Source organism: Ictidomys tridecemlineatus, chromosome 1, assembly GCF_052094955.1.
Source record: "Ictidomys tridecemlineatus isolate mIctTri1 chromosome 1, mIctTri1.hap1, whole genome shotgun sequence".
NCBI classification, from domain to species: Eukaryota; Metazoa; Chordata; class Mammalia; order Rodentia; family Sciuridae; genus Ictidomys; species Ictidomys tridecemlineatus.
In genome coordinates this window covers 220,314,474-220,386,562 of record NC_135477.1, presented here as the reverse complement: position 1 = coordinate 220,386,562, position 72,089 = coordinate 220,314,474, and the positions used below count along the sequence as shown (strand labels likewise).

Sequence of the window (72,089 nt, the reverse complement as noted above, 5' to 3'; positions counted from 1 at the left end):
GATGGAGAGAAGCAGAGAGGAGTTGCCAGCAAAAACTGGTCTCCAGCATTCAAGACATACATGGAAATGTGTTCTCAAGGCTCTTTGAATTTGTTAACATGTCTAACCATTTATGATTAGAGGAGTTTTTTTGTTTTTGTCCTGGGGATTGAACCCAGGGACCTTAACCAGTGAGCCACTTCCCCAGCCCTTCTTTTATATTTTACTTAAAGACAGGGTCTCACTGAGTTGCTTGGGGCCTCACTAAGTTGATGAGCCTGGCTTTGAACTCAGGGATCCTCTGGCTTCAGCCTCCCAAGCTGCTGAGATTTGATTAGAGTTTTTGACAAAATACTTAAAAATGGACATAAGAACTGCAATATCAGAACATTCACCCAAAGTCTGTGTGCCACACGTTTGTTTATAATGTGGAAGTGATGAGCTCAATCTGTGCCACCAACGGCCTGCCTCTGACTGCCACGCTGCTTCTGCACTACCTACCTCTCAGAAAACAGACAAAAAAATGGCAATCATCAAGGAGCCATCAAATCCTAGAGGGGAATGAAGTCCCATATATAAATGGAAAAAGACCAAGATTTCTCATTAAGAAAAAACAAGGGTCTTTCTTTCTTTTTAAAGAGTCCATTTCCATGGTGAAAAGCACTTTATGCCAAATGATTGCCAATCGGTGGTACTTGGGGCAATTTTTATCTTCCGTATTTACGGACATACCTTCTACTCTGACATCATCCCTCCAAACTTCCAGAAGAAAATCTGATTCTCCCTCAATTCTACCCTCTTTTCCCAGTCTCCAAGGAAGGGTAAACAGATTCCCAGGGCAGCAACCCAGGGAGACTCTAACTTGATAAGAGAAATGGAGCAACGTATAGCAATGCATGACATTTGTGCACCCTATCCCCTTATTTATAGACCTCCTTGACATGATCATCTCAAGTTTCTGAAGAGGTATGGATTGTGTTTAATTAAAGCTTGAGTGATGGAAGTGGACAGAAAGTTATTTCGAGGCTGTTCACACATCTTCAGCCCCTCTTATCAAGCTTTCAGAGCTCTATTCTAAAAGGTTAGGGGGTGGTAGGAGGCAATTATGTCTCTTCTCCAGCAGCTGCCAGAGATTACTGCCGTCAGAGTAATTATCACCAAATAATTGTCCCCTTTCTTCCCTGCTGACGGGGCAGAATGGGAACAGAGACTCAACTGAAATAGATTTTGTACTTGCTGAATGCAAGTTGGGTAGCTCAGGTCAATGAGCATGCACCCAAGTCCTTCAGCATCATGCCTGTTGACCTTGGAGAAAAACGAAAATTCATCTGATACAAAAGGAACAAAAACCATCAAATGTCACCTGCTTGGGGAATTGCAGATTTCTGGAAGTTGAGCAACTGTAGTTAGAATCAGTGCTTATTTTAGCCTAAAACAAATTATTCTCTGCTGCAGATAATTCCAGAAGGTGGAATCAAGAGGAATGTTGCCCAGCACCCTGAACTCTGAGACAAATATCTGACTTATCTCTGATGTGGTAAACGGTGCTAATAGCTCACTTCCTCCCTGCCTTTATGACACTCACAGGGAGGCTATTAAAGTTGTCTCTGGAGCCGTCAAAAAGTCCAGATTCTCCAAGGTACTACTCAAAGTTATCATGAGAATGAAGAACATTTGGGCTGTAACTTGAGAGAACCGTTCACAAACTCAACAGTGTCGTCTTTCAGGTTACCATCTACCCAGAATGCCCTGGACTCCTGGAAAATGAAACACTCACACTAACCAATATGTAGGTCTGATTCTATGCTGGCAAGAGCAAAGCAGAATGGGTTGTCATCAGTATCTCTAAAGCCTGGTAAGAGGAAGGCAGGAAGGTAACTGTACAAGAGGCTGTGGGGGTAGGGAGGAGTCTGAGGCTACCAAGACTCCTTGCTTTTTTTTCTGAAGGAGGCCAAATGGCCGTGAGACTTCTGAATCAAAAGAGTCTTAGGGAAGAGTTTGGGATTTGGCTTCATCGTTTGCTAGTTATGGACCTTTGGCAGGTCATTCACGCCTCCTTGCCTCAGTTTCTCCCTCTGTGAATTGAGGATGAGGATATTCTGACTACCTCTCTCACAAGACTGTTGTGAAGGCCAAATGAAATTGAACATGCAAAACCTCTTGATAAATTACAAAGCATTATGCAAATGTGAGGATTATTATAATTATGGGTTATAGAAAATGAGCTACCAGAGTCCTAAAAACAATGCCATCTGCTCCATAAACAATGATCCTACCCAACAACTCTCATCTTTTAAGTCTCCAACAAATGAGCACATGAGAAAAGCAGGCTGGCTTTCCTTCAACGGCAGGGGTATGACATTTGTGTGGGCCTGGCACCAAGGGTACAGGGGGGGACTCAATGAATGTTGAAAAATGGAGTTACTAGGGGTTCCATAGTCAGATTAGGGGAATGGAAACCAAAGGGCCAGTCTGGCTGCTGTTGGTGAGAAACTGGGTTCAGAACCATACATCTTAATAGTCTCAATTAGTTAACGTGTCTTCTTATGTAACAGTGTCAAAGTCAGCAGTAAAGGTGACCTTTGCAGTGATTTGCCATGCAATACAACCTCCTCTTCCTCTACCATAAAATTTTTCATTAAAAGTCTTTACCTTTGTGTAAGTTCCAGACTGTAAATCAGAGTAGGCCATCTAAAGGCTCTGGAATCTTGAATTTTGGGATAATCACAAGCCAACTACAAAGACATAAAATGTGAATTGGAAAAAAATTCAGTGTCAGTTTCTAGAGTATGCAGAGCCCAGCACTCATCAACCTGTGAGGCACTGTTTTTTGAAGAAGGTAAATAACAAGTGGAGCTCTAGTTAAGATGATTCCATTTTTATTTTGTTTTGTTTTGTTATGATTTTTTTTTTGTTGTTGTTGTTTTGTTTTTGTTTTTATTTTTTATTTTTTGGTACCGGGAAGTGAATCCAGGGGCACTTAACCAGCGAGCCATATCCCCAGCCAAGAAGATTCCACTTTTTGACTTCAGGCAAACAAATTATTTCATCTATATTTTCCAACTCTACAAAGGCATGCACAACATTTCAATATACACTCACACATAAAATTAAATCAACAACAAACAAGCTAGAGGCCATGAGGGTTTAAAGAAATAAATTATGTTTGTTTCATTTACGCCAACACTGAAATTGACTAGGAGGAAGACTGGGGAGATGGGCTGGAGATGTTCTGCAGGAGTCTGGTTGGGGACAGTAGGAAGCTGGCCAGGAATGAACTTCCCTGCATGTAGCTGGGTAATGCATACCTGCACTTTGGAGACTGAGCTCAGAATAGACCAAACATTCTTTATAAGAAGTCTACACCATGCTGTGGCCAAGAGAGAAGTCCAGATACATGTGTGACATAATTAATCACCTGGCCTCTGCCCTGCCATCTAAATATGAACATTTTTTTATAGGATGGGCAAAGCTTTCAATGTGTAGAAATTGGGGCAGAAGGGAGTGGCTCAGGACAAACACCTGGCCCACACAGACCCCGCTCCCCCTCCTCAAATCCAGCTTTTACTTTCCCCCTCAGCCACTCTCTGTAGTACAGAGTGTTCAGAAATCAGTTTGAAGAGGGAAAAATCTCCTGAAATCAAAGACACTTATTTAGACTTGAAAAAAACGGTGATTGGGCTGGGGATGTGGCTCAAGCGGTAGCACGCTCACCTGGCATGCGTGCGGCCTGGGTTCGATCCTCAGCACCACATACATACAAAGATGTTGTGTCTGCTGAAAACTAAAAAATAAATATTAAAAAATTCTCTCTCTGTCTATCTCTCTCTCTTTAAAAAAAAAATAAAGAAAAAAAGGTGAGGGTTTTTTTTAGAGGATATAGGCAAAGAAATAACTTAGGAGAGAAAGGAAGCATGTAAATTGAACTTAAGTCAGACCTCGAATAGTTGTAATGCAAAGAACTTTCAGGAAGGCTCTCACATCCTCATCTCTGGCAGAGTCCACACAGAACACTGAATCCACACTCTGCCCCACAGAATGTGCCCACATACACAGGCCCTTCCCACCCAGCCAGGATCCAGCTTCTCCAGCCCAAACAATCCCACTTAGGACCACAGAATTCCAGCAGCTGTTAGGTATGGGTTGGCACTGTGCCTGTTTTACAGGTGACAATAGTCAAGTCCCAAATCCATGATCTCCCAGACTTTTCACCTCCTCCTGTACACAAAGTTATTGCATAATATTGGTTTGGTTTTGTGAAGAATTTGGCTTCATCTTCAAAAAAATTTTTGCAGATTCCTAAGCTATCACACCCAGGAGAGAAAAATTACCATTTTAAAAAAATATATGTGCCAACCAATGCTTTGATTATATCACCTAATCTAGAATATCTTAAAAGTTGATCCTAGGAGTGATTCTGGTAACCAAATAGAGCTTGTTCAGAAGGGGACGCCAACGTACATGCCTTCTCTCCCCCTGCTGGCTTTCATCTCCCTCTTTAACACAAGCCCCTTTCTTTGCTCTGGAAATTCTCAGACCCAGCAACTAGGACTCAGGATGCACTACGACTTTTTGTGTTGACAGGTGTATAGAAGAGAACTAGTTTTACCTAGTGTTTGTCCTGTGTTTCAGTTAAAAGAAGTATGTGTTCTCTCTCTCTCTCTCTCTCTCTCTCTCTCTGTGTGTGTGTGTGTCTATCTCACACACACACACACACACACACACACACACACACATGCACACTCACACACACTTTTAACTTTTACTAAGAAATTAATATAAAGCAGCTAAAACCAGACAAGTTCTAGATCCTGAGGTTTAAGACAGAATGCATTTCTAGTCTGCTGTGGGCAGGAGAGGCTCAACTCCTGTTCTCCACTCTCTTTGATCCTTCCCAGGTATGGCCAGACTTCCCCCTCACCAATGCAGGCTGCAGACACACAGCCTGTGCCTGTGCCTGGCGGCCAGTGCCTTCATCCTCTCCCCATTCCTGAAGACCCCTGTGACTGTAGGTGTGGAAATCCTTTCTTCCATGACATCACATTCCTCCTCTAGTCTCATTTGGCTTGTCTGACATGTTGGCTGGCTCTGGTCCTCAGTGAGCTCCTTCACCTGCTGTTCTTCGCTTGCTCATGGACTTCTTTACCTGGAGCTTTTTTATAAGGTACCAGCTCCATTTTCTGGCCAGAAGTAGAATCTCACTCCGCCTTGTTCAGAAATCCCACCCACAGAGTTCTGCTTCATTGTTTTGGCACCTCCTGGGCTCCATTTATTTGCAGAGCAGGGTTAAAAAAAAAAAAGCTGTTTATTGATCCATGTTCTCATTGATGGTTCAGTCATCATCTCTAATGTTTTTTCAGTTTTTAAGGGTCTTTGTTAGGATTCCCTGTGGCATTTTCTCAGAGGTAAGGATTGGGGTAAATCATTTATTTGGTTGTCAATCCATGGAAACATAGTGAGGGAATATGGAAGAGACAAGGGAGGAGAGTCAAAAAAATAATGTGTTAAGAGTCATGGGCACCCAGGGCCTCCTCATGTAAGAAACCCTGTTAGAGATGTGTGAAACATGCCTCAAAATGAGGGCAAGGATGCTGGGCTATTTATCCAGCCAGCCCTGTTCCTTCTTGGTCTATGTGGTCCTCACGTAGAGAGAAGCCAGAGTTTGTCCATTTGAATAGTTGCTTAGTCTAAGATAAGCCCTGGAGTGGCCAAGGGGACTTGGGTAGGGCATCAATACCATCTGCTATAAGGATGGTCATTGCTACCACTCTGAGAATCCCCCCTCTCTGTGTGTCCTTCCAGAATTTAATTTAACATGTATTGAATGACAATTATACATAGTGTAACAGACTAGATTCAGAAAATTCTTCTTCACTACAAAGAACTTTTGATATGATGTAGAACACAAACAGAAATAAAAAATCACTGTAGAATGAAGAGGAAAGAGTCATGAGTCACAGGCTTTGAGAGCTAGAAGATGAGATTAATTTTGACTAAGGAAAAAAGACTATGAGTGCAGTCTTGCAAAGCCAAAATATTTTCAACATATGCTAAATCGATAAACAACCAAATCCCACCACAAGCAGGAAAAGAAACACTTTTTTCACAGGGCCCTAAAGCTAGAAAACAGCAAGAAAATTATGGCCATTTTATCTCAATCCATAAAAGAAAATAAGTCACATATTTCAATATCACTCAATCTAGTACAACATATAAAATCAAGTCTCAAGAGCCTGCTCCATATTCAACCATGTGTCTATAGACTGCTGCCATTTGTAGAAATGAGTCATTGGCAGATTTTGTGGGGCTGTCAAACTCAACAGTGTAACCATCTCCTGTTGCCTTGTGACAAGCAGTTATTTTGCATGGCCCGGCCTTTGAAGGAGAACTCTGGAATGAAGCTGAATGAGCTCTCAGCAGTTTCCTAAGTCCAGGTGTAGAAAGTGGATGACTTCAGCAAGAAAGACAAGCACTGGGGAGAAGGAGAAGAGCAGAGGACGGATGGATGAGTCAGTCCACATTCATGGAAAGCTGGGGTTTTGTTGGGAGAATCTCAAGCTTTCATTTTGCAGTGTTTGGAAGCTTAATTCCCAGCTTCTAATTAAATGTATAAACTGTAATCACAAAGATATTTCACAATTAGTTTCTTAGATCTGGACGAGGTTCTATGAACCAATCTGAAATGGGGGAGGAAAGAAAGAAGAACGGAGGAGTCGGGGGAGGGTTGAGCATCTTGTGGGGAGGAGGAGGCTGCCAGCTGACTCCGTGCTGGGGATTCTACACCTGAGCTCCAAAATTGGAGGTCTGCAGAGGGAGAGAAGTGGAAATGGAGACGAGGGTAGAGCCTTCTCCTTCTTTTTGTCCAGGTTCTGCTTTCCTGATTCTTCTGACTGACCTGCTCCAAACCAGACTTGGATATGCATCCAGGTGTTTGGTAACACTGCAAAACAGCAACTGCACCCCAAGTCATCACTCAGGTTCCTATGTGGGCATGCCACCACCTCAGAAAGGAAGGGCGAGTAGACAGCAATGGGGAGCATGGACTTAAACCACCTTCTCTTATTCTTACTCTCTCAGCTGCCAACCGAGAACATTGGGGGGAGATATTTAATTGGGCTTCTCTCCTTTGGCCCCAGTAGTATTATTGTTCCCAAATCATCTAACCTCTCTATTGTCCAAGTGGAGATTTTGCCAAATACCAATCATATCCTAGCTAAGGGCTGAGGCCCTGGGAAGGATTATATATTTTCTGGAGGGGAGAATATGCAGAAGTCCCAACTCAAAGAGAAATATGGAGTCTTGAGCACTTCCTGCAAGGTTGCTCTCTGATCAGCTGTACCATTGACAATTACTTAAGAGTTTTTATGTATGCAAAGAAATTCATAGTCATATACTATGCATCCTTTACATATACCCATCCCGATATTCTAAATGCATCAGGATGTTGAGCATACTCAACATTCATAGAACAAATGAATCAAGATGTGCAGTATTTCTTCATTGACCACTTGTGCAGTATTTCTGATTAACCAGACAATAGACACAATTCTCCTAAACAAGAGGTAAGGCTACAAGATACCACTCGCAAAGGCAGTATCTGTACACTAGGCTGTAATTATTATTAGCCTCTCACCACAACTTTGTCCAGCACCTACCTTGAGCCAACAGGGTCTTGTCCGCTAGAAGCACTCAGACCTGGAAATGCCTGGGCCTCTGCATTCCCACCAACCAGGGGTTCAGAGCCAAAGATGGACTGAGGCAGGGAGATGAAAGCCCAGCTCCTTTGTCTCAAGCTAGTATAATTTAGTCTATAGAATAACTTAGGGATCATAGGTGTCCTAGGTTTCAAGCTACAAATGGGACTTTACCTGAAATTATACCTTTGTTAGATTTCCTCCCTTCCGGATTTCATAGAGATCATTTTTACTGAATCACTTCCATATGAATCCTCTACTTGAGGTCTGCTTCCAGGAACCCCACCTAAGACAAGTTGTTAGACCCAGTTTTACCAAACTGGCTCCCCCTATAATTTTATGCTGTAAACTCACTGTGCTCTTAGTTGCACTCAAGAAGGAAAATAATGCAAATTTCAGGTTTGAGTAGGTTGGCGCTTTGCAACACAGCCTCACCAGAAAACACCCACATTTCAAAGCAACCCCTTAAGAGGGAAGAGTAACTTCTTCAGCACTCTTTACAGAGCCTAAACTCAGAGACATTAGCCACCAACAAACATTCATTCAAATTTGTTTGCACTTTCCCTCTTTATTTTTAGAATCTATTTTGACTACCAATCTCCATTAATACCTGAGGAGATTGAATAAACATTCCATTGAAAAGCATGCATCTTAAATAGTGAATACCTATTTAAAGTTGGGAAACCTAGAGTTAAGGAAGAGTCCAGATAAGACTAAAATGAAACAGTGAAATTCGATACATGTTTCAATATGTAAAGTGGTACAAAGCTAAGTTGATTGAACTGGGTGATAGGGCAATACTCCACAGAAAACTCAACAGAGCTACATTGTGCACCCACATAAAGGACACTATGACATAGGGTCCATGGTCCTAAAACAGATGGGAAGATGGCTTGTCCTTGGAAATCTAGAAATGGGAAGGCTCTAGCTCCTGGGTGGATCACAAAAATTTGGATGCAACAGCTACTCCATGACTTTCCATTTGGAAAACACTAATGGATCATAGAGAACCCAAGAGGGACCTAGGCGTGGTGATGCATGCCTGTAATCCCAGTGACTCTGGAGGCTGAGGCAGGAGAATTGTGAGTTCAAAGCCAGCCTCAACAACTTAGTGAGGCCCTAAGCAACATAGCAAGACCCTCTCTCTGAGGACTGAGGATGTAGCTTAGTGGTTGAGTGCCCCTGGATTCAATCTTCACTACAAAAAAAAAAAAAAAGAGAAGGAAAAAAAAAAAAAAACTCAAAAGGTCCCTTGTCCCATCCCAGACAGTCAGACATTGTGTCTTCTCATTTTGCAAAAGGGGCAATGTGCAGCTTTGTGAGGAGAAAAATGATGGCAACATCTCATGGTTCTATTTACTCCTCCCAAGCTGCTTACCTCTATTAGACTTTCCATTGGCAAATGTCCAATTTACTTATTCTTACCCCCTCCCTCCTTCAGCTGAGTTAGAAATGGTGGTGGGACAAGTGTGGATGAAGACTTCAGTTCTAGGACTTGAAACCATGGGGGAAAAATTCACATATAATTTCATCTATGGGGAAGAAATTGTCAGCTGAAGAACATTGAGAAGCAAAACATCTCAGAGAAAAGATCAGGTCGGAGCCATACTGCTAGTTCAGAGCCAATGGCAGCTCACACCCACTGTGCATCCTGGGGCAAAGTTCTCCCCCTGTACATGCCTCATTTTTCTCCTTTGTCAAGTTAGGATGATGATACTGGGACCCACCTCATAGCATTGTTGTGAGGATTAAATGAGCTAATATTTGCAAAGTGCTTAGTTGATTCCCTAACTCAGAGTAAATGCTCACTAAACATAACCTGTGATTGTTTTGCAATTGCTACTGTTATTTAAATCATCATCTTTTTCATCACCATCATTATTGTTATCAGCCAGCCCTTCCCTAAGAAAGTTGACAAACTGGAAGCAATGTCTTTTTTTTTTTTTCATACTCTTTTAGTTGTAGATGGACACAATACCTTTATTCTGTTTATTTTTATAAGGTGCTGAGGATTTAACCCAGGGCCTCACCCATGTAAGATGAGCATTCTATCACTGAGACACAACCCCAGCCCCTGGAAGCAATGTCTTTATGTCTTTTTAATTCAAGATAAAGAAACATCCACCCTGGCCCAGAAGTCCCCAATATCCATGTAAATCCTTCAGATTTGTCTCTACCTGCATCTTGATCTAAAAATTTATTTATTCTGTATAATTTTTAGTCAAACATTCTTGCCTCTAGCCTGTGTAATTTCCCTAATGGCTCAGAAACTCGAGGGTCTCACAATAGGAACCTTTTACTTATTTTATTTTATTTTATTTTACTTTATTGCTATATAAATTGAATCCAGGGAGGCTTTCCCATTGAGCCACATCCCTGGTCCCACACCTTTTTTTTTTTATTTATTTTTTTTTTTTATTTTGAGACAGGATCTCGATAAGTTGCTGAGGCTGGCTTGAAACTTGTGAACCCCCTGCCTCAGCCTCTGGATAGTGAACACACCATAAGAAAAGTATGGATCAAATAAATTGATTCAGTTCTTTTTTCTTCCTCCTACACAGGCCCATTTCTATGCAGCTTTTTAGCAGTAGGTAAAACCAAGAATTATATTTTCATTGTCCTTTGCTTCCTCCTGTTATTTCATCAACCTAAAGTGTTTTTTTTTTTTTTAACTCAACTGATGTACAAGAAAAATTTGTTCCTCTTCTTTCTTTTCTGGTGGATCCTACATTCAGTAGCAAAAGTATCACTAGTGAATTCATTAATTCTTAATACTGCTCTAATGCTCAAAGTACTCTAATACTCAATAATACTAATACTGTTCTAATACTCAAGTGCTGAGACTGTATAAGCAATTAAGTAAAACATCTGGTCATGACCAACTATGTAGTTGGTCTTTCTAAGCATGAGACTGCATGTGACTTAGATGGTCACAAGCTTCTGGTCACAACACAGCTACCACCCTCATCACCACTCAAACCCAACACTCTGTAAAGCTGCCCATATCTCTTGCTTCAATGCAGCTTTCTTCTCAAGCTAAGAAAATAATATTGTCCTTGTCTGTCATTTCACCTGCAGTACCCTGAACACCCTAATTCAACCTCTTGAGTCTGTCCAAGGTTTTCAGTCTCCGTGAAGACTATCCAGACCAGTGCTGAGTAGCTACAATTTAGATAGAACATGGTAAGAACAGAACAGGCTGCTTCCGGTGTGGACCTCTGATCTCAGGATATTAGAAAGTGTTCTATCTCAGGATAGAACAGAAACATGGAGTGTGTTCCTTGTCTCTACAAACTCTCATCACCCCGGGATCGCCTTGTTTGTTTGCATTTCCTATTTCCCAGAAGACCTAGTGCTGATATGTATAGCTCTGAAAAGCCCATGAAATGGGACTGTGGCTGCCATTTTGTTTTTAGCAGGGTGTTTGTATTGTTACAGTCCCTACCTCTGAAACTTCGGGATGTAAAGAGAAGACTAGGTATGGAATCAGAGCCTTGATTTCTAATCTAGATGCACACTAGTTGTACGATGAAGAATAGGTCATATAACCTCTCCAAGCCTCAATTTCCTCACCTGAAAAATGGAGTAATAAACACCTGCCCTGCCTACCTCACTGCACTGAAGTAAATTCCAAATAAGATTCCATGTGGGAGCATGAACCCTTCAAAGCAGGATATGTACCCCATATTCTCTGATTCAGTCTCATCTCTCAGAACACAGCACAGGGCTGGTAGAGCCCTTGCCTAGCATGTGTGAGGTACTGGGTTCGATTCTCAACACCACATATAAATAAATAAATAAAGGTCCATCAACAACTAATAAAACATTTAAAACAAAACACAGCATAGTGCTAGTGTTCAATAAATAAATGAATGAATCAAAACCACTGTGACTTAAGCAAACTGAGTGAGGGCAGAGACATTTCTCTTCCATTTTTAATTCTATTATCCAGAGGTTTTAGAGCACCTTCCCAAGAGTATAAGAGCATTCCATCCTTAACACAAATGGCTACATTCCCTTCCCTATAGTTTCAGAACTGTAATGTGAGTACACAGTCACTTTTAAATTCTCTCCCATTTTCCACTCTCTAATTACATGGTGTCATGGGCCAAAAGATAGACCATGAGATCTTGAGGTTGCTACAACTTGCAAGTGACGCAAATTAGCATTAGCAAAACTGCATCCGAAACTGAGTTAGAGCTTCACCCAAAACAATCCCAGGAGAAACAGCCCACTCTAATGACAGAGTGAAAGCAGAGGCGAGTTCACAGCTTAAGGAACACATCAGGACCAACCTGCAAATGTTTTAAAAACACTAATTATTGCTACAGCAGTTCACAAGGGAGACCAAACCAACTGCACTTATCTGTAATGTTGTTTTTTTTTTTTTTTTAATAATGCTACCAACGCATTTCACACGTGCTGAAAACTCCAGGCAAAATTGGTTGCGAGACATAAGGCCATCAGGGCATTCAAAGAAATAGTTGCTGCAATTATCACTAATTAACCAGCCCTAACAGTTGGGAGCCAGTTGGAGAGGTTTACGCTTGAATGTAAATGAGGGAGGAGGGGCCTGCTGGAAAAGAAATAGTGTGGCATATTTGTTTTGTTTTGACTTCTTTCCAGACATATTTCAGTTTGCATAAATATTTGAAGGTGGGATCAGACAGGATTTACAGCACAATGGTATCAGGAATGTCTTTATAAAAACTATGATATGGCCTAAATTAGATGGCAAGAAGGGGAGGGGCAGCTGTGAAAGCAGCAGTCGGCTTCTACATGTGGTTTCATACTGCCTGTGTGACCTCCGGTTGACCTTGGGCTCTGGGATTTGAGGGTTAAAGTTGTCTTTTGGCATTGGTACCTGACCTTTTTTTCTCCAGAAGTATTTAGAGAAATAAGAGCGGGCCCCACCCTCTGCAATGGGGCAACCTGTTTCCTGCAGGAGTTTGTGACTATCCCAGTTATTCCCTGTGAAAAAATCCTTCTTCAGGAGAGAAACTCTTTCTCAGGAGGACTGTTCCTATGTCTATGTCAGCTTCGAACTTTCCATAGAGCTTATTTCAAATTATCAAGGTCTTCTGCGTGAAGGCAGAGAAAGCAAAAGCAAGCTATGAAATGCCAAAATCAATGTGTTCTCAGGGTGAGCATTAGACCAAACCAGGAATATGACAGGTTAAACCAAATGAAAAACTCTGTCCACTCTGCACATGAATTTCCTTAGCACCAACTGTTTCTTCCTAAAGGCGGACTGTGAAGAGGCAGGTGGATTATAGGAAATTTAAACACTATAAGTTTTTCTCTAATAACTACATATTCATGGAACCCCAAGGTTGATTAGGGATATACCATGAAATAAATTAGCTTATTTCTGAGTGAAGCAGGAAAGTCTGCATAGAGAGGTTTAATTGTTTATATTCAATGAAAGGAAAAGTCTGACTTGAAGTACTCAGATTTAATCTCTGTCTGAATTAAAATGGTTCTATTGTACTGAGAGTGCGAGTGATGTTAGGGAAGGTGAATCCAGGATTTTTGCCCAACCATAGAATCCCTTTATACAAGGGAGCTATACATGTAACCATGAACAGAAAAACATGCCTGGCTATTGGCAGCCATCCTCAGTGCAAGGAGAAGAGTTTATTTTCCTTTAAGAACCCACAGTTGAACAATGTTCTGGTGCCTGAGCTGTTTCATAACTTTCCATGTAATTAAGCAGTTGGCATGACCTTGCCCAGCAAGATAATAACAGGAGTTAGTAAAGGCAGGGCTTGTACACAAGAATACTCTGGACTACCCAAGCTTTCAAACGAATACAAAACTGCCTTTTCAATTCAAAGAGCTTCCCAGTGCAGTGACACCCCCCAACACACACACACACACACACACACACACACACACACACACACACACACAGCAAGTGATCATGATGCAATTTCCCGTAACTCAAGAACTGCAAAGCACAATTCAAAAATGTGGAGGGGAAGCAGGTGCTACTCATCATTTCTCAAAAGCCATCTCCACGTCCACATTAAGGGTGCATATCCCAGCCAGTTGTTTGTAAATGGCAAATCACTATAGCTTGCCAGAAGTGTGTTGGTTTTGAAAAATATATATGATTTTTTTTAAACCATGGGCAAAGAGCAAATTACATGGCCACTAAACACCAAGTGGTTTAAAATCAAGATCCACTACAATAGATGTGTACCTTTCCTGGGACAGGAAAATTTGATCCTTTCTCTCCCTTGAGTAGCCCCAAAAGTAGGCAATAGATTGGGGAGTGTGGTGAAAAGTCCCTAAATATGGCTGCATCATTGTTTTCCCTTCTTTATACGTGGGCTGCTTCTTTCACCAATATGGATAATTTAAATTCTTTGAATCTGAGCTGGCCTGAGTGCCAAACTGGAAAAGAAATATGGCAGAAATGAGGCTGCATGACCTTTAAACGTAGTTCATCAGAGACTCGCAGCTTCCCTGGGGTCTTTTGCACCACCCACTTGTGGGATGCATCCTTCTGGATCCAGCCTCCACACTGGAGGGGCCTGAACCTCAGGCAAAGCCACATGTAAGCACTCTGGTCAACAGCCCTGACTGCAGCTGCTGCTGGTCGCTGGCTCCCCATGACCAGCCAGCAGCAGCTGCCAGTCATGCGAGTCAGTCACTGTGGGTGTGCAGCCCCAAGCCACATCTGCCCACAACCGAGTGACGGATTCCAAGCAAGAATTGCCCAGCTGAGCCCCAGTTAACAGACCATGAGAAATAACGCGTGGGAACAAGGTGTGAAATTTCTTTGTTCATCTTTTTCTTCCAGAGCTTTTTGTCAATGAGGGATAATAACTCTTTGCCTGATGTTGTAATACTAGACATTTCCCCCCATTTGCCAGGTATCTTTGTTCTGCTATATGGAGATTTGTTTTTGTTTTTGTTTTGTTTTGTTTTTGATGTAGTCAGTTATTTCAGTTATTTGCTTCTAGAGATTCTGCTTTCATCTGCTATTTCATAGGCCTACTCCACAACAAATCTGTGTTCTAAATCTATACTTATCTGATCATATGTGTGTGAAACTAACAAATTTGTTATTGAGCACCTATTCTGTGGCCACTTATTCTCTGAGTTGCTAAGTATACAGTAATGAATAAGATAGAATGGAACCAGGTCTTCAGTGAGCTCAGTTTTTTCTACTGTAAAGAATGTCACCTGCGGTGATGAGCAGAATCTGAGCTGGTAGGCTGCTGCGGAAGCCCATAGTGGAGGCACCTATTAACTTCCAGGGAGGTCAAGGAAAGCTGACTATGGGAAGTGATGTATGTAAGTTATCTATGGCTCTGCATTGGAAGTTTTTTACTTGTGAATTCATTTTACATTTAAGTCTTTGACCTAAAAGGAGTTTATGTAAGTCCAAGTAGCAATTACAGTATAAGTGTTATACTAGCAAATGCAGTATAAGTGTTATTGTTTTCATATACTGGATTTCTATGTGCACTCTCATCTGCTTTAGGGTCCTTTATCCTGTTTTATAAACCTATCTCTTTTGCTTCAAAAGTGCTATCCTTATAGTTGTTATTTTAAATTTGTATTTGAGCTAAGATAAAAAATCACTTGCTTTGCTTCAGTTAATATTTTGTACCCTAAATTATTTTTCTTAACATGCACTTGTACTTTGTTCTACCTTTATAACAAAATTACAGTGTTTTTATTATAGTTATATATTTTTAAAAAAACATATTTTGCTTATTATATTTACTAAAGTTTTTAGTTTCATGTTTGTAAATGATTATTATTAAAAGATTACACACCCTAAAAATGCATCTAACTTATATAGGCCACTTAATGAATAATAATTTCACACCCCTACACCCCTTCATTGCTGTCACCCAAATGGAGGGCCTCGTGTGTCCCTTCAGATCTGTCCACTGATGTGAAGTTAGAGGCAATCCTATACAGAATTAGTACTAAGCATTCTCTTGATTTTCTTTATAATTTTACCATATATGTATTTTCCCAAAAAACATATTATTTTATTTGCCTTGTTTCAATTTTTTCCAAGTAGAATCATTCTAAATTTTTTTTTGTAACTTCCTTCTATGGTTCAACATCAAGTGTGTGTATATATAGATGGATATATAGATAGAGATAGGTGGAAATGGAGTATGCCATGTGCCCTTATTCTTACTGTGATGTAGTATTATATGTGTATTCCAAGCAGCTTTTATTCAACCCATTGTTGATGAATTTTGAATGATTTCTATATTTTTGCTAATAAGGATAATGCTTCTCTGAACATATCTTGATTCATGTGTAAAAGTCTCTCTAAAATAGACATAGAGGAGAAAAATTGCCATGTTGTGAAGTATGCATACATTCAACTTTATTAGTTAATGCCAAATTGTTTCACAGAATGATTAAGCCACTACACTCCTGCAAGTAGTCTTTAACAACTCCTATTGTTTAATATTCTTGCCAACTATCAGTATTCACTCCTTCATCTTTGTTCATCTGATAGACATGAAAAAGATACCCTTGTGGTTCTTATTAACATTGTCTTGATATCTAAGACTTAAAACATTTTTACCTTTATGGCCGTATGTTTCCTCTTCTGTTCACAGTCATTCTTCATTTTTCTATTAGATTATTCCCCTCTCTCTCTCTCTCTCTCTCTCTCTCTCTCTCTCTCTCATACTGGATATTGAATCCAGGTGGTGCTTAACCACTAAGCCATATCCCTAGCACCACCCACCCCCATTTTTAAAAAATTTTGAGACAGAGTCATACTAAGTTGCTCAGTCCTCACTAAGTTGCTGATGCTGGCCTCAAACTTGCGATCATCCTGCCTCAGCCTCCTGAGTTGTTTGGATTATGGACATGTGCTACCAGACCCTACTCTATATTTATTCTTTCTTGATGACTTGAAGGAATTCCTTTTGTATTATATATATATGTATATATATATATATATATATATATATATATATATATATATATATAGAGAGAGAGAGAGAGAGAGAGAGAGAGAGAGAGAGAGAGAGGACAAATATAGCTTCTCTCTCTTAACTAATTTTATTTTCTTTCTGCGACAGAGAATTTATCTTCTGATGAGCTAAAAGTCTTGATTTTAATGTAATCAAATATTCTATTCTTTTTTTATGGCTTTCTTTTTTCAATGTCTTACATAGGATATCTTTCCCTATCCTGAAATCATAAAGATATTCTCTACTTTTTCTAAAAGACTCAAATTTGGCCTTTCAATTTTTAAGTCACAAATCTATCTTGAATTGACTTTGTGTCAAGTGTGAAGAATAAAGCATATTCACTTCTTACTTTCCAAAGGACAGTCCCCTCCCTCTTAACTGAACAGTCCTTGCTTATCTGATTGATTTCTGTATTCATTGAAAATTACATCCTTTAGGACTCCCAAATTTATCAGAGGTATTTAGTCCCTCCCCACCTACCTTAAGCTAGTTTTCACTCCTGTCCCCTGAGAGCTTGATCCACTAACATCCAGGCAAACAGCACAGGGGATACTGCACAAAGCCACTGCCACATTTGCCTGCAAAATCACACTTTCTTCGGTTTCTGGCCTCCAGTTTTCTTCTCTTTGCCAGCTCAGTTTTGCCTTTATAAAAATATATCTCAAGCATCCACGTAAGAGATCTTGCTACACTTTCAATGAAACATATTGCCCTTAATTTTAAATCTAAGTCAAATTCATGCTTCTTCCAGTTCTCTTGACTTTGCTTATCAAGTTGGCTTGCTTTCTTGATTCTTACATCATTGTTATTAATCTCATTCTGGTCGACTGAGTTATGTTTTCAAGAAGTTTTCTAGGAAGGGCACATGAATGATTCAATTCCTGACAATATTTTAGTATTGCCCTCACATAAGAAGACAACTTGCTAAGTGACACTGGCTCCCTTCTGCACCCTAGAGATGTTATTCCAGTGTTTTGCATCAGGAAATGCTCTGGAGGAGTCTGATATTTGTCTGAACTCTTGGTCTGTTTTCATGTCTGTGGGGTGAAGTTTGTGGAGGTAGGGGAAGAAATCAAGTAATACTGACCTGTTTTATATTTCAGTTGTTGGATTGTTATAGAAATTTCTCTCTGTCTCTTTCTCTCCCAGCTCCTTTTCTTCTTTAATGTTACTTAACTGCACCTGAATGCACCTTCATATGGGTTGTTATTTACTAAATTTTCTTAGGTCACAGTAAAACATTTCAATCAGCAGGTGCAGATCTTCTTTATTTTAGGGAAGTTTTCTTATATCTTTGACTTTTTATATATTTTTTTCACTTGTATTTGAATTGTTATTTTCTATGTATTGGACCTCCATTGATTCTTCTTTATGTGGATTTGTCTGTGTGTCCTCTATTCTGTTCCATTGGTCTACAAATCTATTTTGGTGCCAGTACCATGCTGTTTTTGTTACTATTGCTCTGTAGTATAGTTTAAGGTCTGGTATAGTGATGCCACCTGCTTTACTCTTCTTGCTAAGGATTGCTTTAGCTATTCTGGGTCTTTATTTTTCCAGATGAATTTCATGATTGCATTTTCTATTTCTATGAGAACTGTCACTGGGATTTTTATTGGAATTGCATTAAATCTGGATAGTGCTTTTGGTAGTATGGTCATTTTTGACAACATTAATTCTGCCTATCTAAGAACAAGGGAGATCTTTCTATCTTCTAAGGTCTTCTTTAATTTCTTTCTTTAGTGTTCTGTAGTTTTCATTGTAGAAGTCTTTCACCTCTTTCATTGATTCCCAAGTTTTTTTTTTTTGAGGCTATTATAAATGGGGTAGTTTTCTTAGTTTACCTTTCAGATGATTCATTATTGATGTACAGAAATGCATTTGATTTATGAGTATTGATTTTATATCCTGCTGCTTTGCTGAATTCATTCTTTAAAAGAAGAAAAAGTCAATAAATGACCTAAGATTATATCTCAAAGCCCTAAAAAAATGAATCAACACCAAAAATACTAGAAGAGAGGAAATAATTGAAATCAATGAAATTGAAGCAAAAGAAACAATTCAAAAACTTGACAAAACAAAAATCTGGTTCTTTGAAAAATTGATAAACCCTTAGCCATGCTAACAAAGGAGAGAGAGGAGAGAGAAAAATCAAATTACTAAAATCCATGATGAAAAAAGAAAATATCACGACAGACACTACAGTAATACAGAGGATAATTAGAAAATATTTTGAAAATTTGTACTCCAGTAAAATAAAAAATATTGAAGACATTGACAAATTTCTAGAGTCACATGATTTACCCAAACTGAATCAGGATGATATAAACAAGTTAAACAGATCAATTTTAAGCAATAAAATAGAAGATGCCATCAAAAACCTATCAACCAAGAAAAGCCCAGGACCAGACAGATTCACAGCTGGGTTCTACCAGACCTTCAAAGAAGAACTAATACTTCTTAAATTATTCCATGAAATATAAAAAGAGAGAACACTTCCAAAATCATTCTATGAGGCTAAGATCACCCTGATTCCAAAACCAGACAGACACATCAAAGAAAGAAAACTTCATACCAATATATCTAATGAACATAGATGCAAAAATTCTCATTAAAATTCTGGCAAATCGAATACAAAAACATATTAAAAAGATAGTGCACCATGGTCAAGTGATACAAGGTTGGTTCAACATATGGAAATGAATAAATGTAATTTATCACATCAACAGATAAGAATAATATGATCATCTCAATAAATGCAGAAAAAGCATTCTATAAAATACAGCACTCCTTCATGTTCAAAACACTAGAAAAACTAGGGATAATAGGAACACACCTAAACATCATAAAAGTTATCTATGCTAAGCCCATGGCCAACATCATTCTAAATAGAGAAAAGTTGAAAGCATTCTCGCTAAAAATTGGGACAAGACAGGGATGCCCTCTTTCACCACTTCTAATTCACATATTTCTTGAAACTCTAGCCAGAGCATTTAGACACACGAAAGAAATTAAAGGGATATGCCTAGGGCCTGGGGATATAGCTCAGTTAGTAGAGTGTTTGTCTCACATGCACAAGGACCTGGGTTTGATCCCCAGGGATATGTATAGGAAAAGAAGAACTCAAACTATCACTATTTGCGGAGGAAATGATTCTATCCTTAGAGGATCTGAAAATTCCACCAGAAAACTTCTAGAACGAATAAATGAATTCAACAAAGTAGCAAGATATAAAATCAATACCCATTGATTCTACTTTGTAATTTCATTTCTAATCTCTTACAACTTAGACCTCTTCCTTAACTGTTTTTGCATTTTTCTCAATTTTACCCTTTATCTAATGTCAGTTTTTCATAGTATCAATATTCTTCTTGTACAATTTAAATTTCTCTTAACTAAATGGCCTGGTGGTCAGGCAGTGGTCACTCTTCAGTGCTTCAGAATTAAAACTTCATGTTTTGAACATGAAGGAGTGCCGTATTTTGTCGAATGCTTTTTCTGCATTTATTTAAATTGCACAATTTTTAAAAACTTCTATGAAGGGTAAAAATAAAATATATTATTGACTTCACCATGAAAGGAAGAAATATATATATATATAATATTCATAAATGTATTATACAAATTAGCATTTTAAATTTCTTTACATCTTCTTATTCTCCTCATGCATTTCATTTTGAGAAGGAACTAAGAAAAAATATCCAGAACTGAGTAACTTTACCAAACCCAAAGAGTGAGCTGACAAATTACTTTCCCACTCTATGATCCTATAATATATAAGCTATAATTATGTCTTATACTGTTAAAAGTTTCCATCAATTTCTCTAACCCATTAAGAGCATCTTTTACTATTATTTTCTCCCTTTTAAATGAAATAACCAATGTTTCCTACCAAAATCAAGAGCCACCAAAGAAAATCCTATGCAAAGTATCAAAAGAAAGATATGGCAATCAGTGTTCCTCATTCTTTAGAAGAAATCCAAAGAAATCTCAGAAATCTTCTCTGTGTGTAGATATACTCAGGCCACTGCTGAGCACTTCTCCCATCAGGTTGGAATAAAATTGCATTGATTTCAGCTATGGAATGACATTACAGATTCCAGTTTCAATTATTATGTCCCCTTTTGTGAGTTTGAGGCTTAAATGCAGTGCAAGGAGAAATTCTAAAAATACCTGCTGAACAGAGAGTTGTATAGACCAGAACTCCTTATCCGTCAATGTATTTTTAAAAGCATATATGAGAAAGTTTTTGCAAGGACACTCTTGCCCCTTAAGAGTAGGTGGAAGTGCTACTCCAAAGTTGTCATTTTCAAGGGAAAACTCTGTGGGCGGCTTCCTTTATGCCTGGACAAATTAGAGCTGCACAGGGATTCGATAATTAGTATGTGGCGATGGCGATGGCTCGGTTCGGTGGCCCTGCCTCAGGGCTTGGATCAGGATAACACGAGTATTTTTGAAAGTTTCTTCTCCAAGTATAATACCTAGAAGAAAAGATGAAGAGAATTAGAGTTATTGGACTTGGAAGAAAGAATGCCCAGGGCTCAACTTGCTATTTTTCAAATAGCTCAGAAGAATGACAATTCTGTGTGGTCCTCAAAATGGAAAATTAGGTAATTACAGCAGGAGTTGTTATACACCAAACAAAGAACTTTCCAATTATAAAGATCAAGAAGAAAAGCAGTGGAGAAATTGCAAAATAATAACAACAACAATTATAATCGGTATGACTTATGGGGCATTTTATGTGCCATTTTTTATTTTAAGTGCTTTATAGATATTATCTCATTTAATCCTCATAATAATGTTCTGTGGTCTGTATTGTACTTCATCTTTATTTTTTTTTTATTTAACTATTATTTTTGAGGGCTTAGCACAGGCCAATCACTGTTGTGGGGAGTAGGATTAGAAATTCAAATATTGACAAGGACCCTATAGCTTTGTCTTAAAGCTTTTATTTGAGTATGGGCTGAAGGAGAGTGAAAGTAAAGAAATAAACAAAGCAACAGAAATAATAAAGTAATGAGTGAAAACTAATAGCAAAGAATTGAAAATAGAGGGCTAAGGCAATTACCAGGGAGCTAGGTAACCAATGGAAGTATCTCCAAGAAGGTGACATTGATTGACTGGCGGGAGACAGCTGGGATTAGGGAAGAGGCAAGAACATTGCTGGTAGAGAGGGTTAGGTGCAAGGGCAGCAATAAATTTGGCCGCTTCTAGAAGCCCAAAGCAGACCACCAGAGGATGGTGGAGAAGGGAAAGTGGTGCTAGGTGAAGACCCAGGAGCAGCAAAGAACAGGTTGGGGCCCTGGGTGGGTCAGGGTGAAGACTGATTGTACACTAAGTGTTATGGCAAGTCTAGGGAGGCTTTTAAACTTTTAAACTATCAGTTTATATTTCTTACAGATTTCTGTATTTTCCTTTATGCTTCTTAAACGTCACTCTGATCTTCCATGCAAAGAATGGATGTATGGAGGCAAGAATGGAAGCACAAAGGTCATCTCAAGGACACCTTTCCCTGGAAGCAGGAAGTGATTTCCCCAGGAAAAGGAACCAGGCCCCTGACTACTCATCTGTGTTATTGTTTAATCACAACTAGAGCCTAAGAAAAATCTGCCACTTCACAGCATGGGGCAGAGCCCCATATAAATATCCATAGTGGTAAATATGGTCTTCCACTTTTATTTTGGATCTAAGTCTTGGCAAAAGTCACCTGCCAACATGCCCTAATTTCTACACACACATACACACAAATATTATTATACAAACATGTGTATCTATATGCAGCTCTTATCCTGCTTCAAATGAATACACACATGCACAGGGACAGGGGCATGCACACATACACACTATGGAAAAAAATCACTTTTGCACTGGCTTTAATCATGTGGAAATGCCTTAGAATGGAATGCGCCTGGCTCGGGTCAAATGTTATCTGTAATGCAAGGCCAACTCAGAGACATTTTTTTCCCTTTCTAATAGTTTCCCAGAAAAAATCAATAGCCATGAAGTCTCAAGGAACTTTTTGTGCCAGTGTGAAACTCAGACTGTCAATGTTGCCGAAAGGAAAACAAGCTTCTGCGGAGGTCACCCTTTTCATCTCATGTGTAAGGAGGAATTGGTAATGTGACACAAGGACCCTTGTCCCTTGATGAAGGGGACACTATCAGAGGAAGCATGATCATTGATGATGTCACATACACATAACCCATATTTGTTGAAGGTATCTATAGGTCAGGTTTTATTTCAAGTGTGTCTAGATATTTTCCAAGAGGTAGAAAATGTCTCTAGATCTGCTAGTGATGTGTGTATCCAAAATTGAGAGGAATCTCTATATTTTTCTTTGGGACTTAATAGAAACATTTTCCTGTTAGGGAAACTTATTAGACAAAAGAGGTGCCTGGTTTTTCTGTTCCTCCACCCAAAAAAGGGTTCAGGGGATTTAATCTGGAAGAGCTCCCTAATGCTGAAAATATTAAAACAAACAAACCAGGTATAGCATTGAAATCACACAGATTTGGTCTCTAATCAAAAAAGAGAGAGGAAAATACTAATACCGAAAGCATTTTATTCCTTTTCTATGTATCTTTTGTAAATGGTGTACTTTCAACACAAAAAAAGGACCCAGAATCAATGAATCATAGTTAATATTATTATGTAAGATAACTATGAAAACATTTGAAGCAAAAAATAGAAAGCTTTCTCTTACTCCTTCTACCAAAATTAAGGGCTTTCACATTAGGTAATCACTGAGAAATAGCGCCCCTGGTACCTTTTCTTAGTGACTAATGTCACATTCACATTACTATGTTTTTAGTTACTTTGATTTTAAAAGTAGTGTCTTCTCACTAACTAAATCATGGAAAGTTAAGAACATTACAAAGATGAAAAGAAATCATCCATAATCCCACTTAGTGACCTTAACTTTTTGGTTGATTTCATTTAATTTTTTTTCTTAAATTTGATATTTTTACACAGTTAAGGAAAAACTGTATGTACACTTAAAAAAATCCTGTTCTTTTATACCCGTGAGCAATTTCCTGTCATTAAAAATTCTTCATAAATGCTTTTTTGATAGGCATAAAATAATAACTTTCTAAACCTTTATTTTTAAACATTTAAGCTACTTCTAATGTTTTGTTACTATTTTTAAAAAGCATTCCAAATGCAATATTTATGACATCCCAGCACACCTCAGAGAAGAGTAAAATAGTTTATTACCCATGAATAAGTAAATAAAGGTAGTATTCTTTCCTCATTTCTTGCCTCAACTTGGGTTACAAAGCTATTAATTGAAAGACAGAATAGAGGGTTCTCCCCAAGTATAACATATCATTGAAAAAGATAAAAGACCTCAGCAGAGATCTGAAAGTTATAGTTCTTTTTTTTTTTTTTTTGCCCATCTCACTACCATTTCATATCTTTCCAAGAAAATTGGACATTAATTCACCAAAGATATATTACATATCTGGAAATGCTCCTGTGCATCACAGCTTTCAGTTTCCTCCAAAATCAAACAGTGATCTAGAATGTGCCCCCACATAGTACCACTGGGCCATACAACTTGAGGAGTACCATCTGTAGTATATTCTGTGTGAAGTTCTCCCATGGAGTAGTGCGCGACATTGCCCCAGACTGTTTCTCCATGTTTATGCAAGAGCCAAATGAACAACAGAAGGACAGAGCAACCTCTGGCAACGTAAAAAGCACTTTTGTTACTCTCACCTCAAAGCTAATGCTAAAATCTCCTTTGGCTATAATACCCAAGGCTGATTGATGGACTTCTCAAATCATTTTGACCACAGAAAGACTTCTTAGGTGACATCAAACATACAGAGACACAGAGCTTCTCTAAGACAAACTCTGAACCAGACAACAAAGAAACCCTCAGCCTCCTCTACCAGGTGAGTCACTTGAAGCAACAGTTTTAGGCTGGATGAGGGTCAGGAACATTGAGAGAAATATTGTCTGAGGCACAGAGCACAAGAGAGACTGAAAGTTAAAGATGGAAGAAGGACATATAAAAAAATCCTCCATTAATCAAACTTCTAAACTAAGCACAAGGTAATATTAGAAAACTTTGAAGTCAGTGACACACTGATGCTAACCATGACAGCCAAAAACCAAACATCATTCAATTCCTGATTAGACTGACTCAGCACTACCACCTGCCTCTCCAACGGATCACCTAGCAGAAGAGATATATCCACTTTTAGGCATAAGAAATTTCAGACCTCAGTCTCTACTCTTTTTCATGTTCAATTAGTCGATCAATTAAAAATCATAAGATACACACACACACACACAAAAGGACAAACAACACACTGTCAAAAGACAAAGCAGCCAACAGAACCAGACTCAGTGATCAACCAGAAGTTGAAACTATCAAAGAGAAAATTTTAAATAACTAATATCTTAAAGACTAGTAGAAAGGATGAGTAATGTAAAACTAATGGAAAATTCCAGCAAAGCAATGCATGTCATAAGAAAAAAAATAAAAATGCTAAAAATGGCACATGTTGGAACAGGGATAAAGAATGCCTTCACCTAGTGATCATGAGACTTAACAAGCCAAGGGGAAAAATCAGTGAACTTGAAAGTAGATCAATGGAAATTACCCAAACAAATACAAAGAGAAAAAAAAAGAATAAATAAGGAAAAGAAAAAACCCAGCATGTAAGACCTGTGGGTCTAACGTGTATGGAGTAGAATAAATATTTGAAGAGATAATAGCTGATAATTTTTCAAAAACAATGACATGCATTAAGCCACAGGTCTAAGAAACTCAGAGTCCCCAAACAGCTCAAATAACAAAGTAAAGAAGGAAGAGGAGGAGGGATAAAAATGAAACTCACACACAATTAGACCAATCAGCTAAGTGTTTCAAAACTAAAGATAAAGAGAATATCTTGAAGACAAAGAAAAAAAGAAAATTATGTACAGAGGAATAAAACTAAGAATGACAGCAGGTTTCTCATCTGAAATTATGCAAACCAGAAGACAGTAGAATGACACCTTTAAAAATGGCAAGGAAAAAAAAAACTTCTAGCACAGAATATCTGTACAATGAGAATATATTTCAAAAATGAAAGACAAATAGAGGACTTTTCAGATAAACAAAACTGAGAGAATTACCAACAGGCCCATACTACCAAAAAAAAAAATGTTAAAGCATATTCTATAGGTATAAGGAAAACAATGCTAGATCAAAACTTGGAGGGATTGGGGATTTAACTCAGTCAGTAGTGTGTTTGCCTCACTTGTACAAAGGCTCTGTGTTCAATTTCCAGCACCACACACACACACACACACACAAATTTAGAATATGAAGTCAGCAGAACTCCAGAAATGGTTGAAATTAACTTTTTTTTCTAGCTCTAGGTGAACTATTTATAATACAAAAGTCAATCTAGCAGACTCTACTGGTGCCCACCAGATCTCCTTTCCTGGGATAATGTACCTTTTCCATCTGGGGGAGGTGGGCAAGGACACTCTCAGCTCACAGCTATACTCTTCTGAACTTGCACTTGGCCTATGGGCAGCCTCTTGGACATAGACTATGTAGGAAACTATGCCTTGTTTCCAAAGGTAGTCCTATGGTTTGAAAGTAGCTCCCAAAATTCATGTGTTGAAAATTTAATCCGCAATGTAGTGGTATTGGGAAATTGGACCTAATAAGAATTGATTGGGTTATGAGGGCTCTGCCCTCAGGAATGGATTAATGGTGTTATCACAGGAGTAGATTAGTCATCACAAATGTGTGCTTCTTATAAAAGCAAGTTTGGTCCCCTCTTGCTCTCTCCTTTGCCTTCTCTTGCTTTTCTGCCTTCCACCATGGGATGATGCAGCATGAAGACCTCACTATATGCAGTGCCATGTTCTTGGGATTCTCAGCCTCCAAAACTGTAATCCAAATAAACTTATGTTAATTATACATCATCCAGTTGTGGGTATTCTGTTATAGCAGCATAAAATGGACAAAGACAGGTGGTCCATAGCCTATGACTAACAGATGTGGAGGACAAAAACGCTTGGCCCCTTGCCTCAAGGTGGCATACTCTGTGGTACCATTCATGTTTCAGAGTTCCCTTTGGGGTCAGCTGAGGTTAACTTCCTCTGAATCCACATCTGTGCCTAGTTTATTCATCAGTCTGATCCTGTTCCATCCTTTCTGGTAAGTTCCACCTGAAAATTCTCCCTCGAAACCCCCGTTTCTCAGTCCCTGCTTTTGAGGAACCTCACCTAAAGCACTCAACATTTCACCAAAAAGCATAATATTTTCTATAAGCCTTTATACATGCTGCTTATCAAATGAATAACTTCTCTTCTATTTTTATTTTCCTGAATAGTTCACATCAAGAATGAATATTTTTACAAAAATTTTCCCACATTTATTCATATGATCATATGATGTTTCTCCTTTATTTGGTTAATGTAGTGACTTATGCAGAATTGACTTAGAATTCTTGGAACAAATGCAACTTTGTCATAATTTTTTAAAAAATAATTTGCTAATCCATTAACTTAATACTTTTTACAACTATCAAGGCACAAACTGATTTGGAAAAATTCCAAATATATTCAAGCCTTCCAAAGCCACTAAGCATAAGAATATCACTGGCACATTTCATATGCAATGGGTTTGCGCTGTCCTAGGTCTACAAAAGGAGCAGTCCTGCCCATGGGTTAGAGTGGAACAAGAAGGTCCATAGCACCCATTATGTCTGGCTTCTAAAATAATTTTTTTTGCTTTATAAGGCACTCAAACTCTATGCTTTAGTCCTTGGACAGAGCCCTTTGATGATCAAAATGCATGACTGATAGATGGATTTTGAAAATAAGGAATATAAAATAAACCAGAGAACTGGTAGAGAACAGATTTTTAATAAATGTTGGATATAAAAATATTTTTATAATGGTTCTATCATAGAAAACCTTCCTCATCTTACTTTCTTCATTTAAGAAGGGAAAGAATAGAAGTTCAGTGGATTAGACAAAGGTGAATGAAGGGAAGGGAGGAGTTACAGGAATAGGAAAGACAGTAGAATGAACCTGACATCACTTTCCTATTTACATACATGAATACACCACTGCAAATCTCCACATCATGTACAACCATGAGACTGGGATCCTAATTAGAATAAGATGTACTCCATGTTTGTATAAATATGTCAAAATATACTCTAACAACAAGAATAACTAAAGAGAACAAATTTTAAAAACATGAATTTTCAAATATGGAATAATGCCACTGGCATTACTCAGCTTCACATCATTATACCAAAGACTCAAAATTCAACTTATAAAGAGAAAAGTTCTATCTTGACTCACAGTTCAGGAGTTTTCAGTCTATGCTCAGTTGGCCCTTGCTTTCAGGCCTGTAGGAAGGCAACGCATCATGGCAGAACTAAACCTCTTGCATCATGACCAGGAAGCGGAAGAAAGGAAAGAGAAGGGGCTGGGTCCCATTATCCTCTTCTAGGGCACACTTCAGTTATCCAAAGACCTTCTGCTAGACACCTCTTCAAGTTCCCACCACCTCCAATAACTCCAAGCTGAGGACGAAGTTTCTAGCACATTAACTGTTGTGAATCATTTAAGACCCAAACTATAGCAGCTACCAGAGAACCCTAAAATACACAAGCTTTCTGGAATGATGATTTTACCAACTAATTCATTCAGTTTTTCTTGTGGCCCCTATTCTTGAAATGGTCATCAGGGCTGATGACAGCATCTTGAGCTACAATATTAAAAGATTTCCATGTTTTTATCTACTGCAATTGTATCTTTGCATTTGCTGCTAAATTCGAAATGCTTTTAAGGCTGTGAATGTATCTTTTTTCCTGTCTTCACTGTAAAACTATTAAAGACACAAGGAGTTTCGTCAATTATTACTGAATTAGAAACAACTAGCCCTTTAGGATCAACCTCAGACCTTGGCTCTACTAACACTACTCTTTCACCAAACGTGTAATGAAGAAAGTGTCCACAGTGGCAAGGAAGACGGAAACACTGTGCCAAAAAGTAATCCTGATCAACTCTGGAATCATCAGCTTTCCTCTAAATTCCTATCATCATTCCCATGAATTCATGATGCCCAGAGCTTACTGAATAGTTGTAAATTGAAGATGTGCTGGTTATCTGTGAAAAAAAAAAAAAAAGAAAAATTTAAAAAAAGAACAAAACTTGTAGATTGCCTGCTGGCCAATGACTTGCAACTTGTTTTTTTCTTTTTCTTGTTTTTTTTTTTTTCTTTCAGGAACCCTCCCATGGCTCAATTTAATCATTCCATCAATGAGAAATCATGCCCTTTGTCAGATCAAACCACTGCCATAAGAGAAACTGGCCTCTCCCTGACTCTCCCAGACTTAATCTGTTCCTTCCCACACTTCATAAACATACTTCCCTAAACAATCTTATTGGTGGTGCAATTAGTATTGATTGGCCACGAGTAGCTTCCACTTCTTCCCACGACCCCAACTTTGCTCCATTTTTGGAGAAAACAGCCATGAAAAATGTCCAGTGTGCTTTGCATTCTTGGCTCTTACTTTACACCAGTGTCCTGATCCTAAGCATTTTGGTTTAAACAACAGCATATTAAGGTACACTGCTTAATCTTATTTCATAGATCTCAGATATCATTGGAATTTAGAGCTAGAAGGAGCCTCAGTAATTAGTCAACTCTAGCATTTTACAAAAATCAAACCCCAGAGTAAATGCCTTAGCCTAGATCTAGAGATATCAAGTCTGGACCCTTTCTAATGAATACATGATATCACCCTTTATGCATGAACCAAATCTGAGAAGAGGAGCAGGACATGAAAATGTTCCCTGGATCAGTATGGTCATTTAATTTAATCAAACAAGACCTCAGTCCAGGTCCCCTCCCCCTATAGGACAGAATAGCAGGCCAGGCCTGAACATGGACACCTCCTAGGGAGTCCCCACCTTATCCTGAGGGAGAAAGGGGCCCATGCTCACTTTCAACAGATGTCTCTCACCTGCCTGATCCATGGATCTTCCTAACTGACATATGTTAAGGTTTTATTAGAAGAGGCCTCAAACACCTTACAAAGGAACATTTTAGAATCTCCCTGTGCTACTTGTCCTGCCCACCCCATCCTCACACTCTGCCTCCTGGGGATGGCTCCACAAAGAGGAGAGAGCAGAGAGTCTGGGAAGAGGGCCTGCTACAAGCTGCTTTCCTTTCAATAGAAAATTATTTGTCTAAGCACCATGTGAATAGAATTTAGAAACTTGAACTTTGGGTTATGATCCAATACCTGAAATTCCTTTCATTCCATAATTAAAGATAAGGCTTTCAGTGTAAACATAGCAGGCATAAGCATTCTCCAGACTCATTAATGCCCATGAAGGGGAAAAAAAAATGACTTGACACGGATCATTTCTTTAAGCTGATTTTGAAAAAGAGGAGGGAAAAGAGAGGTCAAGGGCACTAAAGGGAGAGTGAGTACAGGATTAAGAAAGGCTGGAGGCACTGAGGAGAAACTGCCCACTTCATCATCTGCCCCAATGATGCTAGATTTAATTGTTTCCAGGATCTGATCCTCACATTTTTTTAAACCTCCTTTGTCCACAAAGCCAAGTGGTATAGCAGAATGAACCTAACATCACTTTTCTATGTACATACATGAAGACACATTTTTGAATGGACCAGGATGTTGGTGAGTGGCATCTACAGAGAAAGATGAATGGGAAATACATACTTAAAAACAGGTATACTAGAAAAGGATTTCAAAAAATAATGCATTTGTGCTATTGATTATTAGATTGCCTAATGAGGATCATATTTTATGTTAGTATGACCCAACCAACGGAGGATTCAAAGTGATAAAGGAACTATGGATTAATAGAAAATAGCAAAATCAGTTTCCTGAGCACTCAGCAGTGTTGTATGTACTAGAAATCATATCCAAAAATTGGAAGATAAAATCAATATACACATTAAAGGAATTTTTATACTGGTATAATTGTTTCCCACAAATGGACAAGTGACATTAGAAGCAATGATAATATTGAAGAAATGGTAGAATGTAGTCTCTTGGTACTTTCTGAAGAGAGGGATAAAAGAGAGGAAGATCATACTCCTGTTTACAGACCTCCCGGGTTAATGTGTAATGGATGAGATGAGTGGCAGTGTAATATTTGCCTCTGTTGTTTACTGTCTGGATGGTGGCCAGACACCTTCCCTCTCGGCCTGCCAGTGGGTTTGGGGTGGTAAGGAATGTAAGGAATGCAGTAAGTGGCTGATAGGGTCTCAGTGCCACGGTTAGGCTAAAGAAGACATTCAAGAAGACCTCCAGGGACATCTGGTGACATTCCCTCAGGTGGGCATGCCTCCTTTGGCACTATGGTAAATAGCCTCACTAAAAACAGCTCTGGTGAGCTGTGCTACAGCAGAGCTGAGCTCAGCCCTGCCAAACTGCTCCACTGAGGAGGACAAAGAAAGGCACAATGTCAGGATCCAGAGGAAGTTCTCCTTCTGTCCTGTCCCTGCTGGGAAACACACAGCAGAGCGCTCCTCTGGTCTGTCACTTGTCCTGCCCTGAGTGGTACTGAGGCCCACCCAGTCTTCCTCTGCAGGCTTACAGAGATGTGGAAGGCCTTCCTCCCCATCCTTCCCCAGCCTCTTTCTAAACTCTTCCCTCTTGCCTGGTGTGATGTGGGACGAGCCAACAGACCAAGACCTTCCACCACAAAACACAGACAGGAATTCCATGGAAGGTACCGTGACCAGACTGCTCCCCTGCTGATCGTGTCTTGTCTTGCCTCTCACGTGGACTGGCGCGGTTTCACCTACAGAAACAAGAGCTCTGTGATTCTTCCTCACGTGGCATGGTTCCAATGTGGGTCACAAGTGTTCCTCTTAATCCCCACAACTTTCCTCATTTCCTAAGAAACCGAGTTCAGAATTCTGGCATGGGCTGAGCAGGGCTCTGTTTTGCCCCAGCTTAGTCAAGCAGTTTTGAAGTGAGACTTTTTATCACAATGAGGAGGCACGCCCCACGGAGTGAACAGGGGCAGGTCTCCTTGGAGGTCTTGAATATCTTCTTTAGCAAGTTTACATGTGGCACAGGGACCCTAGGGCTGGCACCATCCTATCTTTCCTACCTCCCCTTTCACCCCAACTTAAACTGTTTTGTTGGGTGGCTCTATGCTTTCCTCCTTTTACCACATTCACCTCCCTCTACCCACTGTCTCTCAGTGTGGTTTGAGCATCCTGAATCCCAAAAAGTGAACTCCAAAATTCTCCAAAACTGGAAATTTTTGAGTCCCACGAGTGGAAAACCCCACACCTGACCTCATATGAAAGACTGAGTCAAAATGCAAGCATAGTTAAAATATTGTATCAAACTACCCTGAGACTATGTAGAGAAAGTATGTATAAAATACAAATGACATGTTTAGACTCGGGTGCCATCTCCAGGATACCTCATTATGTATGTGTAAATATTCTATAATCCAAAAAATCCAAACTCTGAAACACTCGGGAGCTTTTCAGACAAGGGATGCTCACCTGTATATCTAACCCCTACCCCACTAATATAAACTCCCACACCGTTGGTACTTTCCCTTCAGAGTACTCTCTCTACCATTATTAAATAGTCATTTGTGCATCATCAGTGCAGTGGCTTTCTCCCTTGCTAGGCAATAGGTTCTCTAAAGACAAAGGATTGCACATATGGTATTCCTTGAGGTATATCCAGCAGCCTGCCTTTAGTAGTTGCTTAGGTTATCAATGAATGGCACCCCACCTCCAGCCTCTCCTAAAGGATAGGCTTTTGTTAACAATTATCTGAGGCAATAGGGAAACTTTGTGCTTCCTATTCTCAATATCATTCTCCACAATCCATCATCATCATCTGAATCCTGCTCTTATCTCTCCTGCTGCTCCAAGGCTCCTTGAGATAAGGGACTCTCATTTATTCTCTGCATGATTCACAACTCTGGACACCAAATTTTGCCTAGCTGAGACTCAAAAATTTTTGGCTGTGTAAAGGGTTATTTATTTATTTATTTGCTTTCCACAGACCCTTATACTGCGCATATATCACCTTTTCTGTCGTAGAGTAAGAAATTTAAAAATTTTCCCCAGTCCATAACTTTTTCCATCATTTCAGACTTCCAGCGGTACTGCACAGGCTGCTTCTGGGGCATTCCATTCCGATCCGCAGTCTTGAGTTTTAGATATAAAGGCAAGGCATGAAGGAGTTCTATGTTTTTGATCAGAGACAGCAGAAGAGGTAAGAGACTTGAGCAATGGGGAAATGGACATAGCAAGAAAAAAAAAAACACTTGCAACACGTGGTTGGGGAGAAAACATTGAGAGCTCTAACAAACTCAATAGAGTGATAGACTCTGAGCTGAACTCTTTATTCTATATATATTCTGAGGCCTTGAGAAAGTCACTTAGCTCCCTGGATCTATTTTCTGATGGGCAAAACGGCATTAATGATGCCTCTTCCTGATCATTTAGGGGATTAATATGATAATGTCCAAAATTGCTCTGTCAATTCAAAAAGGTTTATGCAAACCATTCCCTACATGGTGGGTGAAGATGGAGAGCTGGAGGGAGTCATCTATATGGGGTTTGGGGGTTGATTAGCAGAAGCTTATATCCCGTCTGTAGAGTTAAGAGTCTGTTTAGAATCCTGGGGAACCCAAAGTTTGAATGAGGAGATAACCAGAGTTTGAGAAAGGCACTGGTGAGATGGGGGGAAAGAAGCAACTCAATTGGGTATGAATGAAGCATAAAATACAGAGTGTTAAGGTCAGGCCCAGAGCTTCCTGCTTAGAGGCAGGTGACAGGGGAAAGAGGAAGGAGGAGAATTGAACACTGGCAGGCTGAAGTGAGGAGAGGGAGGTTGATTGTTCTGCTGCAGATACAAGATCTATGTAAAGAGAGAAGCTTGAAAAGAAGAAATCAGGATCCCATCAAAGCAGGTTTCAAAGGACAGAGAAAGCTGGGGATTCAGCTTTGCCACAGAAAATGAACCTGGAGCAGGAGACACAGAGAGGTAGGAGTCGGGCATAGTGGTGCACACCTGTAATCCCAGCAACTCAGGAGGCTGATGCAGGAGGATTACAAGTTCAAAGCCAGCCAATGTAGCAAGGCCCTGAGCAACTTAGCAAGACCCTGTCTCAAAATAATAAAAATGAAAAGGACTGGGGATGTGGCTCAGTGGTTAAGCAACCCTGGGTTTAATCCCTGGTACAAAAAAAAAAAATTGTGGGACAAAGTCTCTCCAAGGAGAGTCTGCGCTCTGCTGAGACTACACAGGAGGATGGGCAAGGCATTCCTGAAGAACCAATGAAAGGAAAAGAAACCACAGAAACCAAAGCTGGGGAAAGTGCCCAAGCTAGGCTGTCTGCTGAGACAACAATCCCTTTTCTTCTTCCTGGACACACAGCCAACTGCATTTCTTAGGCTCCCTTGAAGTAAGGTGTGGCCACAAGACAGAGTTGTAGCCAAAGCAATGTGAACAGAATATTAGGAGATGGTCATTTCCAGAGCAGGCCCAAGTGAACTTCCAGCTGTCTTCCTCCAGACTCTTCCTGTTCCGAGGTGGGTGCTCATGCCCTCTGTAACTTTGAAAACCAAATGTTGAAGAAGGTGAAGCAACAAGTCAAAAAAACCTTAGGTTCAAAGGTCACCCCTGGAAGACAGAACCCTATCAATCAGCACATCCACATTCAGAACAAAATAATTCTTTTGTGTTCAAGCCATGTACATGTAGGGGTGAGTATATTATAGCAGCTATCGTTACCTCAATTAGCCAGCACGAGGAGTCTGGGAAAGACCAGGAGCCCACTGGCTGCATTTTAAAGTCATTTAAGTGAGAATTACATGAGATGATGTGAAAAAAAACACCTGTGCACCTCATGACCTGCCTGATTCCTGTCCACTCTTGCTTAGTGGCTCCCATCTAGTCTTTGGCCATGGTATTTTAACCTTAAATTGGCTGCTATTTATAGCCACAAAAGAAAAATACCAATCAGATGTCTATAAAAGATTTTTCCAAAACTCCAAGTTCCTTCTCTTGCTTTCTCTTTTTTTCCCCGCCAAAATAATTTTTAATTGTTTAATGTGGGAAAATATTTTATGGGAATTGCATTCCTTTCTGAGCCACTGCCTAGGCAATTTAAAAATAAACAATAGACAAAGACAAGAATTAACTTGGGGGGGACTTTTTATAATTACCTTCAGGATTGATTCAGGATTGGCCAAGAATATAAAAGGAGTTTGAAGATTGGTGGCCATACAGGCTATAGAAAAAAGCAATTAGCTTTCTTTTCTTCTTCTCCTCAACAGGTAAGTTCCAAATACAGACAATGCCTAATTCATTCCTGTTAGTTCTAGTATTGCTAAAATGTTCTTAGATGCTCACATAAGTTATTGACCAACCAGTGGAGATACTGAGGGTTGTTTTGCAGAGACTCTGAAGACATTCAAGCAAAGGCAAGGTGTAAACAGGATTTATTGTAATTACTATTATTATTTTTTATTGTTTTAAGCAGATAGTCCTATCCAAGACATGCAAACTTAGCTCTTGAGTTTTGATCATAAACCTCTGGGCACTTTTCTAGTCCTTGTAATATAGTGCCAATGAGAGATTAAGCTAGAAAATAAATCTACAAATGAGTAGCTGTCTTATAATTAGTAAGCACTCTCCTTCATATAAAATTCCATGCCAGTGTCTAATAGCCACACTTTATACTCACCTAGAGCCTTTCATCTGAAATGCTCAAAGCGATTCTTGCTAATACCAGTGCTAATTCTCTCAAAATTCCTGTAAGTCGGGGAGCTAGAATGCCCCATCCTTAAGGCACCTTGGCCATTGCTGAAGTTGGAGCCCTTCTGTCTCTGACCCACGTAGTTGTGGATGGCACCCCTTCCCCAGGTTGTTGTCCCACCCCCAACCCAATGAAAAGCAGAAGGGATTCTATCAGGGCAGGAAATTCGAGTTGCAGCCACATGGGAGGCAGTCATATAAAAGGAAGCTCAGCCCTTTGAGTTAGACTGACTATATAACTTGGCTCTGATGTTTAAACAAATTATCCAAACTTTCTGAGCTTTAATTTGCTCCTCTACGATCAAGAATGTAAAATAATACTATGGTTATCCACACACATGAAGCAGCCAATAAATACTTGCTTTGGGGTATTTACATCCTTAATTTCACTGGATCTTTGGAACTAACCTGTATTGTACCTGGTTGAAGTTCTACTTGGGAATACTGCCCATAGTAGACATTCAGTAAATGTTAGAGGAGTTGTCTTCTTTAGAAGAATTCTATCTCCAATGCTCATGCTACCCAAGCCAACTTAGGTTTTCCGTAAGAATAGTTCCAATTTTGTCCCAAATAAATGTGAATCTCTGGATGTAAAACATTTATTTAAGCACAATTATAATCCTCTTTCTTCAATAACCTGGGTTGATTTGCTAAATCTCCCCAAGTTCTATATTTATTTCCAAAGAAGAATATTGTTATGGATTAAATCACTTTGTTAAATACCAGATAATAAATTATTCATTATAGGGATTTGTTAAAAAGATTTGATCTATAAAATTATCTTATATATACTCTAATATATTAATTATAGTTTATGGATTTGTGTGAATTATTTTTTAGAAAGTAATCTTTTACTCCTTTCAACTATTTAAAGACAAAATAGTATACTTTGGATTTTAAGTGTCACAATTTTACTAGATTTTTCATTCCTCTACCAAAAATCCAGCCAAGTCATCCATCCAGGAGTCCCCATTTTCTGGATTTGATAATAAAAATACATTTGTGAATTTGCTTAGAGGGCCATGATAGTGATATGGTATTTACTCAGGACTTAATTATCTAATGACCTTGGCTGGTTCAAAACATTGTAATAACTAAAAGGTAAGAACAAGATTGGAGAAGAGAAACTTCCAAGTAAGCAAAATAGATATTAAAATGTCAAACACTTATGTCTAGTGGCTGTGAATTTCAGGGATAAGAGATCTTGCCGGATGTGACTCAAAGCTAAGTTACTCCTACTTGGTCCACAGTTCTAACAAGTTTTCTCCATTGTGGGCAGATGAAAAGCAGCAGGCCAGAAATGTGTAGACATTAGAGAGATAAAGATTTCTTACAGCCTTCAACCTATAAGCCTCGAAGGCAAAGCTTTGTGTCAACTCTTTGTCTGGCACTCTAGAGCAGATATGAAGGACAGGAAAGTCACCATCACTGCCCTTGCCTCCCACAGTCACGCTTCAATTGGATGCAGAAAAGAGCAACACACTACAAACAATTCGACAACAAATAAATTGTGTGCTACCTGCCATAAAAAACATTCAGAGAAGGAGGAAACCAGTCTGGGAGACACTAGGGGAGATTTTACCGGACCGAATTTTTTGAAAATTCCTAATTACAACAGGCTCTAAGTCTTAAAAAAGCATTTGAAAAGTGATGCCTGAAATCATTGTGGGAAACATTTCTATTTGACCCAAGACCAATTTTGAAACAATCACATTTTATTTGATCAGATGATAAGTTAGTTGAGAGTGGGACCTGTCAGAACCGATTCCCTTCTCCCCCAGAGCAGAAAGCTGTGCTGTGACAGAACAGCCACAAAACAAACATGTAGCAATTTAACTTTTCAGGGGAGACCAGAGTAACATACTCTGTTATCACATTAAACTGAAATTTAAATGAGAAAACACAAAATTGGTTATGAACTCAAGTAGGCAGGGAAATACCTAACAGGTTGAAAGAAAAGGTGGTAAATACAAGTTGCTCAGAAGAGAAGATGAACAGGGAGTTTTAGGAAACTCCAGATGTCTAAAACACAATGAGAACAATCTCACACATACCTGGAGGAAAGTGAAATTAACTTAAGGTGTAAAAGGAAAGATTTAAAGAGCAGGTATTTGGAATGTGTTCTTGAATTACATTGTGTTTCTGTTTGTCTTGGTTTTGCCTGAAGTCTTCCTTTTCTATGCTCCTCTTTAAATAGTTTGGGTGAAAGGGATGAGGGCAGAGTCATGGGGTCAGTGACCTGTTTCTTAGTCCTGGTTTGGACTTGTGTAGGACGTGCCCCCTGACCCAGTCAGCCCTGCCAGTCCACAGGAGCACCCATTTCTTCCAAGGAACATCTTTTCTTAAGCTGGTCCATGTTGGTTTTCATCTGTAATCAGGATTCTGAACAAGAACTTCACCAACACTCTGTTCATGACCCAGGTTGGGAAAAAGAGTCAACCCTGTGGAGAATCAGTAGAAAACAGTGATGATAAGACCTTGAACCAAAGGGGAATACCACACACCTTGGAGACAGTCAGAAACTGGCTTAGTGTAATTTGAAGGGCCTCAAGGTAGTCCCCAAATCTCTCTCCCCTCAACTAGAAAAACAATGTGGTATAGTGAAGAGAGGACTGGGCTGAGCCTGAAAGGGGCCAAGTTCAAATCCTGGCTCTGCCATTTACTGTCTGTGTTAGCTTGAGCCATTTATTTAGTCTTTCTGGGATTCAGTTTCCTCATCAATGAAATGAGGAAAATGCCACCAATAATATAACGATGTTCTGAGGGCTATATCTTAAGTCCCTAGTGCAACAGAAGCCACAGAGCCATAGTACATGCTCAGTATATGGTAGCTTCCATGATTTCTATGGCTGGTCTTTTTATTTTGCCACAGCGATCTGCCTTTGGCTTAGCACGCCATTTTGTAAGTGGAACTAGAGAAGTGGTTGCTCCAAACAGCCATAGAGCAAAACACAGGTAAGTTATCTTCTATTGCCTGGAACTAAAAATCTTTATAGGCAAATCCACAACTAGCTTTGTCACCCTAGGAAAGAAAGTTATCAGGGAAGCACATGAGAGGATGGTTTGGAGAAAATTAAATCACTTCAGCAGAATTCAAGGTATAAAATTTAGCAAGAGGGAAAAATGATGCTCTAATGGCTCACTGTAACAGAATATAGAGGTTTTGCATACATACTAAAGAGCATTTTAAGAATAACTATTGTTTACATGAACATCTTTGGACAAAACCAAAGGGGCTTGACTCCATCCCAACACAGAAGACACAAGAAAGGACAATCCCAACTGGTGCAGCAGAAGAGCAGGATTCTCACCCTGAGGCGACCTGTTGTGGGTAGGTGCTTCAGCTTGTCATTCTCAGCTGCCCAGTTAACTGCCCTTGGAAGAAAGATCTGACCCAGATGGAGTCATTGAGCATGAATGCCTTACTGAGCAAGCAGGGCCCTGTAGGACCAGGCCTGCTATGTCTATAATGAATTGCTTTTGATGGCAGAAACGGAAACAAACCAAAATCTTAACTGCCCACAAACCTAAGTGGGTCCCCCTCGTCCCAAGGCTAGGACTGGAGTGAAAGCTAGTAAAACTAATTAGAGCTGTCTTGGATCATTCAGAAAAAAAAAAAAAAGATAAAAATGAGTTCTAGAAATTGGGAGTGGGACCTGTCCTGATTTGGCAAGAAAGAAGATAGAAGGGTCTGGAAGCAAAGAATGATACTTTTGTTTCTAAAGAATGGAAGTAAAAACAGGCAAAGCAAGTCCAGGATGCTTTTTTCTGAGCTTAAGGGACTCAGACAAAACTAACCAGATTTAATAGTTCACTCTGGTTCCCAGGACATAAGAGTCTTAGGTCTTCCTCCAGAGCTGTTAAGGTCAGATTTTGTTTTTGTTTTTGTTTTTGCCTCTGTGACCAAAAAGATCTGATAAAAAACAATTAGAGGAGGAAATGTTTATTTGGAGGCTCATGGTTTCAGAGGTCTCAGTTCAAAGACAGCTGACTCAATTCCTCAGGACCCGAGAGGAGGTAGAACATCATGGCAGAAGTGTGTGGTTGAGGAAAGCAGCTGGGGACATGGCACCAGGAAGCAAAGAGGGAGAGAAACTCCACTCACCAGGGACAAAATATATACTCCAAAGGCACGACCCCAGTGACCCATCTTGTCTAGCCACCCCCTACCTGCTGACAGTTATCACCCAGTTAATCCCCATCAGTGGATAAATTCACTGATTAAGTCACGGTTCTCATAAACCCAGTCACCTCACCTCTAAACCCTCTTGCATTGTCTCACACTTGAGCTTTGCAGGGAACACCTCATATCTAAACCATATCAAGAATTTAAGGAACCTGGATAGAATTAACTAAAGATAATAGCTCACCCTACTTCCCAAGACTTGGAGTCTCAGTCCAGTGACTTCCAGCCCCCTGTTGAATACAAATATAAAACAACAGCCAATACCTAATGATTATCTTTCCCTCTACTCAACAAAGGTAGTACAAAACAATAAAATTCCTAATAACAAACTAACGATATGTCTTGCAAGCAAGTGGCTATTTGCAAATGTGTCCTAGATCAAAGATCACAGAAAATTCTTTTTGTTGTTTGGTCTTCCTGTAGACAGGAAGGCAAAATCGGGTTTCCCAGCCATGTGTACTTACTCGTTGCTTAAAGAAGCACGTAATCCATTAGAACTTCTTGATGACTTGTGAGACCAAGGATGTGGTTTCCATTATCTAATAAATGATAAGTAGGGAATAAGCACAGTTGGTTTACATTAGAGCCTAAGTGGAGATGATATTGCTGTAAATATTTATTATAATTTTCTAAAAATACTCATATATGTGCCTGCCATATAAGAAAAATGCTTCTTAGGATGCTAAAAAAAAAAAAAAAAGTGGCATAAAAGATTGGCAAGACATCTGGTCTGTCAGAGTTTACAATCTAGGAAAAATGATGTGAACTTAGCGTTATAACAACAACTATAACTTAAATATTTGCCATATGCAAAATGCTACATACACATTATTTTACTTAATCCTCACAAGAACCCCATGAAACAATCAAATTTTCTCAATTTTGCTGAGAATCAGAAAGATAAAGTAACTTGTCTAAACTCACACGAGGAAAAGAAGAATGTCTATTTTTCATTTATCCAGAACTATTGTTTCATTTATTTATTTATTTATTTAGATTTGGCAACACGAACCCTTCTTCTTTTGAGGATCGGGTCTTCAATATCACACACACACACACACACACACACACACACACACACTCAGATACAAAACATCACACTCTCATTGTGTGCTTCTGTTGGGCCAGTCACACTGCATTCCTGCTCATGTGATACAAATCAAACTAATCAGTTCTTCCATGGTGTCTTCAAATGGAACTAAGGGGAGAGTGCTCCTTCCTTCTTTCCCTCTAGTGAAATGAAACTGAGAAATGTGAACTTTGAAGCTTCCAGAAGACATACCTCCAGCCTCTTGTCAGATGCTAGTCTGAGGAAATAAAGTCAGTATGGAGAAATAAATAGAAAAAGGGATTTTTTTTTAAAAAGCACCTGTGACTTCAGTGACTATGGTTCCAATCAGTGGTTTGCTGGTAAATGTTTAACAGCCAACTCTCCAAGTGTAGTTCCTTTTTGTTTATTTGCATGTTTGGTAACAGAGATAAAAACCAGGGCCACTTAACCACTGAACCACATCCCCAGCCTTTTTATTTTGAGACAGGGCCTTATTAAGTGGCTGAGGGTGGCCACGAACTTTGCAATCCTTCTGCCTTAGCCTCTTGAGCTGCAGAGATTACAGGAGTACACCACCACACCCAGTCCAAGTGTAGTTCTGACATGAATGTTGGTCAGCAATTTAAAAAATTTTTTTTTAATTTTATTTGTTCTTTTTAGATATATATAGATAGATAGATAGATAGATAGATAGATATAGATATAGATATAGATATAGATATATATGACAGTAGAATGTATTTTGGCATATTATACATACATGGAGTATAATTTATTCTAATTAGGATCATATTCTTATAGTATTACATGATGTGGAATTACCCTGGTCATTTATTCAAGGATAGGAAAGTTATGTCTGATTAATTCTATTGACCTTCCTATTTCTCTCCCCCTCTTCCCTTTGTTCCCCTTTATCTAATCCAATGAACTTCTATTATTCTCCTCCTCATCCTCCCTTTTTGTGGGTTAGCATCCACATATCAGAGAGAACTTTTGGCCTTTGGTTTAGGGGGACTGGCTTATTTCACTTAGCATGATAATTTCCAGTTCCAGACATTTACCAGCAAATGCCATAATTTCACTCTTCTTTATGACTGAGTAATATTCCATTGTGTATATATACCACAGTTTCTTTATCTACTCATCTGCTGTAGGGCACCTAGGTCGGTTCTATAGCTTGACTATTGTAAATTGAGCTGCTATTGTTGTGGCTGCGTCACTGTAGTATGCTGATTTTAAGTCCTTTGGGTATAGACCAAGGAGTGGGATAGCTGGGTCAAATGGTGGTTCCATTCCAAGTTTTCTGAGCAATCTCCACACTGCTTCCCAGAGTGGTTGTGAAGCCAGATTTAAAGTTAGGTAGTCATCTTCAAGCAAACTTGAAGATGCTGACTCGGAAGTGCCCAGATTACTTCTTTGGCCCACCTGTGTCCCACCCCTCGGGCCTTCCCACCTACATTCCATCACCCAAAACTATAAAATGGAGAGACAACCGCAACTCCACAGATTCCACCTCTTGGATCCCCTTCTTCCTCCAGGAGAAGTCTTTTCTGCTGTCCTTTAATAAACTTCTAATTTCTGCTCTGACCTTGCCTCGGCATGCTTCTCTGGTGTTATTCTTCAACATTGAGGAAGCAAGGACTCATCACCAGTCAACAGCGATAACAGTTACACCAGTTTGCAGTCCCACCAATAATGAATGTATGAGAGTACCTTTTCCCCCACATCCTCACCAACATTTATTGTTACTTGTATTCTTTATAATTGCCATTCTGACTAGAGTGAGATGGAATCTGAGTGTAGTTTTAATTTGCATTTCTCTAATTGGTTAGCAATTTTCTTTATGTGAGTAAGATGAAAGTGAATCAGCAAAGACATTGGTAGAATTTTACTCATTTTTCAATGGTATACCTGACTTCTTTGGTAAATCAGTTAATAGTTTTAGAAAAACAGACTTTTTCTCAATTTTTGGATATTATTCACAAAGTAACAAGTAGAGATGTATACACATTTTCAAGTTTAATTTGCATTGTCAACATTTTTTTCATCAGTTTCTTAAGTCTAGACTCTAGGGAATCAACAAAAGATCAAGTCCTGATTTGTAGCATTGGTCAGTCTCTACAGTGTGAATGCTTCTGCCGTGACCAAGGTCAAACTTCCAAAATGACATCATTGGTGTTGGGGAGAGATGAGCAAATCATATTGTGTTTTCACCCTACAGACACCACAGATATAAAGATTCACACATGTAGGGGAGAAAAAAAATGCAGTAAAGTCATAAGGAAGTGATAAGAATTTAGAATTTCTTACCTTTACATCTAATATAATTTTTAATCATGATCTTATAATTTAATTTTTAGTAATGGTTGTGTTTAACAACTGACTCACAAAATCACTGAAAACCTGGACAAGTGGCTTTCAAGAATCAACATGATCCAAATACAATACATCATAGGTTTCCCCTGATCCCTGGGTCCTACCTGTATTTCCCACCCCAATTCCAGGAGCAAAACAAAACAAAACAAAACAAAAAATACCAAACTTCTCTCACCTACAGAGTGTCTTCTCAGTCACTTGCAACTTAAAAGAATCCTGGCTCGCTCAAGGGGACCCTTACACCTAGAGTGGACAGGGTGAGCTTCTTCCACAAGGCAGGTTGGGGCTCCCAGCTTTGAAGGCCAATTTCCAGCGCACTTAGCTGCATTTAAAACAAAAACTGTGCTTTCCGCCTTATGAAATACAATGTTCAGCTACGGAAAGCCTGGCCATGCCACATGATGGTCCCTTTAAATGTCTTCCCAGATGAGGCATGTTTAATCAGCTGAGCAGAGCCTCCAGCCCTACAGGAGCCTGCAGGATGTTCCGCAGCTCCCAGCAGGCTTGCTCCCAGGAGCCCAGCATCATTTTATGCAACCGCACAGGGTGGAGACCAACCTTCTCCCTGGAGAGGAAGTGGCTGCAGGAATACCAGATGTGGCATTCCCACAGCAGCTGGTGGAGGGGCCCCTGTCTCCCAGGGTGAGGAGCTCCACAGAGACCCAGCCCCGGAAGTTTGCAGAGTTTCCACAAGCAGGGAGAACCCAAGCTTCAAGGCAACAGGGGATGGTAAACAGAACACTCTTTGGGACTGATTCTCCCACCCACTGCCTTTGTTTCCGTCCACCAGTGTTGGGAAACCTGTTTAAAGAGTTATTCCAAGTATTTTTTCAAGCCTCTAATCTGTCTTCAAAAATATCCTGGAGGAGGAAGCAAAGATTGTTTGCTGCGGTAGATGAGGGTAGAAATGGCCAGGAAAAATCTCTCCAGAATACCTAAGTAAGAACCACGAGGGAGGGACAGGGGAGCATGGACAGAAGCCAGCCGCGGCTACTGGAGTGCAGTTCTCTGCTTGTCCTGCAGATTTTTAAATAGGGGGCAACTGAAGTCCATTGCTCTGTGTGAAAGCTGGGGGGTGGGGGTGAAGTGGAGGGAAAGGGGAGGTGGGGTTGCTATAGATGGTTGGAAAGGGTGAGAGGGCTGCAGGTGGGGGACCCAGGGAAATGCAGTGTGCGGTTCATCTTAAATCTTGTTTACTGTACGTATTCTTGGGGGGGGGGTGAGCTGGACCCTTTAGCCCCCACATCCAAAGTTGATTAAAACCCTGAAGTTTTCCATAATTGGACCTCATTAATAAATTCCTCAGGGTACCAGGAGGCTCTGAAGAGGTAAAATAAGGGTTTGGAGAGATGAGAGCAACAGGAGGTTGTAAGACCCCAGACTGTGGAGTTAATTCCACTTAATCAGCTTGGACAAACTCCATGTTCACAACAAGCCCCAGGAGTCCCTGAGCCCCCAGCCCCCACCCTCTTCAGCAGGGCAAGATTTCCTGGCATTCACTTCTCCCTTACTTTTTAACCTGTTTCCAATGTGGTAACAGACTGCCCTATGTTTTAAGAACCAGTGCTGCTCTTTCCCGAGGACTCTTATGGTTCCTAAGCTAAATGTGATGGCAGCAGCTTGGAGAAGGACAGGCAGCACTTCAAGCCTCCTCTCTTCCCTTTACCATCCACCAGCACATACCACACCCCTGCCCCAAACTTCTCCCCTCTCACCTTCGAGAACATCTGTTCTCAGTTGTTAGTTGGACCCCAGACTCACACACAGTCCCTGTACAGGTTATTATTCATGCGCTACCTTGACTTGGCTAAGGGATGCCCAGAGAGTTGGCAAAGCCTTACTTCCGGCTGTGTCTGTGAGGATGTGTGGGAGAGATTTGAATTGGTAGACGTGGTAGAGAAGATCATTCTCACCAACATGGGCTGGCATCATCCAATCCCTTGAGGGTCAAAGAGAACAAAAAAAAGGAGAGAATTCACTCTCTCTGCTTGAGTGGAACATCTGTCCTCTCCTGCCTTGGGACATTGGCCTTCTGATGCTTAGGCCTTTGACTCAAACTGGAACTTATACAAATGCCCCCTCCCGTTTCTCAGGCCTCTGATTTTGAGGGGGAACTACTACACTGGCTTCACTGCTTCTGCAGTTTGCAATGGCAGCTCATGGAACTCTTTAGCCTTCCTAATTGTGGAAAACAGTTTGCATAATAAACCTCTTTCTATGGATCTTTATATTTGCCATCAGTTGTGTTTCTTTGGATATCCCTAATACAATCCCAAATCTTAAAGTAAGACATCAGCATTAACTTGTTATCATTTCAAGTCTTCATAAGTTAGCAAATAGAGGCAAGTTTTAGGGGTTATTAGTTTTCATTTTTCTTTCTTTCTTTTTTCTTCTTTTTTGTACTAGGGACTGAACACAGGGCCTTGCATCATGTTTAAGCAAGTGCCCTACCACGGAGCTACTTCCCTAGCCTTTTATTTTTTTATTTGAGGTAAGGTCTCACTAATTTGCCTAAGCTGGTCTTGAGCTTACCATCCTGCTGTCTCAGCCTCCTAAATTGCTGGGATTAAAGGTGTGCACCACCATGCCCACCAGTGTGGAGCTTGCTTGGTTAATATGGTTAGCACAGTACCCTATTGTTTTTCTCTAATAGAAGTGAAAATAAGTGCAAAATATCCAAGAATCAGATACCTAGGGAAAACAAGAAGCAAAGGGCCTCAGAGATGTCCAAATTGGGAAGCCCATCTCTGAGTAAAAAAGGTCAAGGGTCAAGTGGAGGATTTTTCCTGGACGCCAAGTGGCTTGTTCTCATAACATCTATCTATATCTTACAAATGTCTCCTTCCTTTTCTGGGAATTTCAGTGAGAAAGGTTATGTAGCAAGACTATCAGGCATAGAAACAGCCTCCAGTTCAACCTCCATCTCCAAGAATTATCAACCTTCATTTATATGGACTACAATGTCTCTAGTTCTTGGTGTAGGACTCACTCCAGGTCAAGGATAGAACATCATGGCAGATGACTGTGGTGGAGGAAAGCAGGTCAGGTAATGGCCATTAAGAAACAGAGAAAGAAAGAAAGAGAGCAACATTTATATCCTAAAGGCACACCCCCAGTGACCCACCTCCTCCAGCCACTGCTATCTGCCTACAGTTACCACCCAGTTAATCCCTGGGAGATTAATGCTGAGGGGGTTGAGGTTCTGATAACCCGATGATTTCACTCTGAACTTTCCTGAATTGTCTCAAACACAAGCTTTGAGGATGCCTCATATCCAAACCATAACAATAGGCTAACACACTGATGATTTTTAATTTGGGGGGGGGGGAAAGGCAAAAGAAATTGATAAAGATCTGATTGTTGGTGAGAAAAGAGAAAGGTGTTTTTTTTAAATCTAAAATCATTTTTTCTGAAAACTGGGTCTGATTCATCCTATTTTTTTTACCAGATCTATTTTTAGAAACATTTTCTTTTAAACTAATAAATGAATTAAACTGTAGCCATAGCTGCTGTCTGATAACCCTTTCCTGGTGAAAGAACATAGTCTTTCCCCCAAACAAATACAGTTTTCACATGACCAGAACTGATAAACCAATCCTCAAATTGAAAGACACCTTCAATAAATGGAAAAGCTGTATATCAAAATAGTTGATAAAGGCAAATTTTTATCTGTAAAAGGCAACTTTTTCAGTAATGTATTTAAAGAGTGCAGAAGGGTTGGGCAATGAAGGGAGAATTTGAAGTAGCTGCTGCTTCATCCAGTTCTCCTGTGGGGTACTGGCCCGTGTGGGACCAGATGAATGGGCAAGGTGGGTGGACTTAGGTGGCCCTTGCTGCTTTGGCATAAACTGGCCCAGCTCAACTGCATGACATTCTGGAAAAGTTAAAACTATGCAGACAATAAAACATTAATTGTTGCCAGTGGAAAGGGTGAGGGAGGAATTGAATAGGCAAAGGACCGGGGATTTTGAGAGTACTGAAGCTCCTCTGTATGATATTGTAATGTTGGACACATGTCATTAAACATTTGTTCAAACCCATAAAATAACACAACTCCAAGGGTGAACTGTGATGTGAACTGGGTGTTAATGAGCTGTCCATGTAGGATCATCAATCATGACAAATGTACTACTCTGGAGAGAGATGTTGATGAGGAACGCTGTGCATGTGTGGGAACTCTCTGTGTTTTACCCTTTAAAAAAAAAAAAAAAAAGATCCTGGCCCAGGCATTGATCTGGATTCCCAGGGGGAAGGACAGTGCCATCCTCTTATGTCTTACCTGCTGTCTACAGCAGAACACTTCTCACCCGTAACTGGCCCCTTTAGGGCTCAGCCAGGTTCCTCGTAGAATCTGGGAGTTGAAGAGGAATTACTTTTCTATTCCATATATAAGTCGGGATTTTATAAGCATGTCTCCATACATTTCTTCTATAATAATAAAATAAAATAAAAAGAATGAACTTTGCAATATTATTCAGGGGTGCCGCAGTCTGGCTGGGCACAATTCAGGAGCCACTTGTCAAAAAGAAACTAACTTTATTTTTAGAACTACACACGCCAAACAAAACAGCTCCTCAGGAAAAAAACCCTCAGAGCCCAACTGCCACCACCGGCTTCCCACAAGCCTCTCACCCCCACACCAGCCTCTCCACCTCCCACAATCCTCCTGCTCTTGAGGCCGATTGGCTGGGTTGTGTGGGCAGAGCCAAAGAAGTCCCCCAATGAGCAGCTCTGTGGTCTGAAAGGGCAGGGAAACAGCCCAATGAGCATCACTGCAGAGGAGCCAATCAGCTAGAAGTTTGCTGGGGCCCCTTTGGCTGTGGCTCTCAACACAGGGGAGACTGATTTTTCAATTGATAGACCAGATGTGTGCTTGAAGTTTTCCAGTCTCTTGGATTGGCTGAACTTGCGCTGAACCACACTTTTGAAGCTTGAGGTAGGTCCATCTCCTCTCTGTGTTTTTTCTGGCCCTCATTCCTCATCTTCCCCTGCCTTCACCCTGCCACCTCACCCCACAATGTTTTAGAGAAACCTGCCGGTACCAGACTCCATCTCCTTTTCTGTTTCTACAGGAAACTGAGGCCCACTCAGCATTTCATGAGGATGGTAACTCTGGGGGAAGTTATGAGAAGGGGAGCAGGGCTCCACCTTCAACTCCTGCTCCCCACATTTTCAGCCTCTTGGGAAGTACATTCTCCCACTTCCTACTTTCCTTAGCCCCTTAGGAACTCTGGTGAATCCATTTCTTTCCATCTTCTTCCAAAATAACAGAAACTGTTATTTTTAATTTTTAAAGCTAATTTTTAAAAGAGCAGGGGAATAAGTTATAAGGATACAGGGGTCTCAGGAAATTCAGTTGTAACAGAAGAACTGGAAAGCCCTGCACAGGATTCGGTGTCTCCCCTTTCTGGTATCCACCTGCTGGATTCTTCTCTCTGTGTGGTTGCTTTTTCTGTTCTCTATCCTCTGCTCTGAGCCCCCAAGTGTTCAGCTACATTGAAAGACAGACCACCTGGCTCAGAACCCCAATTCTCTGGAAAAGAGAGTCAGGTTGTCCTGGTTGGATGACGTCAACCAGGAGGAAGTGGTCTTAGAGCAGCAGGTAACCTGAGGGGAAGCTCATGGCCAGCACCACACAGTGTGATCTGGAGAGTAAGTGATACTTATCTCTCTGAAGACCTGAGGTTTGGATATATTGTCGAAAAGGGTATTCATGGGCTGGGGTTGTGGCTCAGTGGTAGAGTGCTTGACTAGCATGTGTGAGCACTGGATTCAATCCTCAATACCACATTAAAAAAAATAAGTAAACAAAATAAAGGTATTGTGTCCATCTACAACTGAAAAAAAAAATTTAACGGGTATACATTTTGTTTTCATTGAAGTAGAACAAAGCACAGACCTTGGAATCAGATCTGTTTAGCTTTGAGTACTTGCTCATTCACTTAATAATTTAATAAAACCCTCCCTACCCTAATCCTACCACTCATAAAAAGGTCCTATCTTTCAAGATAATCTAAAAAGCCCCCCATGGTCTCTGACTTCCTGTCTTTGATCCCCCCCACACACACCCATATCCCAGCCATACAAACTACTTACTTTTCTGCTGAGAAAAGTATAATGTCTTCATCCATCATGATGTCTTCCTCCCCACACATCTTCTTCCCACCCATTCCCAACCTTGTTTGCCCAATGGGATACTTTTTTCCTCAGGAAACTTTCTTCAACTCATAAGGTCATACTCACTGTCCCTTTCCTATCATCCTGAGAAGAAACTCTTCTTGGCAACCCTAGAAACCCCAGTTCATCAGCATAAATTGTTCTAGGACTTTGAAGGCCAAGGTAGCCCATTCCATTACTGTTCGAGAAGGTTCTGCTGCCCCCAACCCAACCTGCAATAGAACTGAAAATATCTCCTTAAATCTTCCATACAGTGGTCTTAGATTGTACCCTAGAATAACTCTCAAATTTTTGGATGCTTCAATCAGTTATCCCCTCCCCGATGTCCCCAATCTCCTCTCCATCCCCAAAGATTCATCATCTCATAATATCCTCTAGTTGGTTACTGTTCTTCTCAAAGCTTGGCACTCCAAGATGAGTCCAACCACCAGCTCCTTCATATGGACACTACAGGCCTATGCATTCTCCGATTGAGTGACTTTTAATTCATGTGAACCACCTACCTGGGTCCTGTCAGCCACATCCCCTCCAAACCCTTATTATATGATCAGCTATTCGTGCCAAGTTCCATCTCTTCTTACTCCCAGACTTATGCAATTGACTGAAGTTACACAACAAGCCAAGGGCAGAGATGAGATATCTCAAGAATTATCATTTCTAGTCCAGTGTGTCTCAGCAATTCACTTGTCCACAATTTTTTGAATGGATGGCTGTATATATAATAATGATAACAAATATAATAGTAAGTATGGTTGATGCTTAATGAGTCTCTTCTGTGCCAGGTTCTGAACTAAACAATATACAAGCATTTCCTTATTTAACCCTCATGACTAGTTCCTAAAGACTTTACAAAAGAGGAAATGCAAGTTTAGAGAAATTAAGATATTTAATCTACTAGCCCAATAGAATGAAGTAGTGTGTTAAACATCAAAGAAAATGCAATAAAAGGGGAAGAGGACTCACATCAATCAGGTAACATCTAAGGGAACAGAGGAATAGCCCAGCAATCAAAACAAGTTTGCCCTGGTGTTCTTTTTTTTTTTTTTTTTTGATTGATTTAAAATAAAAAATGACAGTGGAATGCATTACGATTCTTATTACACATATACAGCACAATTTTTCATATCTCTGGTTGTATATAAAATCTGTTGACACCAACTCGTGTCTTCATACATGTACTTTGGATAATGATGCCTATCACATTCCATCATCCTTGCTAACCCCCTGCCCCCTCCATTTCCCTCCCACCCCTCTGTTTTAGGCACAGACTGGCCCCTTACAAGATGTTCAGAAGTCATTGAGCTTTGGCCTCAGTATCCCCACACCACACACACTTTTTTAACCCTGAATGTGGTATGAGAACAGATTTTGTAATTTGGCTGAGGTTCTCTAGGCCTTTACTGTCATCTTACATTCATATAACAAAGCTACATATCTGATTGATTAATTTGATGATATCCAGCCAATCTGAGGTCAGAACTGAAAATTGTGGTGAATTCTTGTTTACTTATTTAATGCAATTCCAAGAGTTTCCAGTGTTCACTTTTAAAGAGCCAACAAAAACTTCTTGTTTTAAACCATGAAATGGGAAATGGCATTGGTCTGGTTGGTTTCCATGTAAAGAAGAACTCATGAGCCTACTGGCCTTCTGATAATCTGCTTGAGACTGTCAGGTAAAGATGTTCACAGTCACATCTTTTTCCCTTGTAGCCTGTGAACAATAAAGAAAACTTTTCCACCATGCCTTCGGGACTAAAGGCTGTTAGACAACATTCTGGACAAATGGTCTCCATGGAAACTTGAGATCATTGAACTCAGATCTTGCCTTGCTTCCTCTGAAGCAGGATCAGAGATCTTCCTGTTGACTCTGTGGCTTCTCAAAAGATTTGGAAATATCCTTAATGTGGGTATGGGATGGGGACAGGGGAATTATTGTGGCATAGGGAACAGAGGAAGTTTCCAAACACATTAGGGTTTGGCAAAACCCAAGAACCTCATGCCTGGACCTTTTCCCTTCACTTTTAAGTCCATATACATTTCAAAGGGAACTTCATCCTCATTTCAGGAGTGACTACACCAGTGTGCCAAGACAGTGGCAATGGAGACTGCTACCTAGCATGTCCCATGGTGTTTTTTTCTCATTTGTTGCTACTTAGCCACCAAAACTCGTTCATTTTCATCCAGTTTTCTTCTTCTCCATCAAGTCTAGCCCACCGTGACCGCTACCTTAAGACAATGTAACATATCGCTCACAAGGTGGCTCTTGAAAACCACATGCAGGCTTACTGGCTTTATAAAAATTGTTTTAACTATATGTAAACACAAACATAGAAACAAATGTGCATGCACTTTTCATGCACTTACTCAAAACTATTTACTAAACACCTTTGACAGCCCACCACTGTGTTTGGTACTGGGCTCCAAATGGAAAGCAAGATTAGCAATGTCTTGACTCTTACCCACCTCACATGGGGAACTGTATGTCTTGATGTTTGAACCCATTGGGATTTTCATTTATCCAGGTGATCAAGCAATGACACAGAAAGGCTAATGTTCTTGAAAGAAGATTTATTATTATTATTATTATTATTATTATTATTATTATTATTATTATCTGCATTTCTTTAGAGAAAGAAGTATGCCATGCAGGGGAAGCATGGGGCTACATGGAAAATACCAGGTTCAGTCAAGAGACAGACAGAGCAGGAGCAAGGAGAGGCAAGCTTGGGCTGGGGAGTTTATTGGGGTTTCTACAGGGAAAGCAAGGGAAGGCAGAGGGAACGCTTTAGGAATGGCCGGTTTGAATAATTGCAGCAGGCTTTGGAATTTTTGCCTGATGTCTTACCCTGGGATGATTTAGGGAAGGAGAAATACTGGTTTGATATGTAAGAGTTAAAGGAGAGCTATTGGGACATAGGAATGGTGGAGTCTATTTGTTGGTTTATATATAAAGGGTTAGACTTTTATTGTCTCTAAGAACAGTTCATCTCTCCCTGAAAAGTAAACTTTTTAAGATGTTAAATCATCATAAAATACAGACAAAAAAAACCCTTAAAAACATGATTAATAGTCTGTATCCATCGGGGTTTAGTATAGATAACAAAACCCTCCAGGTAATCCAAGGCAAAAAGAATTTAGTGTCGGCATAGAGTGTTTACAAAATACTAGGTCAGCTGAAACAGGAAGCGAGGTGGCTCCCACCAGACATTTAATCATTTCAAGGGCATACAATTCTTACTTTGAAATAGAGGAAAAGGTGTTGCTGCCACTGATCCAGTGATCCCCACACAACTGACTTACACCATAAGGCTGGTGACCCGACGTGGAGTGCTGTCCACCTACCACGGCTGACTGACACCTGTATAACCTTGCTTACCAGCAAGAGAACTTCACATATGTTTTCCGAGTAATGGAAAGGGAGAAAGGAGGAAACAAGGGTGGCCATGGATCTCTGTGGTCTACACAGCACAGCACCCCAGACAGATCCATGCTAACTACACCAGGCTGTTCCTCCTCTCTAGCCTGTAAGTGACAGATAGGCTTATCTGCCAGACAATGGCCCACAGCTGACCTTCCTCTCGTGCTGCCCTCTCTGCTCTGGCTCTTTCTTTCCTTCATCCTTTCATAGCAGAAAACCTTCTATGCACTCTTGAAGAGGTAGCTCAAGCATTGCCTCCTTTGTGGCAAACCCTCCTTTTCTTCATCCTGCTAAAAACTGGCCATGCCCTATACTCTCCATAGGGGCAGAAGCAGATTCTCATCCTGGGGTCTGCCATGTTTCTTCTGCTCTTCTGCGAGTGTCTCTGCTTGACTGTGATCTGCTTAGGGCTAGACACAGAGTAAATGATGCTAGGTGAATGGGCAAGACTGGGACTCTCACCACAGACCAAAGATGCAGGTCGGGAAGCCAGCAGAGTCCAGTCCACTCAGGGAGGAACCAAGTGGATGAATCCTATTTTGATCAAGGCTGAATGAACTTGAGCAGACAGGAGGAAGCAGAAAACTATATCTCTGATATCACTCAGAGATACTAGTTAGTTTCCATTGCAACTCACAGAAACCCAGCTGGAATGAGAATAAAGAAATAAAAAGGGATGTACTGACCAGCATAGTTCTGGTTTCAGGTAGAGCTGGATCTGGTCGACACTCTAAATCATAAGGGGTCTGTCACTTTGGCTCAGTTTTCCTCTGAGGCCTACATTCTCACACTGACTCTTCCTCTGTGGTAGCAAAGGTGATCACCACCACTTCCTACTTATAACATACCTACTTGGCGACCTTAGTAGAAAGGGAGTCTCTTTCTCAATACTTTAAGCAAAATATTTCAGGATTGACTGTCTTGGCCCAGTCTGGTCCCAACCACTCCCCATCCAAGGTCAGGTGGAGAGAACATGTCTTGTCCACCTTCAAAACTTCAAACCCAGGGGTCTCCGTAGGTCATATCAAGCCCATGGGCTGGGTGTGTTAAGAAGTGGCCCTCAAAGGAAAACTGAAGTGGTGTGACCAAAAGAGAAGAATTTATGGTGGGCAGCAAGAACCACCAGTGTTCCCACAGTGGACATCTAGCACTTGGCCATCTCTAAACCTCACTCTTCACTTTGAAAGAGACTTTAAACCCTTCAAGAGCAACAGCAAAACTGAGACCACTCTCTGGGTGCCTCGCAGATGGGCTGCCCAAGAGGACTGGTACCAAACAGAAAAATTTGACACCATTTCTGAGTTTCAGTTGAGATTGGGGGGAAAAGAAGGAAAATCCCATCCGTTTTGGGGTCTTGAGTAGTAAGACAAGAGAGGCCGAGGGGAAAACACTTGGTATGTAAATGTCAGGAACAACAGAAAATAATAAAGAAGGAAGTGCTTCCTCTCGTCTGTCAGCCGGGCCTGTGAGGAACAAGAGAAGTACCTTCTCTGGAGCCTCAGCTGCTCTCGGCCTTTCCAGCCACCTCCTTGGGAAGAATGAGGCTTTAACAACCAGCATGGGGTCCGGGCTGGCCTCCACCCAAGCCTGAACAGTGCCCCCATTGAGGGACCTCAGGGGCAGCCCTGGACGCCTCTCCCTTCTCCTGTTCCCCTCAATGGGCTATTTGTGGGACTAACAAGGCCTGGGAGACATGCTGCCCATCTCCTCCGAGGCCTCAACAGCTGCAGGACTCCTCAGGAACTCCACAAGGCCCTGCACTTCCCTGCAAAGAAACCCACGGGAGGGATGCCGGATTCAGGAAGGGATGCCCAGGGGCCTCCTGGATGAGAGAGAAAAACACTCCTCAGTTCTCTCCTTCCCCCCATCTCCTGGGGTAGCAACGGTTCACCCCCAAAATATCTGGTATTCTGCCTTCCTGCAGCTCGAACACCCTCCCTGGTGCCATCTTCCTTGCTGGCTGGGAACAGACAGGAGGAATGATGCCTTCCTCTAAGACAGAGTTTATGATTGCAGCCATATCCAAATGGTCCATCTTCATCACCCTCTTCCTCTGTGACATAAAGTGACCAAGAGTGGAGAGTAGCAGCCAAAACGTTCTCATCCAACACCGAGGCCACAGCCTACACAGACGGACGTTAGGCAGTGGTGTATTCTGTTTCTCCAGTGCCCCTCAGGTAATGACTCCTATTGCCTGGGGAAAGAGACCATCATTGTGACCAGACTGGACAGAGAAGGGCGAATCATTTCTGATTTTCTACTTCCATAGGATACAGAGGTTTCCTCATGTGTTTTCATTTAAGATCTGCAAGTCAGCCCCTGCCCAAATCTCTCCCTCCTGCAGTTATGGCACATGAAAATCTCCCATTCGCGTGGAAATTCCCTGTGCCTAGATTGCAACACAGCATGGCTAGAAATCTGTCTATGTGTAGTTTACTCAAGTGTAAATACTCCTGGACTCTAGATACTGAGCCTTATAAGTGATTAATATTAGGGTTCCATGTGGTTGTTCCTGTCTTCCCCAGAGCAACAGCTAGGATAAAGGAGAGAAGGGGAGCTCCAGAAATAAACTGCCCACACTAGGCACTGGACAGAATCCGAAGGGGGATCTGGTACAACTTCAGATCTGCTTTTCTCCACAGCCTCCTTGCCAGACTGTTGGGATCTGGCCTCATTCTTCAGGACTGGGGAACTCTTTCGCTCCCAGGCCAGTCCATGCCAATTTTGAACAAATCTTATTTGCTAGAGAATTATTCCTTGAATCAACCTCTCAATGATTTCCCTTAAATGCCCACACACTGATCCTAATCTTTCCCTAGTGACGAAAACTCTGATTCCATGAAATGCTCAACTCTTCAGATAAAAATTTCCACACAGAAAACACTCATGCAGCCTCCTGAACATTTCCATTTGGGGATAAAGCATGGTTCCTGCAATCCCTTGACAGTTCAATGTACAATATAGTTACGTGATTTTTAACCACCCGGTTAACTGATTTATTTGCCTTGGACACTTTTAAAGATGAAATTCAGCTGAAGCTTGGCCAGGGTTAAAGTACAGATCCATCACCACCTCAATAGAATTCTTCTTTGAATGCACTCTGAGACTTGATGTTCATCATGTGACTTTGGACTCCTGCTGAATTTCCTTGGTGAAAAAAAAACCTCATGAGACTTTTCACATGAACTTCTGTTAAGCCAGTTATCTCCAGTTAATTGATTTTTTTAAACCAAAGACCTAATATTTATTTCTTATTTAACTTCTTCCTTCTAGAGTCAGTCTGTCAATATAACATGTAGAACATTTCTAATATTGATTCAGTTAGTAAAACCTCTGAAATGTATGTAATTTAAAATACCCAAATGTTTGTTTAATATTTTTGTTCCTATTGTTCATAAAAGTGAAGGCCAAACTGAGAAGCTCAGATACAGAGATATGAAACCCAATGTCAGACACAGTGCAATGTCATGTTCAAAACCATGTCAATACAGCTGGGCATGGTGGCACACGCTTGTAATCCCAGTGGCTTAGGAGGCTGAGGAAGGAGGATCAAGAGTTCAAAGCCAGCCTCAGCAAAAGTGAGGTGCTAAGCAACTCAGTGAGATTCTGTCTCTAAATAAAATACCAAATAGGGCTGGGGATGTGGCTCAGTGGTTGAAGTGCCCCTGAATTCAATCTCCAGTACCACCCCCACCACCACCACCAAAAAAAAACCATGTCAATACAATACAGACAGATGCCAGACATTGAAGGGTTCAATCCTATGTCTATGGATCCAGGTAAAACTCATGTAAAAGAACAATTATTATTGGATGTACCCAAGTATTTTTATGTTTTCTTTAAGTTGACAATAGATAGGAGTGTTCAGTATTTTTTTTATACTAAGATCTTATGGGTACAGAGGTCCCAGACTCTTGTGCGTGATGTGATGGGCTTCTGAGTTTTAAATATTATTATTTTTATTAAAACAACCTTCTTGAAAACATCCTACATTGCTTCTTTCTATGACAAATTCCAAAATCAAAGCCTACCCAATCAATATGATTATCAAATTCACATCCAAACCTTAGCCCTGTGTTTCCCTGGGATTTTCTAAACCCTACCCAAACGGGTATTTTATTTCCATTTTTCAGGGAAAATAAAGCCTTTCTATAAATCATTTGTACAGACTAGCTTAAGTCCAAGTTCTTGCAAAACAGATTTGAATATTTAGTCAAGACAGCTCTCAGGGCAGAAGCCTCCCAGTTTGAATAAACCCCTTTTGGCTAAGTCCTGTGAAAGTTACAAGCAAGGGTCACTCAGATGTTTTTCCAGAGCCATTCCCCAGCTTCATGACTAATAGAAGTTGAGTTCGATCTGAAAAAATGGATTGAATAATAACATGAGAATAACTAAGTCACTTATTTGCGTGTTTTAATGTCATTTTTAAAAAATCTCAAACTAAGTTCAGATTTTGAGCTAGACTAGTTATGGGACAAATGATGAACAGGAAAGCCCAAGTAAATCTATTACTCCTGGACCTCAAGCCCTCCACCATATTAATTCTTTTCCTAGGAGACCCTATTAAAATAATAAGTTGGATCATAGCTCACCTTGCCGCATCCCAGCCTCGTGAAAGAAGCCTTCCAAGCTGGGTGCACCGGCACGCTGCTGTGGTCCCAGCTACTCAGGAGGCTGGAGCAGGAGGATCCCTCAAACCAGAAATTCAAGGTCAGCTGGACAACACGGCAAGTCCCTGTCTCCAAACAACAAAAACAGAGCTAAATAAGCTTTCCAGGAGTTAGCCTCTCTCTTTCCAAAATGCTTGTTCAAATCCTAATGCAGTCTTCCCATTGCTTTGCAGTCTGTCATCTAGCTCTAATGTTCATCACCTTCCCAGGCAAGTCACCAATCCTTCTCATAAAGCATCTCCACATTGAGCATTTCCTTTGTTTTCCCTTATTTTGACCTGTCAGAATCACATACATCCTGAGTCTTGAAGGTTTCAGGGATCACTCTTTCCCTTAGTATCTAAGTCTAATTATTGGGACTGCAGGAAGTCTGGTGCCCATCTCAATGTCTCAGAGGCTCAGCCATAGGATGCTCCTCCTGGTCACCAGTCACCTCATCCTCCACACCCTGCAACTGGACACTCCTCATCAGTCCTGTCCGTCTTGGCCATCCTCACAGCCCTTTCTCCTTCGCATGTGTTCTTTGCTTGTCCCCTCATTCTGCAAGGCACTGCGACATAAGGCTACATTGTGTAAGACTTACACTGAAGGTCTGGAAATTTTGGAAATGAGTTAGTTATAGAACAACAACAAAAAAATGAATTGAGGCATCACTTTTGCTAATTTCTATCCATAAGTATTCCCTTCCTGCATAGGTTGCTGGGCCTGCCCTCAAAATGGAATCCCTGGCACCACTCCTTCCTTCCTCACTCGCCACTGGTAACTCAATCTTCCTTAATATGAAAGAGAAGGAGAAGAGTCATACCAGAGGAAGACTTCAGCTCCACAAACCGTCTGCAGGAAAGCATGCCACACCATCAACAGGGATTACAGGAGCAAAAGCAATGGAGGCTGTATTGTTGGAGGTGTCCTGTGCTTTTATGAACATGGAGACCTCTGAGATTTACTTAGGTGGTCACCCGTTTGGCAGCTGCAAGACTATGTTCGGGTTGGGGCTTACCCTCATCCCAGGGAATTATCTCATTTCACAGACTCAGCTCAAACATCATCCATGGAGCCCACTGTGCCCACCCATGTTCCCTTCCTGCTGGGAAGCTTCTTGCTTCCTCCACCTGCAAACTTTAATACTCTCCACACATCTTCTTCATGACTCAATCAGTCAGGGTCTCAGCAAGAGACAAACAGTATCTTCACATTGAAGATAATTTAATACTACTTACAAGAAGCAGGATATAGGGAAACTAAATGATGATGCATACCCCAGAGCAAATAAGAGGGGCTCTGTCCCTACCCCTAGACTAAATAGGTAAAAAGAGGGAGTGGTTCCCAGAGACTGGGAATAGAAGGAGAGGGATGTTTGACAAAAGCACTGCAGCCTTCAGCAGAGGGATGCAACCAACCTAGAGCAAACCCTCAGGAAAGGGGCTCATGGGAAACCCTGGGAGCTTTACTCTCCTATCTCCATCCATCCCAGATGGAAGCCAGGGGAGCAAGGCAGCCCTTGGATTTGATCTATTCAGGGCCACCTCCAAGGCAACAAAGAAGGAGAAGGGTAGTAAGTGGATCTGGAGGGCTAACCAGAGATCCAGCACAATAGCATATCATGATTACTGATTGACAGGCACAGTCCAAGTGTCTGTTGCCCAAAGGCCTCTCTTTGATTTAACTGTGCAAAGCAGATAGAGGTCCAGGCTGCATCCTACACACTGCACAACGTCCACACCTTCCCGCCTGCCCCCTTCTAATCTTTGAAGTGTTTGGGGTTGAGACTTCTCATGAGCCTCTCTTTGCTGCCCGCCACCTGGGACCCCCATCTTTTCTCCCCTCTCACTAGCCCACTTCTTCTCGTGATGGATAACACCCTTCTTCCTTCCTTTTTTTCCCAAATCAGCATGAATTCAAGTATTACTCTATGTGTCAGACTTGTAACTGGAAGGTGGGGAATGAAGGAAGTAATTAGACTTCTCTTAGGAATTTATTAGACTTCTCTTTCATAAATATTCATTAAGCAGTCTCTACCATGAAGAATTTCTCAATTATGCTCACCACCATCTTCTAGAAAACCCACGGTCTTCAAGAACCTTCACATCCTCCTCTAATGACAACCTTCTAAAACCCAAATTTTGTTATTCTCTTCTTTGCCTAAACCTTTGGATATCTTATTTTAGTACAAAAGTTTTCTTCTAACCAAATTGAAAAATTCTATAAATAAGGTTTTATTGGAACCAGGGCCAGGGTTAGGGTGAGAAAAGTGAGGCAAAGTCCTACTCATGCAGCATCAGATCCTCTTTTTTCAAAAGTTTTGTACTTTGTTCATCATGGGTGTCTTTCATTAATTCTAATTATTAAAAATATTAGAATATAAGAGTATTTATTTTGATCACTACATTTTTTTTTAACCAGGGTTGAACCCAGGGGCACACTGAGCCATATCCCCCACCCTTTTTATTTTTTTATTTTGAGTTAGGGTCTTTCTAAGTTGCTTATGGCCTTGCTAAATTGAACTTGTGATCTTCCTGCCTCAACCTCTCTAGTTGCTGGGATTACAGGTCTACATCGCCAGGACTATCTGATCGCTACATTTCTTTGCATCTCTTTTTTTCTGTACCCAAAGTAAATGCTTCACTCAATTAATCCTAGTGGTGGCCATGCCAGGGAGGAGTTGGATGAAGGGACTCATCTTTTTCTACGGTAAATGTGCCCATTAAGGGATTCTTCCAAACCAAAAGATAAATTCTTTTCCCAAGCACTGCTTTTCCTTAAAACTCCTGCTAATTTTGCAAATTATTTTTTCAACTACCCCTCCCTCATTGCGATAGAAAAGGGTGTCTCATCTGTCTCTGTTTCCTCGGTGTCCTGACTTAGCAGATGAATTCTAAATACTCACTGAATACAGGGATCCAGTGCAAAGCTTTATACGTTTAGTCAGTTAATTGTTTAATCTATTACTTTTTTTTTAGGTAAAAATCCAACCTTAGAAAACCGGCTGGCAAAGATCTGAGAGATCATTTAATCTCATTTTTTTCATTTTACACATTAGGCAGCTGAGGCCTAATGTGCAGTTATACTTACAGGGAAGTTGCCTAGGGTTTATCCAGAAGAATTAATATTTCCCACAGTCAGGATATCATCCCATCTAAATACTTTTGTAAGATCTTAGTGGACAGAATAGAGGGAACTTCTCCTGGAGGTTCAGAAGCCCTTGCATTAATACAATGCTATTATTTCTCCTAACAGACAACCCAGGGCATGAAAAAGGAGCTCATTATATGAACTCACACAAAGGAGACTAAATGGAAAAATGACTGACACCCAACCCAAAAACCTGAGTCGGAGCAACTTCTATCATAGTGAGATACAGAAATATTAATTTCAAGAAGTTTTAAATCAGAGCCAGATAATGTATTTGCCCAAGGTAAAGGCGTGCGTGGAAGGTCTGCAGAGAAGGTGATAAGGAAACCTTGCCTCTTTTCAATGAGCTCATTGTGGCAACTGTGCAAGGCCCTAGCAGGCAGACAAGGGTCCCTTCACTCCTGCACGCAGGACAGTTTGGCCAAAGGACATCTAGGGTGACACGCCTCAAACAGTCAGCACTAATCTCTGTATCCCGGAATAGCCCAAAGAACCAGTCCAACCTGACTGTCTGCCTTCTCCGTTCTTTGTCCAGCTCTGCTTGGTTTACGCTGGAAAGTCTCTTCGGGGACTTCTCTGGTGACCTGATCTTTGTCCACAACAACATCCTTCAAGAGATTGACCAACCCCCAGGTTTGCCCAGCGGGTGATACTAATATTAGTTCCAATTAGAAGTAACGATTTAAAACACATGATGCACACATTGACCGGCAAGGCCTGCAGAGCTGCCCCAGATTCATTTCTTCCTCACAACCACCCCTGGCAGAAAAGAGATCAAACTGACCTTGAAGAAGAAACCTCCTTTTCTGATCAGTTACCATGGCAACACAAACCTTCCCCCTCCTCCCCCAGAGCACCTGCCTGAGGGCTCCCACCCACCAGCTGGTAGTGAGAGTGGACAGGCAGCCTGGGTTCCCAGTCACTGCTCAGTCCATCAACAAAGGTGCCAGCAGTGCCAGTTGGCTTCACGATATGGGTACCTGCCCGCCAAGCATTGGCCCAAAGATCGGGGACTTTCACAAAGGCCAGCCAACAGCTGGCAGGCAGGAACCACAAGGTCATTTTCATCCTGGGCTGAATTGGAACGTGCACTGAGGAAACAAAGGCTGTCTGTAACCACAGCTTCCCTCCTCCCGGGGTGTTTTATTTACAGCTCTAGGTCCTTGCTATGGGAGGGCCGAGTGGTTGAAGGTGCCTTTTCTGTGCTTTTCTTTTTTACCCTTTTCACATTGCCCTGCCTTGTGTTTGTCCACGTAGAAAAGCTTTCTGTGCCCCATGTCTCATTTTATCGCAGATCAGAAAGCTCAGCATAAGTCACCCAGGGCCAGTGGGTTCAGAGGTGGAGCTGGTAACCAGAAGCCATGTCAAACTTCCTCTGCTGGCTCCACACCAAGGCCTCCGAGGATTTCTTGTCACATGAGGTTAGTGTAGTTTCACATCCTCTAAAGCAAAGCTCTGTCGAAACTCTCTAGTCTCACATGGCTTCAGCTCAAAACAACCACCCCACTCAGCTGCCTTCTGAACTGTTTCAAGAGCAGGTCAGGAGACCCGGGTTCCAATTGCAGCTCAGTCAGCTTGACCTTGAGCAATTACTGGTCCTCAATTTTTTCGTCAGAAAAATTAAGGGGCAAAGTAGTTGTCATTAGAGCATTGAAGTGCCTTTCTTTCAACACATTCTTTTTTCCTGTTTTTTGTTTTTCTCCTTAAAAACAAACAAACAAAGACTTGATTTTCCTGGCTGCTCTTAACATAAGTTGTTGACTTATCAAAGACTAATGGAGATTATTTCAGTTTAAAAGATAAATGGATATGCACAACATGGATGAATCTCAAAGATATATTATGTCAAGTGAAAGAAGCCTTATATATATAAAAAGCTCACACTGTATTATTCTATTAATACAAAAGTTTCAAACAGAAAAAACCATTCCATAGTCAAAACTGTTAGGCTGAGGGTTGCCTCTGGGAATGAAAGAGGAGCAGGGATTGCTGGGAAGGAGTGAGAAGGAACTTTCTAGATTGAAGGTTATATTTTATATCTGGATAGGTTTGGGTTACACAGATGAAAGTCTTTGTCAAAACTTATAGTATGCTACTCCTAAGATGTAGTGATTGATATAATAAAGTAATTTTAGCAAGATGTTAATTGTAGAATCTAAGTAGTGGATATGAGTGATTACTGTGTAACTCCATCAATTTTTCTGTATATTTGTAAATAGTCATAATAAAATATTACACAGTGTAATAAGTTACAAAGTTCCAGCCCACCCATCACTCTTGCTTCATTTGAACTTTTCTCCCATTGAGTCAGTGGAAATGGGAATAGTCATTGATTAGGTAAGATTAAATCACAGGTGCTCTATAATGACTAATTACTCTATCACTGCCCAGCCTTCCAGGGAAGAGGATAAGTTCTGTACATCCAGAACCTGCCCTTTGGTCTCACCTGCCTTAGCACAGGTATTAGAAGCAGGTTCCTAGGAAGCTGGCCACCCATTACTACATAGGCAGTTGGTGGCTCCTCACTCTGAATCTCTCCCTCTTTGATGACCAATATCTTCAATGGTCTTTCAATTAACACATCCCAATTAAAGAATTTTAATTCATCCATAATGTAATAGGGACATAGATCTTTAGAACCACTCTGATATTTAGCATATTAATTACCCAGGGACAGATTATAAGCATATCTTTTCTTAGACTCACTGCTCTGTTAACCCACAGTAAATATAAATATCAAAACTTGGTCCCTGCAAGACTGACTTTTGTGACCACTTATCTTTAAGACCCTGAAGGCATTCTTCTTTTTTCCTCTCCAATTTTCTTACTTCTCTCTGAAAGCCTTCAAGCCAGATCCATGCAAAGAAGCACATGGTCTGCCATGCTCTGCCCTGGGAACATAGAGACCCAGGTGAGAGAGGAGAAATAAAGGAAAGAAATATAACTAAGAAAGTAGAGCAAAATGTATCCTGGGTGCAGAATTCATGATGGGTCCATTTATTTAATTGACAAGTCACTCAAATCGAATAGACATACACACACTTCCCAAGCACCAGTCATGGTTTAACACTTAGGCCATCCAAGGAGTCTTAGATTTATTGACCCAAACCAGTATCTAACCTAATTTAGTGAAGAAGATAAATTATAAGCTTATACAAAGTTGATCAGTGAAATATTTAGACAATTATTCAATATATCATTAGAAGAACATCCAAGCTTCATGAACCAGGAAGAAACTGTCAACTGAGGTAGGGAGGCCCTAGGAGTTTAGAAAGGGACATATATCATTTCTAGCTGGAGGAGACCAGGTACCTCACAGAGTGAGCTTTAAGCCATGTCTGGAAAAAAGAGGTAAAATGTGAGAAATGCAAAAAAGGGAGAGACTACTGTGGGCAGGTAAAATAGGAAAATTAAAGCAGAGCTTCTCTTCACATCCCTTAAGCACCAGAGAAGCATCATTCATATACAAGAGGACTCTGTGATTAAGTTCCTTGAAGAAATTGTTTTCAAAGATATCCACCCACCATAAAAAAAAAATGCTTAAATAAAATTGATTTACTTAAAACCCAGCCTGGTCTACCCTAATGTGTTAGAGCAGACAGGAAGTGGATCAGTAAGATCACTTCCTTAAACCAAGACACAGACCACATTATCAGTGTTTTGTCTCTCCAGGGGACCTCGCAATGAACAAGTACCTCTGGAGGACACAGGAGAGGATGTTAGTTGGCCCTTAACAGGCATGAAGAGCAGGCCTGAGGGTCCTCACTCCTTTAGCCAAGTCATAGCAGGAAAGAGAGGGGCCCCATGTGCTCCATGGTCATCTTGCACATTAATGTTCATTTCCAGCTGCCAGTCTGGATGTCCAATAAGCCACTGGATTTCCACAAAAAGGAGAAATGTTAAACTCTTCTCCGCAAACCAAGGTCCAAGCTGATTTTTCACTAAGTGGATTTCTCACCATTTTAATTGTAGCAGATGATGATGTCTACTCTGGATAAAAAGTCAAATTGGATCCACATATGTATATGCTCAAGTACCCACCCTACATTATAACCATTATGTTACAGAATCAGCAAAGGAGTTGGAGGCGGAACACCTGAATTTAAATCCCAACGTTGCTTCACAGGACTAGGCCAGTCCCAGGATGTTTTTGAGCCTCTATTTCTTCAGATATACTGTCAACTACCATGTAATGTAGATGAGAGAATTGGATAGAACAATAGATGTGAAACCTTTGCTAAGGATGCTGGCCCATAGCAAATGCTTTCTATATGTTTTCCAGATTGAATTTAGAACTTGCTTTGTGAAGTGAGAACCATATTAAATTGATCAGAAATCAGATATGAATACCCATAGTTAATCAGCTATTCCATTGTTTTTTTCCATTTCAAAAATTCTTCTGAGTTTCCACCCATATTAAAAAAAAAAAAAGTCTATTAGGATTGCAGATTTGATAAACTTCTTTCAGGGACATTGCCCCTCACCCCACTTTCCTCCATATGTACATTTGTTAAAAATTAACATTCAGTCCCTTTTGTGGAGGTTTTTATCAGGAAATCTCAAACATCACACTAAAGAGAAGTTGAGATGCTTCTGTTTCCTCCATTTCTCTGTACCTGTAGAAACTGAGGCACAAGGGTAAAGACACAGGAGACCTTTTGAGTAATCAGATAATGAATGGCTTTGGGGCCAGAATATTCACCTAGAGACCCTAATACGGTCACAGGAATGGGAAGTAAGAGAAGTGGAAAAGCAGTTTAAAAATACTGCAGTATTTAATGTGTGCTTACTAGAACAGAAGTTAAAGACGGATTTCAGAATTTTCGTGTTGCCAGTTTCCAATCAACAGTTTTCTGTCCTCTCACTGACAGGTTTAGAGCGTAAAAGAAACCTCAAGAAAGTTGTCCATTCTACTTACTGCTTCCAGGTAGAATTGGTGGTCATTCACAGAAAAATGGCTCATACTATGTCTACAAATGAATATGACTCGTCCTGATTCTATGTAGGTGACCACAGCTTCAAAGAAACAAGTCAAAACAGGCAAACATAAAAAAAGTAAGAGGTTTAATTTCACCAGAGCCACTTATATTGGGGCTAAGGGGGATCCAAAAGCACAATGAAAACAAAGATCATTAGACCTGGGAGGGGGGAAAAAAAAAACAGTCTGTTTTAGACAAACTTTTATTTTGCAGCAAAAGAAACTGGTTTCCAGTTTAATAGAAATTTCATGTAAGAGTCTAAAGCCAAGAACTTTCAAGTACCTCCCCAAAATAAGTTTAGAAGTAATATAAGTATTATATTCTAAATCCCTCACTTCGCCAATGAAGAAACTGAGGCCCCAAGTATTTTAATGACAGCTTTGAGGCCTCACAGTCACAGAGTAGGATTAAGTCCCATAGTGTTTATGCTTCTTAGAGGGAGCTGTGGTCCCTCCTGCCTTAATCCTGTCAGAGGCTTTCATCAGCCTTTGGTTCTTTTACATGTTTTCGCAAGTTCTTATATAAATAATGACATCAATATGACTGAAAGATCCACATCTTCTTTCCAACCAGCTTAGCACCCCTGGAGAAGTTCAGGAGCCACCAGTTGAACCCAGATGAGTGTAAACTTTGCCAGGTGATATCTAGGCAATTTTAAATACCTGCCTATGTTTTATAACCTTTCAGCCTCTTTCAGGCTGTAGATCAATTTGGAGCACAAAGCATCTTACCATGTTATTTACCAAAAAAAATAAATTGGGGTACTGAAAGATTTTAGCAAAAAAGAAATCATTTTTACTCATTGCTAATAGGGCTTCTGTCAATCTCCTGCTCTTAATGTTAAAGCTACAGAGCCAAGAGTCATTTATTTTATTAATTTATCAGACAAAAAAAAAAAAAATCGAGTACTTACTCTGGGCCCAGAAATTGCTAGGTGCCCGAAATACAGCAGAAAACAAAGTTACTGCTCTCTTGGATTTTATTTCAATGAGGGAAACAATCAACAAAACAAGTCAAGTCATAATGTGTCAGGTGTTTCTATGTGTCAGGGAGAAGAAGGTGGGGAAGCAGCAGAGTGAGCACCAGGCTGGAGAGGTAGGGAAGGGCGATTGCTATTTATTGTATAGAAGATGGTCTCTCTGATAAACAGAGATGGAAAGTGAGGAAGCAAGCTTTGTATCTATCAGGAAGAAGCTGTTTCCAAGCAAAAGGTGAAGAAGTGCAAATGCTCGCAGCAGGAGTGGCATGTTCTTGGAACAGCAAGGAGACCAGGGCTGAGAATGCAGAGTGCATCAGGGGACAGTGGAGGGAGGTGCTATCTGGAGGCCTTTTAGGACATCATAGAGGCTTTGGCTTGTACTCAAACTGAGGTGGAAAAATATTGGAAGGTGTGGAACAGAGGAGAGGTGTGATCTTATTTCCACATAGAATCATGTTGCCTGTGTATGGAGAAGCAACTGTAGCATATTGTGGCCTATTATACTAACAGAATGGTGGTGATGATGGTGGTGGTGGTGGGGATGTGGACCTTGAGGTTAGCAGCAGAGGTGGTGAGAGGCAGCAAGATTCCTGAAAGTAGAACTGGCAGGATTTCTTGGTGGATTGGATGAGGGGTGTGAGGAAAAAGAATAACCAGTGATGACTTCAAGGTTTTATATGGGAGCAGTTCTCGGATGGAACTGCCATTTGCTGGAATAAGAAAGGATAGTGGGGGAAGAGATTTGGGTTGCAGGGAGGGGATTTTGAAACAGGAGTTCAATTCTAAGCATGCTGGGCTGCTGATGCTATTAGACACCCAATTGATAGAACTGATTGATGTAAATAATAGATACATCCTAATAGACACGTGTCTCAAAATTGGAGTTGGATACACAATAGAGATTTATTTCCAGCCTGGAGAAAGGTTTGTGTCATTAGCATACGGATGATGTTGAAAGGGATGAAAAGAGATGAGATCAGCTAGTAAAGGAGGATTTAAAAAAAAAAAAAAAAGAATTCATCGAGATCCTGTCTCTAAATAAAAAATAAGACTGAGGATGTGGCTCCGTGGTTAAGTGCCCCTGGTTCAATCCCTGCTACCAAAAGAAATTTAAAAAGAAAAGAAAAGAGAGGCCCAGGGACACTCCAGTGTTTGGAGGTCATTGAAAAATGGAGAAATAAGCAAAGAAGGTAAAGAAGGGACCAGAGAGGTAGACAAAGATAAGAGGCCGGCCAAACCAGGAGGGGCAAAATATAGAGATATGTTACCATATCTCTAGTCTCCTGTGTAAACTAGTAACAATAACAGCAAGAATAGTATGAGTAAGACACCTACTGGGTGTCTATCCTGTCTCAGTTATTGCGTTTTGGCAAATCTCACACATCACCACTGATGAATTGGTAGTAGTTATCTGGAACATTGTGTTGAGAAGGACTCTGAGGCTGCCTCTTAACTTAAAGGAAAACAATTGCATTTTGATATCTTCCAGAAACATAGAATGGGGAACTGGCATCACATTGCCAGGTTTTGTGATCACTGTGCTGGGACTTTACGTGTATTGTTTGAGGAGCTAACAACACCACATCATGATGTAATTAGCCCCATTTTTTCAAATGCAGAAACATAGTTCAGAGAGGTTTATAACCTCATACAGTGGCATAGTGAGATGTGGCAAAGGAGAAAATTGGCTCAGCTGAGCTTTGCCCCACGTCCCACAACCTTCTCTTTCCTTTCTCCATTAGATCAGAAAAGTGCATGGACTCTCATAACCCTAGGGCACACCTTTTCCAATTTAAACTTATATCTCAAAAAGCATAAAATCATGCTTGAACTGATATAGAAATATGTTTGCAGACTCAAACATAAGAAGAGAAACATTCAATAGAAATAGTACAATAAAAAAAACAGCAAGTGTTTTCTTTTTTTAATTTGTTTTTTCTACTTATACATAAGAGTAGGGTGTATTGTGACACATTATACATACATGGAATAAGTATAACTTGTTCCAATTAGGATTATATATGGTGTGGAGTTACATTGGTCGTGTATCCAGGACAGGAAAGATATGTCCAATTCATTCTGCTGGCTTTTCTATTCCCATACCCCTCCCTTCCCTTCACTTAGGCAGTTGAAGATGACACAGTGTGACACTGGAGGAGCAAATGTTAAAAATATGACTATTATTTTGTCTTCATCATTCACATAGCAACCTGGTATTATTCCCTGCCAAAAAAAAAAAAAAAAAAACTCAGTAGCATCAAGAATTCTCAGCTTCTCTTTTAGCACCAAGCCCTTCCCACAGTCATTTGTATTAACATTTGCAAAAGATTTATTTCTCTTTGATTCAAATAATTCCACATTCCCAAGAATATCTGGACTGGAGCATGGCCAACTGCCTGCAGGGTCTGCAGCCGTCTCCCTGCTCCTGGGGAGCTCTCTGGGTGCCCATGAATGGCTCATTGTTAAAGACGAACCCACTGCAGAGAACAGAGAAAACACAGAAGAGGAATCAGTGTCATAATCTGGGGACCAGTCTGGACTTTGAGCAATAAAACTGACAGGAATGGTGAGCACCTAAGGCTGTTGTGAGTCAGAGTGATTGATGTCTCCCAGCCCAGGGTTCCCCCAAGATGGTATCAACCATCAACTTCTGGATAGTCCTTCATGGGACCAAGCAGAGTGCTAACGCAGGCCCTAAACTGAAAATCATCCCCAAGCCTTTGTTAAGCACTAACTGCATTCAGGATTAAACAGTGATGTTAGGGAAAGTCTGAGGCTACCATCAAGTGAGCTACATAGTTTGAGCAATTGATGAAAGTCCAAGAAATCATCTTTTAAACACTTATTTAAGAGACTGAGAATCCAAATCTTGCTCTGATTTTTGCTTCTGACTTTCAGAATATACTCTGCTTATTTATCCAAGGTAAAGGATACTTCAGAAGAAAGACCAAGTGCCCACTTCAAAAACTTCTATACTTTCAGCATTTTTTGCTGTTGATCAACTTTCACCAAATTTAATTGCAGAAAACAGACATTTCCTGACGTCGACTTGCTCCATTTGAACCATATTTATTATTTCAGAAATGTATTAATAGACCTCACAACTAATATTTAATGATTATAATTTAGATAAATTAGTAGCCACATTTTATTTTTCAGAATATGGCGCTTTTTTTCAAAAAATTACATTTTTCTTGTATTGATTCAGGCCTTTTTATTGTTCTTTTTTGAGTTTTTTTTCAGTGGTCAGCTACCATATTTCAAGATTACTTCCCATGCAATATCACTTCTCCCAACTCACAGAAATGCAACAAAACATATCAGATAAAAGCAGTGAACTGATTCAGGGAAAAAAAAAAAAACAACCCTGTGTAATTGAGTTGCAGTCACAATTAATCCATCTTCAGAAACAATAGCTATGTCTGCTCATGTGAATATACGTCTACTTTGTGCTACAGAGAAAAATCCACCTCACTTGCTAAGGCATGCCTCTGTTCCCCAACTGCCCACCTTACCATCTTGCAAATAGGCAATAAGGCTATATGGAGTTTGACCTTTTACTCTATGGACACTTCTTAGTCTTCATTGAGGCCATTAGTATATTAAAAACACTGATGAAGGGCTATTTGTTGGGTAAAGTCATTTTCCCCTTGACATTTATTATCAGTAGAAAAGTTTTTCTGTTTTAATACCCACATTCTGGCATATAATTACTGTAATAAAGTCTACTTCTTCACTCTGGGTGACTGCTGCCAGTATTATGAAATCATGGCAATGGTTGTAAAAATAAGGGAGGTCACAACCCTTCCACACACACACACACCCACTCTGCAGCTGATATTAAATAGCTTCGGTGGGAAAATGCAGACCTTTAAACTTTCTCTACCAAATTCAATGCATTCTGTATTTAACTTCTTCTTTAAAACAGTTAGTGTTGTAAGAATTCAAAAACTGCATATGGCCATGGGGAGAAGAAATAAAAAGAAGGAGCTTATACTTAATTAGCTACTAAGTCCAACTTGGACCAAGCACAATAACAACCATTTCTTTGTGCTAACTATTTTTAATGATATGCATTACATGCATTGGCCTGTCTGCTGCCTAGACTGTTCCAGCATCCATCTGCTTCAGTCTTATGCTTTTGGCAAAGGATAGCACTGGGGAAAGTCTCCATTTTGATGTTTTGCTGTTTGGGTAGAGATAAGTCTTAACAGCAAGCATTCGCTCTAGACCTGAAGCCACCACTACAGATTCATGATCACAAGATGGTCAATGTCCAAGCCCATCAGATGCTGTGTAAAGATACTTCCTACACCTCAAACGGTACTCAATATTATTTTGATTCATCCTCTCCAGTTTAAAGAGCTTGGATATTTTAATCCACTTGCTTCCAGCTATTCTCTTATATAATTGTTGGATACAATTTTTCTGCTTCCAACCTAAGTCAAGATAATTCAGCATCATCAAAAGGACAGATAGGCCACGACAGCATGTCATTAAAAAAAAAAATCTTCTAGTTCTTTATGTAATAGAGAATGGAGGCCCGAGGAAATATCTAGTTTAAAAGTAAAATCTTGAATTTTCAAATTTTAAAAATCCTGAGTAAAGAGACTCTTTGAGAGTCAGAAAGTCAGGATCTCTTTTTGCCCTCAGAATGGGGAATCACTGAAATCCATTGTCTTACAATGCAGCATAGAAGCAATTTAGAATACTAGACAAAAAGATGTACAAGACCCTCAAGAAAGCACTCACAGAGCATAGTACAGAGAAAACTAAGCTCTGAGAACCTCAGCCCACTCCACACAGAGCAGGCCTGCTGTTGTCTATTTTATTTTCTTGGCCTTATGAGCCATGTTTTGCTTAGAGAGGAAAAGAGCCACGACACCCACTTTGGAAAACAGTTTGAGGTTTGCAAATCCTGCTGCCAGCAGTTCTGTTCCTAGCTATGTAATCTGTACATATATGCCCCAGAATGCACATATGTAAACATTCACAGCACTGCAGTCCACAATGACGCCAAACCAGAAGCAACTAAAACGTCCATCTGAAGTACCATGGATCAATAAATACACTCTGACAAACTCACACAACAGAAAACTATGCAGCAATGAATTCAATAATCAGTTCATCCATTCTATGGGTGAATCTTGCAAACACAGTGTTGAATGAAAAAAAAAGTCATGAAAGGACACAAAACTATTCAACTTATATAAAGTTAAAAAAAAAACAGGCAACAATCACCTACATTGTTCAGAGATGCAGGTATAAATAATAAAACCAGAAGCAAAAGCAAAGAAATGATTATCACAAGAATCTGAAGAATATTTGTGGGGGAGGATGGTAAGAGGTTATAAGCAGATAGAGGGGTAGGAAGCAAGGGAAACTTCTAGGGTGCTAGCAATGTTTTCGTTTCCCATCCTGGGAAGTTTTTCCATGTGACTATTTTATTTTTCATTCCACAATTGCAAAAAGTAAAACAAACTAACACACAAAAAAGCACTACTCCCTGGACACAAAATGTTTGAATCCATCATGGCTTTAATCCAACTTTTCATGGTGAACACGAGGAACTAAGGCAGGGAGATTGAGAGTGCCTGCCTCTCCTGTTGCCCCCTGTGTGGCTTCTGGGAATGGCTCTCCTCCTCTGGGGACCTCAACAGGCCAGGCCAGGTG

The 72,089-nt window shown here is 40.4% G+C and overlaps 2 long non-coding RNA genes across 4 annotated transcripts; one reads left to right on the top strand and one right to left on the bottom strand.

Annotated features, from left to right (window-relative positions):
* Nucleotides 1–14,245: 14,245 nt before the first annotated feature.
* On the top strand, nt 14,246–26,572 carry LOC144365230 (uncharacterized). 2 transcript variants are annotated; one of them, XR_013423548.1, is made up of 3 exons: nt 14,246–14,447; nt 22,040–22,294; nt 22,616–26,572. It is a non-coding gene; the product is annotated as an uncharacterized LOC144365230 (long non-coding RNA). The 2 variants fall into 2 exon arrangements; XR_013423547.1 differs by having other exon boundaries at nt 22,040–26,572.
* Nucleotides 26,573–37,145: 10,573 nt separating this feature from the next.
* LOC110597591 (uncharacterized) lies at nt 37,146–43,814 on the bottom strand. 2 transcript variants are annotated; one of them, XR_002483332.3, is made up of 3 exons: nt 43,237–43,814; nt 40,099–40,173; nt 37,146–37,889 (listed from the first exon to the last, which is right to left on the bottom strand). It is a non-coding gene; the product is annotated as an uncharacterized LOC110597591 (long non-coding RNA). The 2 variants fall into 2 exon arrangements; XR_013423543.1 differs by lacking the exon at nt 43,237–43,814 and adding an exon at nt 40,917–41,159.
* Nucleotides 43,815–72,089: the final 28,275 nt, after the last annotated feature.